The 72,089-nt window shown below is 31.5% G+C and overlaps 7 protein-coding genes across 18 annotated transcripts in view; 1 reads left to right on the top strand and 6 right to left on the bottom strand.

Annotated features, from left to right (window-relative positions):
• Positions 1 to 1,940, bottom strand: part of LOC123206439 (probable polygalacturonase) — an 11,299-nt gene extending 9,359 nt beyond the window's left edge. The window contains exons 1-2 of the mRNA XM_044623637.1: positions 1,208 to 1,940; positions 519 to 639 (exon numbers count right to left, since the gene is read on the bottom strand). Coding sequence (XP_044479572.1) covers positions 519 to 639; positions 1,208 to 1,678 — 592 coding nt within the window. The 5' untranslated portion in view covers positions 1,679 to 1,940. The remainder of the gene's footprint in view (positions 1 to 518; positions 640 to 1,207) is intronic.
• A 1,650-nt stretch (positions 1,941 to 3,590) lies between these two features.
• Positions 3,591 to 4,557, bottom strand: LOC123206435 (photosystem I reaction center subunit N, chloroplastic-like). Its single transcript, XM_044623634.1, has 3 exons — positions 4,175 to 4,557; positions 3,968 to 4,093; positions 3,591 to 3,838 (listed from the first exon to the last, which is right to left on the bottom strand). Exons 1-3 carry the CDS (start codon positions 4,475 to 4,477, stop codon positions 3,749 to 3,751), a joined length of 519 nt encoding a protein of 172 aa, XP_044479569.1. The 5' UTR covers positions 4,478 to 4,557; the 3' UTR covers positions 3,591 to 3,748.
• A 546-nt stretch (positions 4,558 to 5,103) lies between these two features.
• LOC123206434 lies at positions 5,104 to 11,951 on the bottom strand. Of its 4 annotated transcripts, none has more exons than XR_006500021.1 (7): positions 11,807 to 11,951; positions 9,218 to 9,530; positions 7,679 to 8,330; positions 7,391 to 7,590; positions 7,053 to 7,297; positions 5,711 to 6,933; positions 5,104 to 5,537 (listed from the first exon to the last, which is right to left on the bottom strand). XR_006500021.1 is itself a non-coding variant. In XM_044623632.1 (7 exons), exons 2-6 carry the CDS (start codon positions 9,484 to 9,486, stop codon positions 6,137 to 6,139), a joined length of 2,163 nt encoding a protein of 720 aa, XP_044479567.1. In that variant the 5' UTR covers positions 9,487 to 9,530; positions 11,807 to 11,951; the 3' UTR covers positions 5,104 to 5,537; positions 6,125 to 6,136. The 4 variants fall into 4 exon arrangements, 3 of the variants coding, with proteins under 3 accessions (XP_044479567.1, XP_044479568.1, XP_044479566.1); XM_044623632.1 differs by having other exon boundaries at positions 6,125 to 6,933; XM_044623633.1 differs by having other exon boundaries at positions 5,104 to 5,513; positions 6,125 to 6,933.
• A 13,521-nt stretch (positions 11,952 to 25,472) lies between these two features.
• Positions 25,473 to 28,700, bottom strand: LOC123206433 (probable gamma-secretase subunit PEN-2). Its single transcript, XM_044623630.1, has 2 exons — positions 28,416 to 28,700; positions 25,473 to 26,024 (listed from the first exon to the last, which is right to left on the bottom strand). The coding sequence occupies exons 1-2, from the start codon at positions 28,654 to 28,656 to the stop codon at positions 25,864 to 25,866; spliced, it is 402 nt and encodes a 133-aa protein (XP_044479565.1). The 5' UTR covers positions 28,657 to 28,700; the 3' UTR covers positions 25,473 to 25,863.
• Positions 28,701 to 44,976: 16,276 nt separating this feature from the next.
• On the top strand, positions 44,977 to 45,889 carry LOC123206432 (DNA damage-repair/toleration protein DRT100-like). The gene is made up of 2 exons (XM_044623629.1): positions 44,977 to 45,316; positions 45,411 to 45,889. Exons 1-2 carry the CDS (start codon positions 45,067 to 45,069, stop codon positions 45,863 to 45,865), a joined length of 705 nt encoding a protein of 234 aa, XP_044479564.1. The 5' UTR covers positions 44,977 to 45,066; the 3' UTR covers positions 45,866 to 45,889.
• A 1,244-nt stretch (positions 45,890 to 47,133) lies between these two features.
• LOC123206430 (GDP-mannose transporter GONST1-like) lies at positions 47,134 to 56,374 on the bottom strand. 9 transcript variants are annotated; one of them, XM_044623624.1, is made up of 11 exons: positions 56,033 to 56,371; positions 55,838 to 55,930; positions 54,486 to 54,632; positions 53,528 to 53,759; positions 53,228 to 53,367; positions 51,664 to 51,793; positions 50,885 to 50,983; positions 49,334 to 49,488; positions 48,184 to 48,300; positions 47,759 to 47,856; positions 47,134 to 47,594 (listed from the first exon to the last, which is right to left on the bottom strand). In XM_044623624.1, exons 4-11 carry the CDS (start codon positions 53,744 to 53,746, stop codon positions 47,533 to 47,535), a joined length of 1,020 nt encoding a protein of 339 aa, XP_044479559.1. In that variant the 5' UTR covers positions 53,747 to 53,759; positions 54,486 to 54,632; positions 55,838 to 55,930; positions 56,033 to 56,371; the 3' UTR covers positions 47,134 to 47,532. The 9 variants fall into 9 exon arrangements, with proteins under 9 accessions (XP_044479559.1, XP_044479562.1, XP_044479558.1 ...); XM_044623627.1 differs by having other exon boundaries at positions 54,486 to 54,581; XM_044623623.1 differs by having other exon boundaries at positions 55,838 to 55,903.
• Positions 56,375 to 62,676: 6,302 nt separating this feature from the next.
• On the bottom strand, positions 62,677 to 67,105 carry LOC123206429 (ABC transporter I family member 10-like). Its single transcript, XM_044623619.1, has 6 exons — positions 66,907 to 67,105; positions 66,614 to 66,788; positions 65,436 to 65,522; positions 63,756 to 63,881; positions 63,553 to 63,675; positions 62,677 to 63,005 (listed from the first exon to the last, which is right to left on the bottom strand). Exons 1-6 carry the CDS (start codon positions 66,984 to 66,986, stop codon positions 62,796 to 62,798), a joined length of 801 nt encoding a protein of 266 aa, XP_044479554.1. The 5' UTR covers positions 66,987 to 67,105; the 3' UTR covers positions 62,677 to 62,795.
• Between the last annotated feature and the right edge of the window lie 4,984 nt (positions 67,106 to 72,089).

The raw sequence follows: 72,089 nt of genomic DNA, 5'->3' as shown, positions 1-72,089 counted from the left end.
TAAATATAGTTAACAGTTTTCCTAAATTAGTTAGATACACTTTCTATATAATATTATTCTTTTCTTTAAATCAATATATCAAAATATTCTCTAATCATCTCTTTTCATAACTAGTTTACAAATACAATCAAATCAATAATTGAATTGACAAACTAATTTGGCCAAAATCTTAACCAGGATCTGAACCATTTTTCGGTTATTCAATATTGGGTTTGTTCCATTTGGGGATTTTTTTAACACATCTTATTTAAGTAAATAGTGATTCAATTTACTAGAATTTTGTTTTTTTGGTAAGTTAATAAAGACAGAATACCGAGTAAATCTTTTCTTCAGAATTAGGTTTCTGTCCACTACACCGTGAAAGGTAGATAAAAGCTATATCACATAAATATATCTTGTGCACAAAAACTTCATTTTTATTTTCCTCCGTTTTCACTTCTTCATGATTATGAAATGCATTATAAAACTTTGTTTATGCAATCAAGAATAAAAAATTCAAAGCGAAAAAGAATCCATACCTGTAATGACAACATTGACAAGGCCATCTCCATGAATAAGGCTAATATGTCTTCCTCCTAATCTCTCTCTCCCTCTTCCATAAGACGGCAATGGCGCTATGATGGGCCATTCATCTGCCTCCTATGAAATTAATCAAAAACAAAAATGAGCAGGAATTACACTGTTACAGTCATAAAAAACATCGATTTTAGCTGTATATGATTCGTCTAATAAGATTGCTCCCCATCAAAATAAAGTCAATAATCATTCCTTGTCACAACAATGAATTGAAAATTGTCATGTCCAGAAAAATTACAGCCAGCAGCAACCTGACTACTTTTTATTTTATGGGTCCCTTTGATTGGCATTCCATAAAGAATCAGCACGGACACCATCTTTCTTTCTCCTTTCAAAGAAAAGGTAACAAAAGGACAAATGAGATTGAGATGTATGACTGGTCTACCTACCTTCCGACTCCCCAAATTAAACTAATACTGATCACAAACTATATGTCAAGCAACTGAATAACTCATCTTAACTTCCCCAATTCAAATTTTCATCTAAAACCCTTCTTGCTTTTAATTCTTAAACCATGATCCAAGCCAAGACACATAATCAAACGTTACACTTAAGACAAGCAAAAAAATATGAGAAACCCTGATTATAAAATTACAAAAAAATAAAACCAAGAAGGAATGATTTTGATTACCGGAGAGCCCAAAATTACAGCACCCTTTTCAAGGAACAGCGTGAAATTACTGGTGAGATTGAAGCTTCCGGTAAGCCAAGTACCTGCCGGCACATTCAACTGGCTGCCTCCTTTATCTCCGAACCCTTGCATGTACCGTATCGCTCTCCGAAACGTTTCGGTATTCGACGTTTTCCCATCTCCAACACCTCCGAAATCCTTTAACGACATCACAACTTTCCTCATCGGCAACTGCCCCAAGAACCCGGAACACGTTTCCGGGTAAGCAAACCATTGATCGGACCCCGACGACCCTGAAAAAAGACTGACCCGGATGGGATTCACAGACTTTGTCGTAATTTGGAAAGAGAGAATTATCACCAAAGTCATAAGAAGAAGAAGAAACGGCGCCCATGAAGGGCTCCTAAACTTTCCCATAAAGGCATGCAAACTTAGTTTTTCCGACTCCATAATCTTCTCTTCACTTTGCATGCATAAAAAGATAATAAAAATTTGAAATTAAAACTTTCGAAATCAGTTTTCTGACACAAGAAAAAACTCGTTTTTTTTCAGTTTTTGACACGTATAGATTATTTATGTTGAGAGGAAGAAAGAGATGTTTGTTTTGGTTGTGAGAATGAAACAGTGGTGTGCGACGTGAAGAAGAAGAATGAGGTGGGCAATGCGCAAACGGCGCAACCTAGCAACTTTTTTTTATTTTGAAGGAGTTGACGTGTGTCCGGTTCGGACATTACTAGGAAAGCTTCGATCCGGTTTGTCCGGTGCAGTGAAGGGCGTTAGTGTTGTTTTTAGTCACTGAATGTTTGACGCGTGTCAGTGGTGGATTTATTTGGACACGCTGTTGGTAAGAATTGGTGGAGTAGGATTAGAAAACTTGGGGAGTGACGTAGAGGATAAATTGTTGGCATGAAGGAAAGTGAGCGTGTAGCGTGTTGGTGATCTCCACGAGACAGCGGCGGAAAGGAGCCGCCATTCACGGTACTCTTGAAAAATCCTCCCTTTTTTTTTCTATTTTAAAGGGGATATTTTTTATGTCAATAATAAAATAATTTTAATTTTGTAAAAATTCATAAACATTAATTTTGTGATTAGTATCGTATGTGTAAATATTATTTTATTATATATATATATATATATATATATAAAATCTCATCAATTTTGATTTATGGTCTTTTATTATTGTTTAAAAAGACATATCAATACATGTGGGATGTAGTGATGATTCCCACTATCCAACTTATGAAATAATTATATATTATATATATTTTTTTAAATGGTAAATTTAATTTCGTCATATATGTTTTATTTAATTCATTATTATTTGTTTTTAAAAATTTAACTTTAAATGTACTTGTCATGTCATGTAAGGAATCTTAAGAAAGAAAGAAAGAAAGAAAGTTGGGTTTTGCATTTCCAAACATGAAGAGGAATTTAAATTTATTGAATGTGAAATGAAAGCTTTAAAGATTTTAAAAAAGAAAAAATGCAACAGTTGTTTAAGCTAAAATCGTAAGATTTACTCTCTTCTTCTTCATCGGCCCGACCTGGTTAATTTTACACTGTTGTACCTCTTTTTCTAAGTATATTTTTTTTAAAAAATTCGATCAGCAGAAACGCCTTACACGCTTCCGCGGATTTACGGAAACAGCCCGACACGTTTCGTACAGGTCTCCGGGCGTTTCCGAAACGTTTCGGAAACTTGGAAACACGCATCATAGCTTGCAAGAGAGGCATTGAAGTTCCCAGCTATGCAATTTTTAATATCTGCAAATCTCTTGTCGCTGGCGGGGTGTGTGTGTGTTCTCTCTTTCTCGCTTAATGGCTTTTATTATTATTTTATATTTTGGAATGTGAAATTTTTTATGCAAGTTAAATTAACTGACAAACTTAATCTTCTGAATTCTTTCATTTTCTTGGAGCAGACTATTTTCGGGCCAAGTCTAGAACTTTTTGCCATTCATCTCGTTTGTCCAAGTACCCTTTAAGTTTCGTCCAGGTAACATTTAGACCCATAGGTTCTAAAAAGTGACAACACTAGTTCAAAATTATTTCAACTCAAGAATTACCGATAGTTCCAGGTCGACTAACTCTACCCAGATCGCAAAAAATTACTTCAACTCAACAAAAGCGCTTGTATTATTTTATATCCCAATAATATTCACGCCAAAATGAAAATCAACCTAACCACCTATATTCAACCAGTTGTTAGGTATAAATAAATAGCTTGACGAGACAAAAAGCTTCTATGAACGATGCAAGAATGGCCAAGAACGACATGAAAACATTGCTCTCTGTCTACCGGCAAATTGAATCAAAAAGTGACAAGTTAATATTTGCGTATCAGGTTATCATCAGTATATTTTAACTAAGAACATTATCAAAATAACATCCAAATAACTATCATACCAGCATTTATTTTCGGGGCACAAAACCATTCTATTTTCTTAAAAACAAAGGCCAGGGATGTCAACTTCCATTAATAGAAAACTAGATACACAGTGAGAAAGATACAAATATTTTCAGAGTTTTCCCTCTTCAGTTTCACCATTTCCAGAATACATTCGAACCACACTTGAATTTGTCCTTCCCTTCACACTCCAACTGCAGATCTTCAGTGATAAATGGCACTTTCTGCATACAAAACAATTAATTATTTTATTTATCAAATCCAAATTAACCATCAAAACTAGTATATATCTAAATGAAATCTCAATATTAAATATGTTTGAAGCCAAAGATAATTATTTCTCCCTTCCAAACCTTTTGCTTGGCAAGATCTTGGCATCCAGTGAAGTTCTCAGGGAACTTGCAGGTTCCAAATTCAACTGTGTATGCTCTAGCAAAGTTTGCTCCACTTGTAGCCAGTCTCTTCTTGTCATTCAATTCCTGAAACAATAAAACTTTTGTTAAGATAATATAAAATAACAACATTTTTATCCGCGGAAACAAGCAAGCAAGAAGCCAAACCTTGTTAACTTTACTCTTTTCAAGGTACTCTTCAATGACACCAGCATTTGCAGAAAAAGAAGAAGAAGCAACACTTGTCGTGAAAAGGGTAACTGCCAAAAACGCCATTGCAGCTTTCTTTGCTTCATTTCTTTTGGATTCTTTTGGCACAGGAGCCATTTGAGCCCTGATCACAGGCAGCTTGTTGAGTCCAGGAGAGGCCACAGAAGGTATTGAAGATATCTTTGCATTGAGCTCAGAGGATCCTGCAGAGCCTGAAATGGCATAGCTGCAGGTCAAGACACTGGAGTTCATGGCTGCCATTGATTTAGCAAAAATATGAAAACTGAAGAGAGATCAAAGACACAAATGGTCAAGGCTTAATGGCTGGTTTGGTTATGATGTGGAAGATATGATGAATGGGGACAAAAGATTGTGGACGGAGTGTGGATAAGGTGAGATTGCCTCACTCCTATTGGTAAACTTGGGCACTTAGAGGCTGAACCAAATGAAATATTTGTGTGGACAGCTTGAAATTTGGACCCACTTTGAAAGCCACTTACTCCGGACAGATTATATGCACAGATAAAAATTTTACGCATTTTTGTGAGTGAATGACGATGAATGAAGAAACTATTTTAACATAAAAATAATCCAATAATGTCTGCTTATAGTCCTAATAAATTTATATTATGACATCTTAATTAAAGAATTATTATTAGTCTTATTATTATTATTGACATTATTAATATAATATACAAACACTTGTAAGTAATGAGCCTTCCTACATAATTCTAGAATTGGTTGTTAAAAAAATTAAGAAAATTGAATCAATTTCTTTAAAGAAGAAAAAATTTCATCAACATACGGAGAAGTTCTCAATTCACTCGGATTTTGAGTGAACATTTCCATGAAGAGTAAGTGAAAAAGCATAAAATTTTATTTTGGTCTCCAAAACAGAACCAACAACAACAACTTCACATTATGCTTCCAAATTTCGTATTTATGGAGCACAAATTCTGCAAAACAGTGAAGCAGATTTTCCCAGAAAAACTAACATATTTTTGATACATTATAGCTGCCTATTCGATATGGTAAGATCACCTGATACAGCTAACATAGTTTCCTGAAAGGGATTATTTCATTTATGCTTGTAAGATCACCTGATAAGATCGCAACCTTTGAAATCCAAAAATATATATAACACCCTAGATTTAAAAAAAAAAAAAAAAAACCTTAAAATATATTATAAATGAAAATCCAAGTAACAGTGTCAAAACCCCTTGTAGGGATTAATAAAATAAACCCTTTCTCAAAGAAATGCCTTCAATCTTCTCTGTAGAAATCCAATTATTCAACCCTGAAAAGTTCAAACAATACAAATCTGCATGCAAGACAATGATTATATTAGATATCATGTCAAGGTTAAAATGTACATATTTCTGTAGGTGCTTTCTCTGAAGCATGGTTATTATAGATATCTAAATGCTAAGAAAATTCTAGCTATACTCTTTTGATGGAATGGAAACATATTCAAGGTAAGAAGAAAAAGAATACCAGAAAGGCGTAATTGTTAAGGAACTTGGTGAAGAAAAGAAATGTATAATGCTCTTGACTGCTTTCAAAATTCTGAAGCAGAGCTTGACAGCTACCTTATTGGCAATTGCAACCGCACAAGAATTTTCCCAAAGATGAATGTGAAACAAACATGAATATCTAAACCTTTAGTCTCCTCAACTGCTTCCTTACACTTTCGACCATTCAAAAACCACACCATTCAACATTACAGATTGGTGGTGGCAGGGTGTATACTAATTCTTGATAGAACATAAGATTTCGAGAAAAGATAAAACTCAACCAGGAAGAGAGTTAAGATGATATGCCGGCCACATAGAAATCAAATATAGTTGTAAAGCAGAAAACCTTGAATTTCAGAAGTCAAATTTATCCATGAAGGAATTTTATATCTACCTACTCATGCAATCATCTTAGTCGAGACAGTCTTTTTCTCTTTCGGTTCTTTTTACATGCAGTCGCATTCTTTGTACCAGCATCAGAAGCCAAGCGAAGAGACAGAGTAGATGATGGTATACCAGTAAATGTCCTGCCTTTCTTAGAAACCCATTTCAGAGGCAGATTACTTACAACAGTACCAATATTATTTGAACTACTCAGTTCAACCAGTTGTTTAATTTGATCAAGCATCTGGTGAGTCCAAGCCACAGATTGATCTAGAGCAACTGAGTCATCTATGGGTATTTTCGAAAGATTCATCAATATATCTTTCAATGACTGAAAAGACATGGAAGTTTTATATCCTCCATGGCTTGCACACATCATATTGACTTTGATAATATGCTTGCAAATGTTTCCTTGCATTGACCAAGCACAATCACAGAAAGCAAATTCCGAACCAGGATTCCACACAAGATGTGTCAGGCTGCTGTCTTTTTGGCTCAAGACCTTTGCAAAGAGACGGTCCTTATCATCCAAGGTAACAGCAGAATCTGGAATTTGCAATGCTCGGTGCCAAGATGTAGATGCAATATATTCCTCCTTAACATTTTGAAAAGAATCACTTTCATCTGCATACCGATCAAGCCAGTAGCTTGAATGCAACTCAGTCGTTAACTTGTGTACTAACCAATCAACTCTCTGGAGTGCACCTAGATGTGAATCATCAAATAGTTTGGCTTTCAGCTTCACATGATAAGCTTCTATGGCACCAGATGCCTCCTGGCTTGCCAATGGAAGAGTTTTCATTGTTGTAAGCCACATCTCTGTTACAAGGAAAGAGATAAATGACTATTTAGAGTTTTAAATGCAACAATGAGATAATTTCAAGATGCATTTATGCTTGGGTGTGTGCTTCTTTGTCAGTCCAAGAGAGAGATCTAACCGAGCTTAGGTACCCAAGATGCTTTGAAGTACCCAATAAATGCAGTTTGATCAACAAAATCCTGAGTTAATTCTAGCAAGGCAGCAAAAGGATCACGTCCATCCCATATGCTATACAGTATATTTCCTAGTTGCTTGAAAATTTCCCGCTGAATTTCAATATTACTGCATTTTCTAACAATATTCCTAAGCCATGATCTACGAACACGCCACAAGGAAAAGGAGACAGGACAGCAAAAAATCTCCCTGGAAAAAGTAGTCAATATCAAGTATGAAAAACACAAATTTATGGTAAAACAATTTTAATTAAAATCAAAATCAAGAGAACAAGAATCTTGCCCTATGGGATCAATCTCAGCTGCTGCATCATCAATGAGAAATCCACTGATTTTCCATCCAATTTCAACACCCCGAGCACGATCAAGTAGAGCTTTCATCCATTTAGCCACATCAGGCTTTGCAGAGCTTCGTGTGATGACCCATGCAATGGGAAGTGCATGTTGTCTTGAATCAAAAACAAGAAGAGTGCACAAGGGGTACTGCCACGTAAAAAGGAAAAAACAATGGGAGGAAATATCAATTCAATTTCCAGAAGCTAGTCTAAACTGGCATCAATAAATTGCTTACCTTAAGTCGCTTTATGCCAAAGGTTGAATCAGCGGCCATGAGACTGCGATGACCAAATCGGATCATTTGTTGTAACTGCCATTCAGTTTGAATACCAAGAATGAAAGGATCTGTTTCTGATGAATCCTGATAAAAGAAAATAGACTTCTTATTGCGTTCAACCCACATCCGGATGCTAGCTTGATCATCTAGGTCCAACTCATGGGTAGACCGCCTAATTATCATCCCAAGTTTTTGGACATACTGAGAAGCAAGAGTGTTGACATTAGGGTTTGAACCACAATATCGCTGAATACCCTCAATATGTTTCTCTAACACACTCTCTTCAGGAATGCCAAGATAGATCATAGACATTGTTTGCTGTTGAATCTCATTACAGATATAAGGAATTTTCTTGGCCCCAGGGCCAATGGCATCTCTGTCAAGGGGCCCATGGCAGATAAAACCTGACTTGTTGACATGACGCCTGTCATTATATATAATGAGTGCAAGTGATGGACGAGCATAGAGCCTCTTCACTACAAAATGGCATGTACATCCCCGCATGGACTGAGGTCTGGCAGCACGATTTCTAGTGTTAAGTCGATATCTTCGACTAGGCAACACGCCACCACCTTCACCATAATTTTCAGGACCAAATGAACACCAATACCTTAAACATAATATAAATCAAGCCAATATCAGAACTAAGTACCCAATATAAGTATAACAACTGTATTCAGTAAATTAAAGGGGAGGGGGAGCCTTATTATACATATTTCTCTGAGCATATAACCCTAATTACTCACATGACCTATTCTCAAGGGAACTTGACAGCTAAAATTGGCAGATAAATTTCAAATGTGTTGTCATCCTCTACAAGGCTACCAAGTTCAGTCATAGAATTAATCTTGATCTGCCAAGTTTTAGTCATATAATTAATCTTGAAAGTTGGAGTGAAACACATAACTTAGACGTTGTCACGATATATAACTCTACTCTCTAAATTAATGAATGCCCCATATATTGAGCACTTTGGATTTAGAAATATGGGGAAATATTTAGAAGAAAAGAAACAAGTTCCCTTTATTAGTGTTTAAACCACATATTGAACACTTTTGAGTAGCTGTAACACATTATATGGAGATGTTATAATACAAACCACTCAACGTGGTACAACAACACCAATAGTTTTTAATCCTAAAGCACAACAAAAGGAAAAAAAATGAAAAAGTTAAAGAGTAAAACTACATATACAAACATTTCTTACTACCTTATCCATACAAATTGTTGTGGTAGCATGTGATTGGGTTATTTTAAAGTGAAAAAAAAAGTAAACAATATCATTCCCCAATCACATACTGTCATGTCAGTATGCATAAATAAGTTAATAAAAAATGTTTTTACATGTAGTTTTATTCAAAGGTTATGGTTCTAGATCATCAAATAAAGTTACTCAAATAAATGTATTGGCAATGTGTGATTAAGCAAATGTATAATGTCAATATATACATCAGTCAACCATTTTTTGTGGATTTTATAATCAAATATGAGACTTACAGCCTATATTCCAAATACTCATCATTCTTGTACTCCTTTAAGCTGCCCTTTGCTCGTTTTCTTCCCCTCTCAATATGAAAGCGTGTAGGGCATTCTACATTAGAGCACTCTCCAATTATAAATGAATCAACTCGTGAATAAGGAATGAGAGCTACATCATCATGATGCTCAGCTGTGCCAAACTTCGTCCAACCCAAATCAACAGCAGAGAAATCCTCTTCAGGTGGATCCTGAATTGGAATGTCCACAATGGATTCAACTATATCCATCAGCTATTCCTCAATTTATTGATTATTCTATTCAAAACCCATATCTGCAAAATAAGCACACAAATTACCAAAAATATTTTTCTCCTCAATAAATAAAATTAAAGAAATATATTAACATAAGATCAATTACAAAACTATAAATAAAAATTCCAAACCTGACAAACTATCAGAATACAGCATTCAGAAACAACCCTACAATTCTACTTCAAAAAATCATACAAATTTACAAGTTCAAATAATGCCCAAAGAAAAAAAGCCTATATGTAGCACTTAACAAAGTCAGTTTTTTAAGACAAAAGTACTTAAGAATACAAATTACCAAATATATCTACAAAAATAAGAATACAAATTACCATATCCACAAAAATAAGTACACAAATTCATAGTTGTCAAAGGCACGCCTAGGCGAGGCTGTATCAAATCAAGGTGACCAACAGTTCAAAGGCAATCGCCTTTAGTGATTTTTTAGTGCCTTTGAAGAAGCTTTAGGCACTGAAAAAGTGCACTTTATTATCGGCACTGAGGGTTATCGGCAAATTCTAACAGTTTCTGGCACAATTTCAGGCTCTATGGCAGGTTTTGGGCAATTTTTAGCTAGATATAAGAGTTATTGGCAATTTTTTAGGTCTCTGGTGAAATTTAAGGTCGTCGAAGAGATCACCAAGAAGTTCCAAGGTTGTCGGAGAGATCACCAAAAAGTTCTAAAGTCGTCGAGAGGTTATCGATGAGTTCTAAGGTTACCAAGAGATTGTCGGTGAGTTGTAAGGCTACCAAAGAGGTTGTTGGAGAGACTTAAGACCATCAGACTGGTTCACTAATCCTTTATAGATTGTTGCCAAAGCAGTCTAGGCGTGACAACCAATTGTTGATCTTTTCTAAGACTGCTGATGAAGTTACTATTGATATAGTAACAAATTATTATAAATTTAATGAAAATTGGAAAAATTTTAATGGAATTTTTTACTTGCCTTAGGTAAAAAAGCATTGCCTTCACCTCATTTTTTTGGCCTAAGAAATAGGATCCTCTATTGCCTTTTGGCGTTTTTCGCCTTTGACAACTATGACAAATTACCAAAAATATTTTTCTCTTCAATATAAAAACATCAAAGAAATATATGAACATAAGAGAACTTACAAAGCTATAAAAAAATTCTAAATCTAAATCTAATAAACTATCAGAATACAGCATTTAGAAACCACCCTTCTATTCTACTTCAAAAAATCATACAAATTTACAAGTTCAAATAATGCACAAAGAGCAAAAGCCTATATGTAACACTTAGCAAATTCGCTTTTCTTTTTAAGAAAAAAGTAATTAAGAATAACCCAAAAAATACAATAACTAAACCCTTTCAAGCGTACAGAAACAGCCCTGAAACCCTGCTTCAAAAATATCCAGCAAATTTACAACTTAAAATAATGCACTAAAGCCAAACGGATAACACTTAACAAACTCACTACTTTCAAGAGAATAACTAATTCAGGAATAACCCAGAAAATACCAAGCTTCTACAACTTTACAAAAACAACACTGAGCCAAGTTCAAATAATGCACAAAGAGCTACAGAAAAAAATCAACACTTAACAAATTCAATGGTTCTACGAAAGAACTAATTCAAACAACCACTTAACAAACGCTTAAAGAACCTTCTAAATCTAATAAACTATCAGAATACAGCATTCAGAAACCACCCTTCTATTCTACTTCAAAAAATAATACAAATTTACAAGTTCAAATAATGCACAAAGAGAAGAAGCCTATACGTATCACTTAACAAATTCACTTTTCTTTTTAAGAAAAAAGTAATTAAGAATAACCCAAAAAATACAATAACTAAACCCTTTCAAGCGTACAGAAACAGCCCTGTAACCCTGCTTCAAAAATATCCAGCAAATTTACAACTTAAAATAATGCACTAAAGCCAAACGGATAACATTTAACAAACTCACTATTTTCAAGAGAATGACTAATTCAGGAATAACCCAGAAAATACTAAGCTTCTACAACTTTACAAAAACAACACTGAGCCAAGTTCAAATAATGCACAAAGAGCTACAGAAAAAAGATCAACGCTTAACAAATTCAATGTTTCTACGAAAGAACTAATTCAAACAACCACTTAACTAACGCTTGCAGAACCGGAACTTGCAATAACTCAAAAAATATTAAACCTTTAACAAAGAGTTTAAGAGGCAACATCCAAATTCATATCTTGAAGGTTTTAAACAACAAAACTCAGTCAAAATACTCAATTACAAACAAAATAAACAGCCCTGTTTCTTTAAAGACCGTTTAGAAGAAAAGAAGAATAAACAGGACCTTAAAAGGATAAGGAAATGATGTGAAGTGCTACTCCCGGAGCACTGGTAGCGCTACTTGAAAGGCCAAAATGGTTTTGCAGTAAACTGGGGCGGGTTCCGATTCGTACTTTAGTTGGTGGTTTTGAATAGAGAAACTGGTTAGGCTTAGGGTTTGAACCTCTTTTTAACAAATAAATCGGGACGGTATATAAAAGGGTAAAATAGTCATTCTGTTATTTTTATTTATTATGTGATAACTTACTAAGGTTTTAATTTTATCATATGAAAATATTGTTGATATATGTCTTTTTTTCATTTTTTTAATTATAATGTAACCATAAATTTCATTATATGTGGATCTTATAAAGGAAATTAAGTAAATGGTTATCTTGCCCCTCTTTAAACAAAAATATCCACTTTTCCTATTTCTAAATAAAAATATTCACTTTTCCTATCCCTTAACAAAAAATATTCTAATTTTTTTTTAAAGTATCAAAACTACTTTTTATCACTTTTATATAAACCTCTCACTTATATACATCTCTCATATCATTTAAATATTTACTCTCACTCTCATTTTTACTCAATATTTGATATTGTGGGTTCGTTCGAAAGAAAAAAATTCATATTTTTTAATTCGAATTGATAGAAATTAATTCGTAAGAAAAAGATATTTATACGAATTTTAACTCAAAACTTAATTTTATATGTTAAATCTAGTTTATATGTTATATATAAAGGGTCATTTGGATATTTGATATTAATTTAGAGGTTAAACAAAATATTAGAAAAATATGAGGGTATTTTAATATTAAACAAAATATGAAGGTTTTAAATAAAATGTTAGGAATAAATATATACATTTCGATACAAGACAACACATGAAGGTGTTAAATGAAATTTTAGATAATTATAAATGATTAAATGAAATTTTAGAAATATATGGGAGGCATTTTGATAGTAAACATTGTAAGAAGATTTTAAATAAAATATTAAGAATAGATAGATGCATTTTGATACAAAATAATATATAAGAGTGTTGAAAAAATGTTAGATAATTATAGGGGGTTAAATGAAATATTAGGAATATATGGGGGTATTTTGATTTAAACATTATAAGAAGATTTTAAATAAAATGTTAAAAATAGGTAGATGCATTTCGATATAAGAAAACATATGAGGGTATTAAATGAAACATAAGATAATTATAGGAGGTTAAAAAATGTTAGAAAAATATAGAGACATTTTGATATTAAACATTGTAAGAAGGTTTTAAATGAAATATTAGTAATAGATAGATGCATTTTGATACAAGACAACATATGAGGGTGTTAAATGAAATGTTAAATAATTATAGGAGGTTAAAAACTATTAGAAAAATATGAGAGCATTTTGATATTAAACATTATAAGACGGTTTTAAATAAAATGTTAATAAAAGATAGAGACATTTTAGAAAATTAGAGGTGGCATATATATCAATAAACGGTTATTGTGAATTTTTTTTTATAAATGTTTAATTTTTCCTCAAAATTTTTTATTGTAAGATTGATAATTAAAATAGCTAGTTATGTTTCTGTTCATTTTCAAGGAGAATTGATCTAACGTGATGAGAATACAATGAAGTAAGTTGGAGGATGTAAACAATTGGTTAAAATTCCCTATAGAACAATATTTGAGGGATTTATCCAATTCTTGAGTGAATATTGTGGTATTGCTTCAATCAGAAACTACATTTAACTATTTATGAAACTAAGAAGAATTGAACTTAACTAACCCTATAAAGATCGAAAATGATAAAGATGTCTAAGGCCTTATTAACATGTTTCAATACTTTAAGGAATGTATTCTTATTTTTGTTATATATACTCTGATCAAAGGACAAGAATAAGAAAAAGAAAAGAAATTGGTGAAGTAAAAAAAAATCTGATTGGGAAGACTTGATTGATTTCAATAATGATGCATTCTATATTACCAATGAATGAGCTAATGGAGATGAAAAAAAAGGTTCTCGATTGAGGTAACTTTGAAGAGAACGAGATGACTAATATTCCTCTTAATAAGGCAGAGTCAGAGAATATGTCACATGTTACCTGTGATATAAATAGTTTATAGCTTGAAATCCTATTATGGTGGCAAAAATTATTCAAAACCATCTTTTGACAATATCCTCACTAATCCATTTCAGTGGCTTTTTGATTTTCCTCCATAGCCTTTAACATCATCAAGTGATACAGGATCGATCCGAGGGGGGAATGTTGTAAAACTTGGTGACATTTTTTAGACAAAAAATACTTAAAAGATGTTATAGACCAATTTGCCCTAGAGAAAGGATTTCAATATAGAGTGCCTAAGTTTGACACAGGGCGATGGAAGATTAAGTGTTATGATGAAAAATGCCAATGGTATTTAACAGGAAACAGAGTCAAATCTAGTCAAGTCTTTCGAATTGATAAAATAAATCCAACCCACAAATATTCAGTTAATCAGATAATGTCACATCACAAATAAGTTGGGGCTTAGACTTTAGGTTAATTAATGAGGTTAAAGCTTGTATTGATTAATCGAATTTATCGGCCTAAAGAGATCATTATCGACATCGCCAACAGATATAAAATTGATATTTCATATTCATAGGTCTGGCGAACAAGAAATTGGGCTTTAAATTCACTGAAGAGTTCACCGGAAGAATTATTTATACTCTTACCTGATTATTGCTATAATTTAGAGCATGCTAATTTAAGAACCGTGACAACTATAAAAACAAATGATAAAGATCAATTTAAGTATTTTTCCATGGCATTGGCATGTTTTGTCTGTGTATTTAAACAATATATTCGATCTGTTATTTGTATTGATGTTATTTTTCTTAAAGGTTAATATCTCAAACAATTATTCCCTACGGTGGACTTCGATGGTAATAACTAGATATACTTAGTTGTTTTTGGTGTCATAAAGAAGAAGATAATGACACATGGTGTCAGTTTCTAATGAAGGTTAAAGAATGCATCAATGAAATGCTAAAGTTGGCAATAATCTCATGTTATATACTCTACAATGGCTAAAGTCTTTCTAGATGTACACCATAGGTGTTGTTGCCATCAACTTCTCTGTAACATGCGATCAAAGTACAGACACGACGTGTTAATATATGTATAAAATTTTTATACCGTTTAACATTTTATAAATTTTGATAATTAAGTGTTCATATTATTTATAAACTCGTAGGTTGCGTGTTTATATTGGAAAGCTGCAAAGTCATATACAGAAGCAAATTTTGAGACTATGATGAAATCTTTTAATGTGGTGCATCCTCAAGCTGGGACTTACCTACGTGAGGTAGGGTCTCACTGATGGAATATGGCACATTTTTTAGGACATAGGTATAACATAATAATAACTAACATTGTAGAGTCATTCAATGCCCTTGTCAGACACACATAAGATTTGTCCATCATAATGCTCGCTAAGTTCATTCGAGGCACATTACAGTGATAGTTTTACAAAAGAAGAAACCATACAAGTACGTACAAAGTTAATAATAATTATCTATCTGAGCATGTTTTTTTTTTCCTTATGTCTGTTATTAACAAATATGTTGTTTTTTTCAAATTGCAGATGAATGCCCCAACTATGTTACCCTATAAACGAAGGAGAAGTTTGGTTACCATGTGTTGAAGGCTGCATAATTGGAGGTTCGCCTAATTACAAATGTTCAATATCAGGTTATAGGTATTAGTGGATGCATGGGCATTGTGGACTTTAATGAAATGTCTTGTACGTGCCAAAAATTTTAGCTTTCACGTATTCCATGTAAGCATGTCGTTGTTATTGCAAGATACATTAGGCTCACAAACGTAAATGCATAGGTTCATAATCTCTTCACTATTGAGTGCTACCATGCAATGTATGTGAAATATGTCAATCCACTTAGGAACCAATTAGAATGGTTGTATGTCTCCAAAGAAAAAGTTATTCTGCGCCCCCTCTCCCTCTCCCCCTCCCCCCACGGGTTCTCGATCATCGTCAATCAAGTCACCCTTCAAATAGAAATCAACATTCTTCACATGGAGAGATTGTTACACCTAAGGTATGTAGTCGATGCAATTAGCCAAGGCATGTCCGAACACAATGCAAAAGCCCAGCATCGATTCCAAGCTTCGTCCCACAGGGTTCATTTAAAAAAGACAAAGGAACAAGATCTTGGCAACTTTCTATTTAGTTTTATTAATTATATGATTTATACATTTATTAAAATGATATGTAATTGACGTACTTTGATCAATATTTCATTTGAGTACTTATATTCATATGCGATGTAATATATTTGGTGTGAATAATGTTTTAATTATATAGTTGTTATAATAAACATTATTTATGTAATTATTAGAATGAACATTTTATTATTTCATTAATATATGATTTACTTATGTTTAGAGAGTGGTGGTAGAGTTCCAAGGTTGGTGGATTTATCCTTTACACCTTAGTTATGTTTGTGTTCCAATTTGCTGCCATTTTAGTGCGTGTATGTATTGTTTTCCTAGTCTTAGTAGAAAGTTACAAAAAAATTATAGAATTACCACTGTCATTTTCTTCTATTTTTTATTGTCTTGCCTTAATCAATATTTGTACAAAGTTTGATGATATGATAGTTTAAAGTGTTATAAATACTTGTGTATAAAGTTTGGATGCATTGAAATTGCATTTGGGGCCTAATTTGAATAAATTATAAGATAGTACAATTTGGAGTAAATAATATTTTTTAGCTCACCCTTTTTCTATAAAAGATTAGATAATGAAGAAGTGACACTTTGTGTAAGAAATTGTAAACTGAGTTCAAGTATTGTGTTGATCATTTTGATGAGTTTATGAATTCACAATTCAATTTAAGTAAAATATTTTAAAAAAACTTTAAAAGTTTCAAAATTTACATAAACACTCTCTATTTATTTATTTTTTAATTTTTAATACAAGATAATTAATAAAATAGAAAAAACATGATATCAAATGCATAACCATATATAATAAATATATACATAACAACTCAAAAATTGATAAAATAAACAATGATAAATACAAATATACATCCATGATGTACTCGATATAGTGAAAGTACAACTATAAGGTCAAATGCTGAAGCATAAAGGTGGACGACTCTTAGGAAAAATCCAAACTCCGTGGCAACATCATACACTCTATGAAACATAACATAAAAATACTATAATACCAAAACCTTCGCCCTGTTAGGGGATACCCTCTGTTTAACGTAATATTAGGTGATCTACTTATGGCATACACCTAAAAGTGGTCCAAAAACTTGTCACCTCAAATAATGTCGAAATGAATGTCGTGTAGGGTCATATCTGCCATGCAAGCCCCTTATAACTCCATGTGTACGATACCTCAAAGTTGTATACTATGATTGATCAATCACAAAAATCTATAAATCTATAACTCTAGTTACCCTTGGAGTCAATACCTCCCCCTATTGTTTGTAAAACAAATTGGGGGTATGATCTACCTTAACTATCTTCATGAATAACTTGGGCCACTCGTAATCCTATGGTGGCATGGTACTCCAACTATCGAATGTCATCCCAATATGCATCATGAACAAGGTATAGGTTGTCATCCAACTTTGTGGGATGACGACCTATTGCTCATGTAAGTGTTAACTTAATAGTGTCAAAAAAGAATCTATATGCTGAAATGAATATATAAAAGTTGAATTGTATTAGTTTTTTATGAATATATAAATCATTTAATCAAATTCAAAGGATATAGCAACTTACATTGTCGATCAGCCACTCGCACAGCTTGACAATAATCTTTCAAAAAGTGTCTTTGAAATAAGCTCTAATGAAATAAATCTCATGGTTTTTAGATGTTATGACTCTAATGTACCACAAGAGAAAAGATTCCTCACACTCTGTAATAGAGGATGGAATGGTCTGAATTTATCATTTCATCATCGATTTGATTAGATTTGCATATGTGATGCAAATGAATGGACATTTCCAGAGCAATCCATACCAACTGAAAAATAACATAAAATTGTTAATTCAATATTTAATCTTAATTAACAAGTATGATTAAATCGATTAATGTTACCTTATCAATGTATGATAAAGGAGGTTTGGTGGGGGAATCCTTTATTATTGTCAAGTCAACCATTCGTACCCCCTCAACAAACTGCAAAAGTAATTTTACATTATCAGTGATCAATACATATAAAAATATATAAATTATAATGAATATACCTTATCCTGCTCTCCATGTGAAATATCCTCTAGTAGCTCATCCCTTTGTGAACTAATTTCAATTACCCTTTTACTTAAGCTGGAGATATTTTAAATATACATAATAATATTAATAACAAATTGATTAATAACATTTCATAAAAAAAAAAATATGCTACCTTTACAGTCAAGGAAGGTGTACAAGGAGAACTTTCGATCAATACCCCCTTATGCCCAATATCCTATGCAAATATTAATAACAAATTGATAAATGATATTTCATATAAAATATAATAACAACAATAATTTTCAAACCTCAGGTGGGAGAAGTAATGCAATAAGGGTCAACCAAAACACCCTCATGACTAGTACCTTGTACGAATATGTAAAACAAATTAATCAATAACAATTCAAAAAAAATATAGTAACAACAATAAATGACAAACCTTGGATGAGGGAGGTGATGTAACCAAAGGGTCAACTGATACCTCCTCATGGCAATATCGTGTGCAAATAATAATAACAATTGATTAGTGACATTTCATATAAAATATAATAACAACATTTTATATTAAATATCATAAAAACAATTAATTATAGACCTCATGTGAGAGATGTGATAGAATCGAAGGGTCAATGGGTGAGACCCTCCTAACACCATCATGAGTATCCTACCACTGCCATTAATATACATGTTAAAGAAATAGGTAAATATAATTTTTATAAGGAATAAATGAGGTGTGGTTTTGTCACCTCATTAACGAGAGCTAAGCGTGTATACACGACGATGTTCTTCAAACAAGTCATATGATCCTCTAATCGAGACATCTAAGAAGACATCTACTCTCGCATGATAGACATCTTGTCCCATAATAGAAAATTTCACATAATATCATATTACCCTAACAGGCCAAAGCAGCATCTAATGGGGATAGAATGGGTGATGCAGTCAATGGATACTCTTGTATGCGATGATTGGTAATATGGTCTTAAACCCTAAGAAGGTGTGTGGTCTCAGTGGTTAAGGTCTTAACAATAGGGGGACATGTAGTATGCTTTGTAACAAGGGGCTGATGGGCTCATCAAGTGTCTTAGGACTAGCAGCCTATATATCAATAAGTGGCATTATCGGAGATGTTCCATTTCCTGTCGAGAGGAGCGTCGAAGAGGATAAGGAGGAATGCGAATCCAACATACTCATGTACAAAATAATGTCTGCATACAATGATTTACCTTCTCAATCGGTGACGATTAGAGCAGGAAAGTAACATCATCCTATTCATTCATATATATAATTCAACTTATTTGCAATAATCAAGATGTCAATTAACTAATCAATTAACAATTACATACCTTATCACCAATAAAAATAGTTCCCATATGACTCCAACTAGGAACATCTTGTGTATGTTCCTTGAATATCCATGGAGACGCATGGATATCAACCAAATCCATCCAATTATACAGAATGTCGATCGTCTCATATGTCCAATGTTGCAATATAAATATTAATGGTTAAATTTAATTAATTTTTTTTTCTTGTCAATCAATATAAATAATTAACAAATATACACTTACTTGAAATGCAACAAGAAATCCATAGATGTCAGATTTATACATGTCAAGCATTTGGTCGGAGCAAATTCTATCACTCACCTAAGACATTGATTCAAACATTATTTCCCACACTGGAACACCCATGACATTTGATAATTGTCCCACCCATGACCTCTTTCCTCACATTTTCTTGCCAAGTGTCATCTCTAACAAATTACTTGCCTCCATGTGTCCAAGAAAGTTTTTTCTTCTAATTGCATTAAATGTCCCAGCTGGGACATTTGAAGACCATCCCAGCCGTGACATTTTCCTCTGAATTGTTGACAGACTTGTCCAATTTATCACCATCATGTGTCAAAATATTTATTGTCCTAGTCGAACCATTCTGAAAATTATCCCAGTCATGACATTTTCATCAAAATTGCTGTCAGACTTGTCCAATGCGTCATTATTATATGTCAAAATATTTATTGCGTTCTCGGACCATTCTGAAAATTATCCCAATCATAATACAGAATCTAGTATAAGTGCGACAGATGTAAAGTTTGTCGCTCTTGTGCAATTTTTTTTAAAAGCTTTCCAGCCATGCCATTCTTAAAATTAAACTTGTACTTCAATCATGCGCAACCCAACATATACCCGTTCAAGCTTTTAGATTGTTTTCTAAACGCAGAAATAATGCAAGCCGCCCGTGACATGATTTGCCGCTCGTACTGAAAGTTATCTGTTGAAGCATTTAAATCTATCCGTTAAGCTCTGATTGAGGTCCTTTTTCTTTGCCAATTTTTTTCAAAAAACTGTCAACAGGAACTCAACCTAATGGAACCAAATATCTCTATAAATTTGGTTTCAAATTGAAGAGCAAGGTGATGAGAAAAAGGGGAGAAGAAAAACAAAAGAAGCAAAAAAAAAAAAAAAAGGGAAAAGCTAAAAACATTTTACTTTGATTTCTTTGAAACTCTCTGTGAGCTTAAAACTTTTATTCTTTGAGAGTTCTGTTCACTTAAAACTTATTCATATCTTGTAAACAAATATTGTGGACGCAATCTTGTATTAACTAATATAATGGGTGAAATCCCGAATATACTACCTATAGAAAATTCTTCAAGTGATAGTGAAACTCCAAGACAGTTTGCTTGGAGAAGTAGACGTAGGAGGCTTGCAAGAGAAAACTCCAAACCACTCTAAATGAGCATTTCTTCAACTCTATCTTCCTAAATATTATCTGTTATTATTGACATTTATGGTTACTGTTATTAGTTATTTCAGCTTGTTATTTGTCTCCATTGCTGTTATTGTTTATTCCTACTTTAAAGTTTATTACTGTTGAATTTATTGTTGGTATTTCGGTTGTGTGGTTTGTAAAGTTTGCTCTAAAATTTGTTACAGTGTATCATTTAATTTATTTTTAAGAACCTATTCACCCCCCTCTAGGTTCATATTAGCCATTACAAGAGTGTCTAACAACTCCATTGAACTTGATATCTGGTAATTGAAGAAGACGCCCAAAGGACGTTCTCTTGAACAACCGCAACTGCTCTGGTGTTAGTGTATATCTAATCTTTAATATGGCAATGTGCTAGACACGATATATAACCTCTGCTTAAAAGTGTTGTGATTCATCTAGGATTCTTAATTCGACATCGTCATTTTTTTTATGAAAAATATCCTATAAAAAAATTTTGAAATTTATAAGAATTTCATAAATATATATATATATATATATATATATATATATATATATATATATATATATATATATATATATATATATAAACAGAAATGGAAATGACAAATATAGAAAAAAAAAACCTAAAATTCGAAAACTATATGTTTAAATACCTTAGAAAGACAAAAACTGAAAAGTCGAATGAAAATTCGAAAATTACATGTGAAATTACTCTAGATTTGAAAAAGAACAAAAAACTATATTAAAATTTGAAAACTACATTAAAATTTGAAAACTACATGTCTAAAAACTTTAAATGACAAATATTAGAAAACATAATTAAAATTTGAAAACTACACGTTAAAATACCTTAGAATATCAAAAACTAAAAAATCACTCAGAAATTAAAAAATTACAAGTTGAATTATCCTAAAATGACAAAAATAAAAAAACAGGTTTGAATTTCAAGAAATAAACGTTGAAATACCCGGAAATGACAAAAAGGTCAAAAATCGATATGAAATTTGAAAAGTATATGTCAAAATACTTTAGAATAACAATAATTAAAAAACTAAACAAAAATTTGAAAACTATACGTCCAAAAACTTTAAAATAACAATTGTCAAAAAATAGAATTGAAATTCAAAAATTATACATTAAAATATCCTAAAATATGAAAAATCAAAAAATCACTCGAAAATTCGAAAATTACAGGTCAGATTACCCTAGAATGACAAAAATAAAAAAAAAAACAAATCTAAATTTCGAAAACTAAATGTTAAAATACCCTAAAATAACAAAAACTGAAAAATAGATCTAAAATTTGAAAAGTATATGTCAAAATATCTTAGAATAACAATAATCAGAAAACTAGACTAAAATTTGAAAATTGCACGTCTAAAAACCTTAAGATGACAAAAATTCAAAAACAGAATTAAAATTCAAAAACTATATATTAAAATACCCTAAAATATCAAAAACTGAAAAATCGCTCGAAAATTCAAAAATTACAAGTCAAAATACTCTAGGATGGCAAAAATAAAAAAAGACCTAAATTTTGAAAACTAAACATTGAAATACCTTGAAATGACAAAAACTAAAAAATCAATCCGAATTTTGAAACGTACATGTCGAACCACCCTAGAATAATAACAATAAAAAAATTGGACTAAAATTTTAAAACTACATGTCTAAAAAACTTCAAAATGATAAATATAGGAAAACAGAACTGAAATTCAAAAACTACATGTTAAATTACTCTAGAATTTCAAAAACCAAAAAAATGATAAAAAATTCGAAAATTACAAGTCCAAATACCCTGGAATGATAAAAATAAAAATACAGACCTGAATTTCAAAAACTACATATTAAATAACCCAAGTATGAGAGGTATCAAAAAACCAATATGAAATTAGAAAACTACATTAAAAAAAAAAACCTTAAAATAACAAAAATAAAAAAATAGAGTTGAAATTCAAAAACTACATCTCAAAAAGCCCTAAAATAAAAATATAAAAAATGTGATCGAAAATTTGAAAATTGCACATCCAATTACCTTAGAATGATAAATATCGAAAAGTTGATCTGAAATTCGAAAAGTATACGTCGAAAACCTTAAAAATCACAAAAATCGAAAAACAAATTTAAAATTTGAAAACTACATATTCAAAAACCTTAGAATGTGAAAAACAAAAATAAAATTCGAAAACTACGCAAGCTGAGATTTAGAAAAAATATCAGTTTGCCCCCTTAACATTTTCTTTCTCTCCCACAAGTCCTAAATGTTTAGAACAGAATCAATTTACCTCTAAACATTTTCTCATTCTCCCACGAGTCTTATATGTTAGAACAATATCAATTTGTCTCTTAACATTTTCTCATTCTCCCACCAGCCCTAAATGCTTAAACAAGTTCAATTTGCCCCCTTATTAATTTCACTCTATCTCACATGTCCAACAAGTTGAAAAAATTGCAATTTCACCTCCCATGTGGTTCCCATGTGTCGTGTCGAGGCAAAACTTTCAAAACTTACAATTTTTGCCTTCCCCTGAGGTTCCCCCTATATGTCCCCAGGTGTACCTACTGTTTAAAAACTAGCATTTGCCCCCCACCTCTGTGTCATCAATTCAACCTGAGGGATGTTTCTCAAACCCGAAAATCCTCAGGTTGAATTTTGATTTGAAAGCTGATCAATTTTTTGACCAAAATAGTAATTTTTAGCCACTATTTCAATAAAAGATGATTGTACACTAAGTTATACACAATAGCCTAAACTAATTCATCTAAAACAGTCAAAAATCAAACCACAAAGTCAATTGTTCAAATCACAAAACCCTAAACTAAAAACGCCTTAAATATTACTCTAATCTATCAACTCTAAATATAAAAATAATTCAAACAAGATAAGAGATTATTTACTCACCTTCTTGGTCATTTTTGTCACCGAAAATCATCAAAAATTGATCAAAATGTCGAATTTGCGGCACCGTGGAAGTGTTTGTGGGTTTTGAAAGTGTTTGCACAGTGCCATGGGAAAAAGTTAGGTGAGGATTTGATTTTTTCTTTTTGGTTTTATACATAGGGGCATTTTGGTAATTTCAAAAAAGAGGGCATGTTTCTTAAGTCTAATAAAATGAGGTAATTTTGCTTAAACCCTTGATGTTTAGGTCATTTACTTCAATTTCCCATCTTATAACAATCAGGTGAGGGTAGAATATTATTTCCCAAAGATTAAAATGTGACCAAATTATGGAATATTTCGGTATTAGGATATAATTAAGCATTTGTTAATTAATTTTTTTATTTCATTAAACCCTTGTTCCATTCCTGGATTGGAACCCTGAATGTTACCGGTTTATATACTTAAAACTCAAATCAATCAAATGAATATCAATAATTTAGTTGGATTATTGATTTCACTCCTACTATTCTTAGTAGATCTCTCTCATTATATTTATACAAAGTCATTTATTACCTTCTTTGTTTAGAATATATTCAATTTTTCATTATCAAAATATTTAAAAAGAAAAAATAATTAATAAATTATAAAAAAAAATAATAATAATAACTAAGTTGGTAGATATAATTAAATATTGATTGAGAAAATCTAAGATTGAAAAATTAAATAAAGTTTAGAGCTTTTAATAAGTGAAGTTTTTTTAGTAAAATTTTATAGTAAAATTCAAATACTAATGTAAGTGATAAAAATAAACAAATAATTCTATATAATTTGAAAATAAATAAATAATACAATTTGGAGGCTACTCACAATTTTCAAAGTATTATTATGAATTATATTAATTTGAAAATAAATAGAAATTAGTAGTTTTTAATTATTTAATCAAATAGAAATTATATTATTATTAAAATTAACGGGTCGTCCAACCTGTGATGCTGTAGTAGGCCTTAGCATGGCTCAATCCACCAACATGACAAACTGAACCGAGGTGGGCATGGCATGACCAAGCCCAGCCCATCGAGAGGTCTAACGACTATTGTTGCCTAGGGGGCTTCTTTGAATTTAGATGCACTTGCTGATGGCGTTGTCTCCACCTCTCCCAATTAAACAACTTTCATTTCCAAAGCAATCCCCTTCAATTTTTCTTTCTATTGCTTTCTTAGACCCCTTCCACCTATTGGGTTTTTTGGGATTTGTTTGAGGCTTCTTTGATTTCTGTCTTAGATGTTTGTAATTCATCTAATTTTTGTGATTTTTCTTATTTTGCGTCTTTGGCTACCCAAGGTGCCGCAAGTTGCTAGTGTATTGATTTCAAATACGAGCGGGTTTGTGATGATGGTGTTGCAGTAAAAATGTGGAGAGATTTATTATTGAGAATAGATGAAGAACTTCGGCTTGATGATGACAACTAGAAAGAACGAAATGAAAAAGATAAAAAAAAAAAAGAAGATTTTTTTTCCTTTTTTTGAAATTTTAGAAAAAAATAACAAATTTACTCTTTTACTGCATAATAAAAAAGTGTGATTCATGTTTTTAAGAGATGAAAAAATGATTTTAGGTGAGAAACTATTAACAATAAAACTATACACAAATAATAATATATCACCATATGATTGGATATTTACTTATCTTTAATTTTCAACTGTCTAATTATACAATAACACATTATTATTTATATACAAAATTATATATATAATACTACTCAAATATTATTCACTACTTATAATTAGTGTTGAGGAGATGAGAGCAGAAGTAACATCAACTTTGCTTAAAAACATTTTTGCCTGGCTTAGCTGGCAATTCACGCATTTTGCATCATTGATCACATAAATGGAAAAATCCATTTCATACCAGAACGTACTGACACCGGGTCTTTATCGACTCTCTGAGAATCTAATTCCTCATCAAGCTTTTTCGCTGCATTCTACACCCTTATTGACAAAACAACATTTACGAACTGGAGAAACCAGACATATAAAGGTAGGGATCACATTGATACATTCTTTTTCGCTATTGAACTTAGTGTTAGCTTCAAAAAAATGAGTATGAAGCATAATAGATGGTTCCAACAACAGATTATATTTGATGATGGCCTATACAATTCAATGGAAAATGAGCTTTTGAAGCGATGAAGCTTGCAACAAGGATTTGTGACTAGCTCCAACTGGTCAAGCCTAATCGGTCAGCAAGATTATACATGAGTAGATTACCCCAAACAGAGCCAAAGAGGTGCTCTCCTCCGATAGCAAATGTCAACGCCCATGTGGATAAAAGAACTACTGAGACTGAAAACCCAACTGCTGATGCAACAACATCTACAATACATTCAATAAAGCTATAAGACCAAAATGCAAAGACATGATGGTACAGAAAGATAAAATGGCCAATTTAAGAAAGTACACAGTTTCCCTTCATCCTTGATACACAAATAAGGAAACCAATCCATCCATGGAGATGGACCTTCGAAGTCTATGTAAATAAACCTATTGTACACAGAATGCTGCTTCTTGGGTTCTACTAGATCATAATGTAATTACAAGATGTGTAACTGCGAGACCGCTTAAAAGGGTTGTCAAAGCCTTCCTACATTCTTTGTGTTAAAGTAAGCATGACCTTTAAAATTTGACCCAAAAGATGCAAGACATGCAAGAGGTAGGATGCTTAGATAGAGCTAATATATAAGACAAAACTATCCATTAATTTGAGCACCACTTTGCCACAATAATAAGTAAATGTGTCATCAATCAGGAAATAAATAGAAATAGTTACAGTAACACTACAATGCAGAATAAACTCTAAACTTCTGTACAAGAAAGCCCCCATTGGAGCTTTGTTAATATTGGCAAGAGCATAATTATACATTAAGGTAGTCGATAATATATGGGCTATAAATCACCTAAATATCATTCTCCAACCTCTTATTATGCTAATGGATTATGATCCCCTCCTTATCTTAATATTTCATTTATTTACCTAGTTTGTAATTTGCAGTGTGGTTAAAACTTTTACAAATCTTAGAAGGTCTCGGTGCTTTGCACGCTATTATGATCTAGTCTAGTAATTCAATAATTGTATATCTTACTTTTTTAGTTTATCTTTCCAGCTTCCAAGCAAGACAGGTGCAAAACTTTTATTGCCATATGTCAATCATCTCTACGTGATACCCTTAAAATCCTGTTCTCAATTCTTAATCTGATATATGGTTCTTCCAATCAACCATTATATCATAAATACCAATGATTGAACGCTGCTCAAGTGAGCACAAAAGGAAAAAGATCAAGCATTTAAGCATCAAAGAACCCTATTATATCAACAAAACCTTCTCATTCTTTATCTGGAGGCTGCAAGGATAAAATAAAAAAGCAAGGAACCATATGCCAATCATCACCCATTCATCTTCTTCTTAATTCCTACTATGAAATATGATTGCTCCACTAGTTAAACAAAACCTACTAATAAATGGATCAAACATCCGAACAACAATGCCAAACGAAGTTTTGCAGTACATTACAGTTCCCAATAATATCTAATTACGATTACTAACAAATTCACAAAGCCAAAAGATGTGTTTTGGAAGCTGGTAGAAACGAAAAAGAATAAATAAAATAAAATCAATTCTGACCTTACAAGGTCATAATTATAAAGTCACAAACCCAAATTCTAGGTGGATAAACAACTAAGGGTTCTAATCCAAGCAACGTCACAAGCGAAAACGGGGCCTTTAACTCAATGTCATCAAATCGGTTAACTAGATCTTATTCTATCCAAACATCTAATGTCATGTTTGAAGCAATTTTTGTCAAAAGGGGTTTAAAGCAAAAAGGATTTAAATAGAGTACTCAAACTGCATTCTGGATAAGCACCTATCAACTGCTTCTCAAGAAGCCATTCAAGCTCTTATGAACTCAAAATGCTTCTCTACAGAAGTCACAGGGGACTATTTGATACATATATAGAAAGTGCCCTGCAAAACACCTTTTTGTTTCCCTTTAAGCCATTATAAAGTGCTTGCAGTAATTACAAAGACACTCCCAATAGCACATTCAAAATCATTGCACATGATTTGATAACTTCACCAATTTAGTAAGTACTTATTTCCTCATCCTCCAGAACACTCAAATAACGTTATATGTCACTCTATAGCAGCACAACAAGTAACAAAAAATTTGAAACAAGTGTTTTGCCATCAATCCACTGCAACAGACTGAAGCTAAGGTTAGCTACTTTGATGTCATCTCATCAACTTTTCAACATCGAAATTGTAATGGATGAATGGTTATAATATGATATCACAAATTTAAGCTCAAAAATCCTTAAAAAAGGGTAACTGCAGTTCATCGCAAACTCAATCCGTGCCATGCACAAAACAACGAGTGTTGCTGGCAAGGCAGCTAGTACTCCTCTTAGCTCAAACCAAAACTTTAAACTCAGTCGGCATTGCAAGGAAAGACTCATTTACAAACACAATTAGTTCAAAACTAGAACTTTGAGATATAGTCTGTTTCTACAGTAACTCTAACTCACATTAATTTTTCCCTTAAAATTCAATTTTAGAAATAAAGATCCCATAAAATTTTAAGTTGTAGATCAAACCCTACCCCTAAACCCTAAATCAAAATTAAGGTGAATAAAAAATGCGAACAACCGAAAAAAAAAAAAAACACAAAAAGGAAGGCTAAATCGACAGCGCAGAGAGAGAAATTTACAGTGACGGAGACGAGGGAAAGCACGAGAGTGGCGGAGAACGGGCCAGAAGTAGAAGCAGTTGACGCCCCAAAGCAAGGGCAAAAGGGCGAATCCAAAGTAATAGAATTTACGAGCGTAGCTCAACGACTCGTCCTCCGTCAGACCCAGTGGACCGTCGATCGTCGGCCACACGGGCGTCGACAATGCTATCGAATTGCCACTGTTGGGAATGGTCGGACTGTTGCTATCTGGAGCTTCCATTTGAAACTAAGACCTGACCTCAAATCAAGAAAATGAAGTTCGCTCTTTTACGAGCAACCCTCATAAGCCGAGACCAAGACTCGGACCGGATAGACCGGACCGTTTCCTTTAACCGGGTCCATTATAAATTGCAATGGGAGAATTTCAGAATGCCAGTCTTAACGGCTAACGCCATCCAATCGTGTTACTTGCAAGTTAAAATTTACATGAAATTACTATTTCATCCTCACTTTCATCATAATTGAGACAACATTCAAACCCGGCAGTTCTGAGTACACAATTTAAAATAATTAAAGTATATGCTAATAATTTTTTATACAATTTATTATACAAACATGAGAAAATTAAAAATAAAGAAAAAAAAAAAACATTCTTTTCCAATATAACTTAAATTTGATAAAAGTTGACAGGTAATTAATCATGTTGGTGTGAAAGTTTACATCAATAAAAAATACACTGAATTCAAATAAATTTGAGTGTTAAAAAAAAAAAAAAACACTATAAAATAAATAGTAAATTGTCGGTATTTCTAGCAACTCCACCTTATTGCGGTGTGTTCATAAATGAGCATTGTTGGTATCTCCTATAATTATTCAAGTATTATGTAAACTCATGTAATACATATTCTCCTTGTTGTCTATACATAGGTGTTGTATCTTCTTGCCTAGTTACTTTTCAACCTTCTTTTTTAGTTCCTTAACCTAGGAAATTTATCTCTACTTTTTCTTTATGAAATAAACCCAAACATACATAAAGAAATTGTTGATAACTGTTATCGAGTACTTAAAATCCACTTATTGGCACTTGTTTTGTTTGTCCAAGTAGATTTAAGCGGATCAATTTAAGAGGTGCCCTAGTCTCGAGTGTTGACTCCTTATATAAGAATTGATGTCTTTTCTCAAATCGACATTTATCACGTATTATATCTTTTTTCATGTCTAATTGTGAGAGACTCTTGAGCAACTTTCTTTATCATCATTTTTAACTTATGATAAATCACATAGCCAAACCTCACATGCCACAAGTCTAGTGTCTCACTTTTCCTTTTTTGGTCTACATATGTTTTTTGTGTTGAAATTACATAAACAAACTCCATTCAATGTCTCTCCATGATCAGCAATTCTATGGACTTCAAACTATGAGACAACTTGATATCACTCAAGCCAAACATGACATAATTGCTTGGTGTTATAAATTTTGAAAGTTTTCTTTCATTTCCTACACATGGAACACATTATGTAGCTCAACTTGTTTTGAGCTTAACCAATGTGTTTCCACAATCTAACCTATATGGGTAATAGACAACTTTCTATTGTTTATGATGAATGCTTGTCCTCTCTTATATTTAGACAAATTTAATACCTTGTTTTTATCTCTAATCATGTGATTTGAGAACCCTTGTCCACCACTACAACAAAAAGAACAGTCAGAGACAATTTTTTTTTATGAATTCTAATGACATTTATAAATACTACTAATATTTTTGTTGATATATAGATAAATAAAATTGAATCCAACATCTTTATGCATTTTAGTGGCAAAAAATTGCAACACCGGTATAGAAATATAATAATTGCCTGTAAAAGTTTGCTGATATTGTAACAATTAATTATTGCATGTAAAATTATCATAATTTATATAAACATTTGCAATTAATATTAAAAATTCAATAATATCATTTTTCCGCCAACTATTAATATTTTTAATGAAAATTATAACTATCACAAAATTTTTATAAAAAAATAAACACAAAATTTTCACTTCTTTCAAAACATATATTAAATTAGTTAATTATAATATTATCTAATATAAATGAAAATATATAACTCTTAATCTTACTAAACTTCAAGAATTGATTAAATGTAGTTCCAAATGATCAATTAATTCATATTATGTAACTTGAAGAAAAAGTAAGAGAAAACTGTAACTTGATGAGCAGACACATAATATTAGTTCTTAATGCTATTAGAAGAGAAAGTGTATCTCAAATGACAAATCGCATTGTTATACATGATAAATTAGTTCTAGTTACTCTATTTAATTTTTATAATTAATTTATATTTCATGCTTATTTCAATAGACAGGGATGGTGATACTTGATTAAGAAAAATCTTAAAGATATATAAAAAAAACTTTATTCCTAATGATAAAAAAAAAAAGGGTATAAACAACAATAGATTAAAAACATGTAGCCACAAGAATATGGTTTGTATTGAAATGGTAAATGTGGATGAATTTACAAAACTAATGGTGTCCGCACTATGGATATTAGTACCTGTAATTGAAGAATATCTTTAAGTGTATAAATTTCTCTCAAAAACAATTGTATATTTGGTCACGTTTGGGCATAAAGACACATAAATGTTAGTAGTAACATCACTATACATATGGAGCCATTAAAATTTTTGGAATGAAAACAAAGATATGTCGGATAAAAGTTCCTGTTTAAGTATCCAAATAGCTTATGCTTAACTTGTTAGCAGCTCTTGTAGGCTCATAAAAAGTACAAGCCATAATTCAAGTTCATCAAGGAATATAGGCTTACACAACAATTTGAATGCATCAAACACAAAGCCTAGCTCAATAACTTGCTTGGTAAACTCAAACTTTCGATATAATTCTAATTCAAATCAGATTAGAGTTATAAGTTTTTAATATGAAACTCAAATTGACATAATATGATAAACACAAAATAACAGGTCTAAATGTGGGTGCTATAGTTATTATAATTAGAGCTATTTGTCCAAGCTTCTCAATGTGGTAAATTAAATTTGAAAAGTTTGCTATAGTGAGTTGATTATACTACAAGGTAAGGTTGGTCCCAACCAATCAACTTCACAAATCTCAAAATATGCACTAGTGGAGTGGAGTCTCCAAGTCACCCAACTCCTAATTATTCGATCCCTAATCACCTAAAAAGTTTTCAGAATGACAATCCCTAACTATTTGCTCGTTAAGCAAAATTGGTAATTATAAAGCAAAAATTTTATTAATATTCAACCATTACAAATCTATCACAAAACAACACCTACACGCTAGTCTAGGACCATTCCATTTTATTTTATTCTCACATTCTTGGAAATACAATTATCCACTACTCATTTCATAGTTCACATTACTTCTCTGCTGTCACTCACAGTACTTAAACATGGGCCTTTTAATGTTTGCACACTTTCCTGGCTAGCATATTAACTGTTCCTATTTATATTAGTTCATGGAGGTTACATAGCTAACTTTGAATTTTCTTCAACCTTTTTGGAATGTCAGTTTGCAAGATTAGGTGATTGCAGCAAGATTATGGATTCCCATGGAAAAAGAAAATTCTAGAGACAGAGGTAAGGGCTTTTTTCTTTTTAAGAAATAATGAATCTAAACCGGACAAAATTCTCCACGCCAAAATCAAAGATGGCGCCTTTGGATTTGGGAAATTTTCTTTTGCATCATTATATTTTTAAAATATCTTAATCCCATTGAATCACTTTGCTATATACAATTCACTAAAAATGTAAGCAAGAAGAATCCTCAGGGGATATGAAAGGGTGTTATTTAGCAACACCATTGAAAACTCATCTATGTTTCCAGACTCTGCTGGACCCATAAAAAAATAAAATAAAACAAGTTAACTGTAGGGGAAGACTTGGGCCATTATGAGTGTAGGCCCAGGCCCATCCTTAAATAAAAAAATTTGAAATTGTGTTAAAGTCCATTATTAAATTTTGCAAATATGTATATAGGTTCACCTTCAAATGGGTCTGGAATTAGAATTAAGATGTATAATTATGTTAGTGTAAAATCAAACTCTAACCTAGTATAAAACCAAGATCACATCTTCAAGTTCAACTCCACCAAGGAAAACTTCTTCCGTTCTTCGGCTCTTCCTGTCGATTTATTCTTTCTGGGTTGATGCAGATGTGGAGAAGTTGCTTGATGCGGTTAATAATGTGAAGGTATGATACTATTTTTTATTTCTGGGTTTACATCTGTGGAATGGGCCTACTCACAAATACACATATCAGCCTTGAATTGTACATATGCATCATGCTGCCAAGTTGTATTTTGTAGAGCCAACAATTTAGCTTCCTCGCTGTGTACAGAAAGCTTTTTCTTTTTTCTCAGAATGAAATACCCCATGAATTTTTGCGAGATTTGAGAAAAGGAAATCAATTAAATTACCCTTTTTTTATGGGTAATAAAAAATTTACCTCTAATTTTGGGGTTTAAATGAAAATACTCATATTTTAAAGGATTTAAAAAAAATATCCTAAATATTTAATAAAATACAAAAACTACCTTTTTTTTATTCTATATAAATCATATTTATTTTTTTTTATCTATTAACATATACAATTTTACTCATTATTTGAGAGAGATTTATAAAGGGAGAAAAGAAATTCGTGATCAAGATTTCAAGCAAGAAAAAAAGTTCATGATATCGAGGTATTTATATATACTATAACTTCAATCGTTATTATTTTATTGATAATGTAATTAGATGTGGTGTTTTATATAATAAATTAGAGTTTTGTGTAAAAATTAAATTAATAAAAATTATAGGGGTATTTTGTAATTATTATAATAGTAAAAGTTGAAATGATATCTTACAATAAAATGTGTTAGAGATATTAGATAATATTTGGGGGTAAAAAATATTTTATAATAAAGGGTGTTAGAGATATTAGATAATATTTGAGGGTAAAATGATATTTTACAATATAGGGGTAAAGTGATATTTTTAAAAATTAGTATCACATTAATCAAAATGTATTAATAATCATAATATGAAATAGAATTATAGAATAGGTGTAATTGTGTAATAAAAATAAAATCACGAGATTCGAACTTAATAAAAAAATAATGTAACACAAATCTGTAAATAGTATTGTTGGTCATGTTATTTATGTTGATTATATATTTTATTATAGAATTAATTTAAATGGTTGGATATGCTTCAATTAGACACGAGGGAAAGTGGATAGAAATAGGTGACAATGTAATAAAATATGTTAGAGGTAACAGAAAATTGATTGAAATTCTAGAGCATACAATATTCCAAGGATTAATCCAAGTGGTGAGCAAAAAGTGTAACATAGATTGAAGGATATTTAACATTTAGATAAGTATAAAATCAAGACATCTTGACAACGACATCCTTGTTGAAATTTCTAATGATGAAGATGTTAAAGTTCTTAATGACTTGTCTAACCTCTTTAATGATGATAGTTATGAGGTTTAACAAGTAGATAAGGGTTTACAAGGTGGTGAGTTGAATAGTTATCTAGAAGATCAGAAGATTGATTTAAGAGGGATTCAAGATACCAAGATCAACCGAAACAAGAATTTTCTGAGAAAGATTTTGCATACTTAAATGATGTTCATGTTGATGTATTGTATAGTGTAGAAAAATTTGTTTATGGCAATGAAGAAAAATTTCCAGATTGGAGTGAATTTGATAGAAAGTTTATGCATGATATTCTCATCGAGGAACTGGAGTTTGAAGAGAAGACACATGTTAATGAAAATATTAGAGGTACAAGTAGTTTCCCACAAATAAATCCTGATAGTGGGAATATTCGTATTGATGCATTTCATTGGTTACCACCTTTTTTTGACTAGTCTTCTACATCTAGAAGCCTAAGAGTGCAAAGAGATGGTGATTCTCTAAAAATTGGTACATTATTTTCAAGTAAATAATATGTCATTGATGTGATAAGTCGAGGTGCTTTTAAGAAGGGATATCAGTTTGGAGTACACAAGTTAGACACACTTAGATGGGAGGTTAAATGTCACAATGAACAATGTAAGTAGCATGCATGAGCAATTAGGGTAGGAGAAAGTGATAGTTTCGAACTATATCTATGGATAGCCAACCACATGTCTAAAAGATCAAATATTACCACACCATAGGCAAGTAGGGGCCAGAGTTTTAGGGCAAATTTTGAGGTCTAGATATATATTGGTTGATGTTTATCGATCAAAGGAGATCATTGTAGACATCGCTGACCGATGTAAAATTGATATATCATATGCACAAGCATGGCAGGCGAGAAATTGGGTACTTCAATCATTGAGGGACATACCAAAAGAGTCGTTTATATTGTTGTTAGAGTATTGTTATAATTTAGTACGTTGTAATCTGAAAATTGTGACACATACACTAACGAATGAGCAAGAATGATTTAAATACTTTTACATGACATTGGGTTGTAGTATCCATGCATTCCAACAACATATTAAGCTAGCCATTTATACTAACGTTGTCTTCTTAAAGGGTAGATATCTGGGTAAATTATTTATCGTTATTGCATTGAATGGTAATAATCAGATATATTCATTGGTTTTAACATTGGTCTCAAGGAAGATTATGACACATGGTGTTAGTTTTTAACAAAGTTAAAGGATTGTTTGGGTGAGGTACCTCATTTAGCAATGATTTCAAATTGACATATCAGTATATTCTCTACAATGGCTGAAGTATTCTCAGGTGTGCATTATAATTGTTATTGTCATCACCTTTACTGTAACCTGCGATCTAAGTATAAGAAGAATGTAAAAGTTGCGTGGATGTATTAGAAAACAACTAAGACATCCACAAAGTATGAATTTCGAGAGATAATAAAGTCATTATCCTGTATGCACGTTGATACAACAACATACTTGTGTGAGGTAGGTTTTGATTAGTGGGCAAAGGTATATTTTCCAGGACATATGTATAGTATAATGACTACCAATATCGCTAAGTCATTTAATACACTTGTTAGACACGCTTAAGGTTTATCCATTATTATGCTTATCAAGTTCATTAGAGGTATATTACAGCGTTGGATTTATGAAAGGAAAAATCATGTAAGTAAGTGCATATTCAATATTATAACATGTTATAAATATGTTTATGTATACTTATACTTAATTACTTATCATGTCTATTTATATTTATATGATTTGAAGATACCTGCACCAAGTCGATAACACTTTGGGTAGAGAAAAAAATTGTCAAATATATGCAAAAGTCTTCAAATTTAGAGGTATGTCCTATTACATCTTAATAGTACAAGGTTCTTGGTAGTGGCAAATACGATGGTGTGGTCAACCTTACAAAGCGAACATGTACATGTAGAAAATTTCCACTATCATAGTTCTCTGCATGCATGTCATCGCTATTGTCAGATATATAAAGCTCACCACTTGTGTTCAATGGGTGCATCTATACTACAACACCGCCTTTTACCATGCAGTCTACGCAGAGATTGTCAATCCATTAGGGGATTAATCAGATTGATTGCATGCAAAGAAGGCAAGCATTATCCATCCATCATCATCATGTAGGACATCCAGTAAATAAAAACGGATGTCCTTTATAAGGATAAGTTGTTGAACAACTTTTTTGTAAATGATGTCACAAACTGGGACATATAAGACAAAATTGCAAGAGTCCTATTTCGATACCTAGTTCCATACCATCAAGTTCAGCAAGTAAAAAGAAAAGTATAAGATAACTGCACTTGTAATTATACTTGTTCATTTTGATATAAGATTTGTGATTGTACTTGTTACTTTATATATAAAGTTTGTGATTGTAATATATTATCTTTAAAACTTGTGATTGTATTTGTTAATGTATCTATAAGATTTTGGCTTGTAATCATTATATATGTCAATGTTGATTTCATATATCCATTTTTAGTCATTTTTTGTTCACTTAACCTATCAATTATAGTAATTATATACAGGACAAACGCATACAACTGAATAAATATATAGACATGCTAACACATAAAATATATGAATGAATAAACATATATATATATATATACAAATGTTCATAATATAAAGGTCAATCAATACCCTAAAAAAATAGTTGTGTGGCTAAATGCATGCGTAAGCATAACGAGTCCTCAACCTCAAAAGATAATGGTCGACCAAGTGCCAAACACTTGATGTAACATAACATGAACACACTATAATCACTTGATAGGGGTGTCTGTTGCGGTATATCCATCACGCTATGCAATGCAAATGGATCGTCCTGTGAAGTACGACATGCGTAAGACCAAAATGATGTCGCAACTAGCAAATGTGATATCATCAACGTATACCCTAACATCTTTCTACTAAATATTTTTGGATTAATAGTAAAACTCTATAACGAGTCATAAACTATGATCTTCGACTCCTTCAAATCTAAGACGTCTGCTACCTAATGTGTATTATCAAAGTTTATCGAGATAAAAACCTACACACATTAATAAAATACATATATTAGACTTTAATTCAATAATCTTTGTAAAGTAATTGATTATTGAATTTTGACCTCATCCACTACACCCCAGGGTTGCAAATGTAAGTCCAGGAGATACTCCACATCTATCAATCATGTGAAGAATGGAGAAAACTGGTAGTTGTGCTGATCTTTCATCCACGCGACCTACTTATGAGGAATGTGTGCAACAAAACAACCTAAAACTATTGTCTAGTTCTAATAGACCTCTGTCATAACATTATACTGTCATCGACGTAATAATCTCAAAGATGAATCTATGTGCCATTAAAATAGATAATATAACATTATCACACATCTGAATGATATTCTATAATAAAAAACAAAATTAATTGATCAAGTGAACTCACCTCATCAGACAACCACCTGGATGTGTCCATGATTGTACCTTAGAAGGCAAATTTGGTTCTCATCCTTATGTCGTATACCTCCCGTTTCTCAAAAAGATCAGGTTCTACATGCCACTTCTTGAAAATTTCCTTATGCTCAGTACTCGATAATGGCATAACTGGGCTTACCCATTAGATCCGTGGTTTTAATGGATTTGTGTATACGCTACAAACGAGATGATAATGACAATTTATATTAACAAAATAAATAATTTTTATTAGTTAATCTGACAGTTTATCTCAACTATCGAAGAAGGTGATAATGAGGAATCCTCAAGGGGTGATCTATCGTCGCCAAAATCTTGTAACAATATTAACATTTTATGTTGGTTAATCAAAGTGTTTAACAAAAATTACAAAGTATACAATTAACAATATATATATCTCTACTGTCGAAATAGGTGTTAATATGGGATCCCCCTAGATGTGGCCTCATCAACACCAGGACATTGTCACAATGTTGACAGTAATGAGTTAATAGAGAGTCAATAATCGAATGTATAATTAAGATATAATATTAACAAATAACGTTATACTAACTTGAATCATCATAGAAGGTGTCAATGGGAAAACCTTATAGGGTGATCTATCATCGTCGATATCCTGTAGTAATATTAACATTTTTTATATTGGTTAATAAAAGTGTTTTACGGAGATTACAATGTCTATAGTTGACAATATATGTAACTCTACTATTGGAACAAATGTCAATATAGGATCCCCCCTTGATGTAGCTTTATAAACATCGGGACACTGTCACAATGTCGACAGTAATAAGTTAACAGGGAATCAATAAACGAATATTAAATTGTAATATAACATTTACAAACAACATTATACTTACCTGAATCATCATAAAAGGTGTTAATAGGGAAACCTCATGTGATGATCTCTCATCGCCCACATCAAAAGTCAATATGAGATCCTCTGTGGATGGTCTCTCAACAAAAAACTGACGTTGTAACAATATCAACAATCACGAGTTAATAAAATACTAAAAGTATTTATAAAATATTATTTCTAATATACTCAAAAAGTTTAGCACTTACCTCGATAGTAGGTAGAGATATGAATATTAGACTCCCTCTTGGAATATCTGTATAGAGATGAGATCATGTGTCCTCTATACAAGTCATCATGTCCTTCATATAAGTCATCCTATCTTTCATATGAGTCAATCGATCTAAGATAAGATTGTCTTATTGTGCCAATACAACATCGAAGTAACGAATGGAAAAATTTTGTCTAGTGACAAAGGGATCATCTGACATGTGCTCGTTGGCAGAGGGTATAATAGAGGGCTTCGATGATATACGCTCGTCAAAAAGGGTCGTAACATGGGTATCGACAGGAGTGGGTTTGGTGACAAATGACTGAATAAGAGCCTCGATATAAGTCGGAGCAACCATCGAAGAAGCAACATCAGAAGGACTTGATGATGCATCTTTTGATGAGGATAAGAGTGATGTTAATGAAGAAGAATATCTATTCAACATCCTCGTGTATTAGACAATGTCGTCAAACCAGTCTGCGGTTTTCTCCATCGAAGATAAAACTAGCGAGAAATTAACATTATTCCTATAAATTTTTGTTTAAGTAAACTTTGTTATTATACCTTATACATATTTTAATCAATAACAAATTATTACTTACTACATCTCCAATGAAAATAGTTGAAATAACATCTCATCCCAAGATGTCTTTTGTGTGCCACCTCAACATCTGGACAAATCTAGAAACTAGTGTGATATCCACCCATCGATGTAGTGTGTCAGTGTCTCTTATATCCAAAACTGTAATTTCAACTTAAATCTATTACTCTATAAAATTACGATCGTGTTAAATTAATTTTATCTTAATCACAATTTTTTTAAAATTAATAAATGTCATAATTACTTAGAACGCTAGTGGAAATCTCATGATACCATATTGTTTCATAAGGTTTTCCTTCTTCTTTATTGGGTTGAAATTCATAGACATTCGAGAGATATTATTACAAATTGATTGATACATCATTTGTCACACCCGACTCTTATGGGTATGCATTGAACCCATCACGATGATCAATCAATTGTAATATCTTCTAGGAGATTGTTTTCCTTAAATTACTCCATAATAATCCCAAGTGAAGATAAAACAACAAGACCAACTTTACTGCATTAGTGTCATTCTCCCCCTAAGGCCTCTGCTAGAAAATGTAACTTAAATCGACATATGTAACTAACTTATGCCTGTAAAAATATGTATGGTGGATCTTATTTGTGGCATTCGATGGAATATATATGTTAATATCCAAAATATAGCTGAATTGAAGACCTGTCATAATGGCAAACTTACACAGGCTATATAATACCCTCAAGTACATTTTAGGGGTATTTCTGTCTTTTGACCTTGTTTTGAGATATTTCCTATTTTAAATATATATATATATATATATATATATATATATATATATATATATATATATATATATATATATATATATATATATATATATATATATATATGAAAATAAAAAAATAAAAAAGACAAAGAGATAAAAAGAAAAAAAAAGAGATAGGGATTTATATAAACAGAAAAAGAAGACAAAACAAGGAAACTTCAAGATTTTCTATCTTCTCCTGTAAAAACTCCAGCAGTCAGCCCTTACCTACTTGTTTTCTTCATTTTTAGAAGGAAAGTGGATGATTTGAAGAGTTTGAAAGAAGAGTAAGAAAAGAAAAGAAGAATAAACACTTTTGGAGCTTGGTAATCAAAAGATCTCTTTCTTTTTTCCCTCTTCCTATGTTTATATATATTGAATGCATATTATATGAATATGTTAGTATGTTTTGATGTTGATTTAAAGTGATTTTGGTGCTAAAGGAAACAAGACAAGAAAGAGGAAGCCAACTTGCAAAGATTGACTTGAAACAAGGTAAGAGATATCATCCTTGATATGTTGCATGTTTTAGGCTTTTGGTTCATTGGATCTGTGTTATAAATGATGATTTGAAGTTGAGAAATGTTGTTTTGCTATTTGGGATGTCTATGTATGTGATTTTGTACATGGCAGAAAGTTATATAATATTTACAATTTTACCACTGAGTTTGTCTCATGTTTTGGCTATCTTATCTTATGAATCATGGGTGCTATTATAGCTTGTTGGAAAGCTCTTTGAATCCTCTTTTCAATGTTGTATAGCTTCTATGAATTAGGGATCATTTGGACTGGTAAATATTGTATGAACCACAAGGACTACTTCACCAAATAAACAGAGGAGGCAGTTTTGCCACTAATTTCATCTCACGTTTTGACTATCTTATCTAATGATTTATGAGTTCTATTATAGCTTGTTGGAAATTTATTTGAATCCTCTTTCCAATGATATATAGCTTGTATGAATTAGAGATCATTTGGACTGTTAAATATTGTATGAACCACAAGGAGTGTTTTACAAATAAACAGAGGAGGCAGTTTTTGCCACTGATTTCGTCTCACGTTTTGATTGTCTTATCTAATGAATTATGAATGCCATTATAGCTTGTTGGAAAGCTATTTGAATACTTGTTTCAATGATATATAACTTGTATAAATTAGAAACCGTTTGGACTGTGAAATTATATAAAAAAGATGGATGTCCTGTCAAATGAACAGGGTTGTGAACAATATTTTCACCATTTTGGAAAGGAAAAGAAAGAAAAGAAAAGAAAGGAAAGGAAAGGAAAGGAAAGAAAGGAGAGAAAAAGAAAAGAAAAAAAGAAAAAGAAAGAAAAACAAGAAAAGGAATTTAGGGCTCAAGATTCAGGGGTCATCCCAAGAGTAATGCCTGGTGAGTTATGAATAAATTTAGATTGAAGCAAAATTAGTAAGATATAAGCCCACATGCATGCTATAAACTATGAGGGGACACTTTACACTACACCGCCCGTCGTAAGGCACATCTACAGTAGGACACGTCTGTAGTAGGACATAGACCCCCAGTAGGGTCTGCTCGCAGTAGAGCTCAATTCAGATTCAGAAATGGTGTAGTGAAAGAAAGAAAAAGAGCTCGAGCTTAGAAAAGTGTCAAATCTCTATAGTCAGCTTCCAGAAAGTATCAAATAGACACTATATGGGACAAAGTATGACCCAAATAGTAAAGCATGAACTAGATTATCCCTTCGATTTCTTATGGGGGTTATGAGTGAGGTTGAGTCCCGAGAGTAAGTTAGAACAGGAAAGGAAATAGTTTACTTAATTCTTTCCCCTTACTGAGTGTTCTTATCACTCACTTTCTTTTCTTTCATGATTGCAGGTACAAGTGATCGAGGTAGCTGCGAGGCAGGGTTAGTTCAGTGTAAGTAGATCTGGCTGGAGCAGATTATCTTTGGTTTATATTACATATATATAGTGGCATGTTCTTGTCGATTTTTGACTTTTTGAGATTATGGCATAGTTGTATATGATTACTCTTTGTTTTCAGATGCTTTCATATGAGTTTTCATATAAGTGTATACATCTTTTGTTCGCTTCCAAATTTTCAGTTTTCTTGGAATACTTTCTAAACATTTTTAATGATGCGTTTATTTTAAAGTATTTTAAAAAGAAAAAAAAATAGACACTCCGGATATTAATTAATAACATTTCTCCTTCGGTGGGTAGTACTTCTAGGGAGGGATGTTACAGACTAAACCTTATGTCAACCTTATTAACTCGAAACCATAACTCATTACTCGAGTTCGCCTTATTTACCAATCTTATGATGAATGAGTGTATTAACACTCTACTAAATCAGTTACCCTTAAGGTCTAAAAAGTATCCAAAACAGATACACTAAAACATTTGTAACTGTTGCTCTGTTAATATATTCTTAATCACAACTCCCACATTTCTATATCTATACATAGTAACTTGAGTCTTGAAGTGTTTTTTCATAGGGAATCTGATTTCATCATTTCCTTCATCCATTTTTCTCTTTTGTCGAGCTCTTTTTTAAAAAATTAAGTTGCAATTATATCAATTTTATATTAGAAATGATTCAATTTTGAACATAGATGCATTATTCAGAAAAATAGATCTCAAATTCAAATTCTACACATAAAACAACCTTCAAATGCAAAAATTGCAATTTGCCCCCTTATATGGAAAATATCAAAAAGCCTATAACTTTGAAGAAAATACATTCTGCCCCACCAAAACCTACTATGCGAATTCATGTGGTAAAAAACTTTTAAAAGGCGTATTTTGCACCCCACCACACGAATTCGCGTGTTAACGAATTTTTCAAATTTGTAATTCTACCCCTCCACATGATTCACTATTTAAAAACTCACATTTTGGCTCCCAACCACACGAATTTGTGTGGTTCAGAAAGTTTGAAAAATGCACAAAACCTCCCCGTCTCCAAGAAATCTCACCATACAATTTCGTGTGGTCAACAAAACATTCACGTGGTGACTACCAATTTTGTGTGCTGAGATTTCACCTCCCAAACTTTATTTTTCAAATGTCATTTCAACAATAATAAACTCTACAATTAATCTAACATAAAAGCCCTAAGGAAATTTATCAAAATTATCAACAAATCAAGCAATTTCATCAAATCTTTCAAATCGAAACCCAAAGTCTAAACACCCAATTTTCACATTCAATTGATTAAATCTTGCACTGAAATGCATAAAGACATGATAAAGATTGTTTTACTAATGTTTTTATCTATTTTCGTCGTCAGAGACATCGCGACTGAGAAAATTGATCAGAGAGAGTCTACGAAACATGTGGCTGGGTATACGATTTCGTGTGGTTGAAAATAACGATTCGTCATTTTCTTTGATTTTGGCGTGAAAGGCATTTTCATCTTTATAGTGACATAGAGCATTTTTGTTTAAAATTCAAAAAACTGGATAATTTTATTGTACACTCCTAAATTTTGAATAATTTAATTAATTTCCCTTTGAAAATTGATTCAAGTTATAATCAATAATTTTCTAAGTCGTTGGCACTAGCAATTTCAATCATACAATCAATCTTATTTCTTGGTCAATCAATAGACAATATTAACAATTAATGTGACTAAGACTACGTAATTGGTTATGTGAGAGCTCATGAATGAATTGATTGGTCAAAATGAAATTAAGGCATGTATCTAGAATTGACTTCTTGGTTCAAATGCACACTGCAATAATTGAATACGAGACTCAAGAAACTTAGATGAGAAGCAACATTTGGGTATGTTGTGGTGCCAAACTAAAGGGCAAGGGGTTAGGGGGAAATTGAAGTTTATAACAATGTAAGGTAAAACTTCACCTATTGGGTTAGTTAGTGTATCTTCACTTATTATCTAGCCCAGGTTTGACACTTCCAAAATTATAAACTAAACTAAAGGGTTTATTTGATTGATTGGTGATAAATTAAATTAAATTAAATGATAAAATAATCTACCCAAATTAAAAGGGATTCGTTTGTTTGGAACCTGGACTTGTTTTTGGACTTTTTGCTCTAGTCAAAAGAGACTAAGATAATAATTAAACATATCCATCTCTTACCCACCACGGGCATTGGATTATATTATTAATATATTCCAAAAATGGAGGTGCGGTTAGGTATGCTTCCTTTAGGCCGTGCCGATTTGACCAAAGCTCCACAAATTGCAGTTAGGTTTGAAATTAAATTACATTGATAACCACACGTTTAGTTTGGATAATTATTATTAAAATTAAAAAATTAATTTAAAGATAAATTATTTAAAAATTATTAATTATAAATAATTATTATATTTTATAAAATTAAATAAGTATAAATCATTATTATATTTAATTAGATATAATAAAATAATATTAATATATTATTTTATTTAAATATTTTAAATATAATATTAAATTAGTTATTATATTAATTAAAAAATAATATTAATAAATAAAAATATAATTATAATAAAATAAAATTATTTATTGTACTATTATTATTAATAATAAATAATATAAATAATAAAATATAAATTATTAAAATAATTTTTATTTATTGGGAAACAGACGGCTCTTGAGTTTGAAATTGACCGCTGTTGATGTGCACATGTTCTAGATGACACAGGCACAGCTCCAAGTACAAAGCTTTATCACTTTCCCGTAGAACTTTCACATTCCTAGGCACCCAACCGAATTGGCGGCGTATTTAATCTGCTGTTTTTGTAGAATTACTGAAGTAAGTCCAAGCCATGCATCTATTAATTATTTATTAACTATGTAGTTAATTACCCAATGCCCATCATTATAACGCCTTCCCTTCTATAGCATCAGTAGTTAGAATAATTTATTTATTAACTATTGTAAAATTACGTGTTCTCAAGAAATAATTATAAATAATCTTAATTGGTGTAAAACCCTAATTAATCTACAGTCTATTTTTTATCATAAAATATAAAATATTTCTATATAAAAAATATCATGAAATGAATCTCATCTCAAGTGTTCCATCTCTACTAAATGCAGGCCGCAATTATTGAATATGAGACCTGACATGATACAAAATTTGCCCGCAATTACTATGTTATGCATGGTGAATTTCTCCACCGCATAAAAGACTTTGGTATACATTACATATTAATTTTAGAAAATATAGTCATTTTTCTTGACTTTGGAGGTAAGAATGCCTATAAATACCCCCCCTCCCTTTGTATTTTAATCATATTTCTCTCAATTGTTTTTGCTCTCTTTTTCTCCTTTCCTCTCAATTCTCCTTTAATATATTTAGATGTAGCAAGGCGCCTAATTTAGTTAATTGCCTCAATGGATTCCTCAATAATCTTTTCTCTCATTGTTATCTTTTCCCTGTTAGTTTCTTCTGAAGCCTGTCATCCAGTTGACAAAGAAGCTTTACTCCATTTCAAACATCAAATTATTTTTGATCCTTATAATCTATTACAGTCCTGGACCTTATCGTCAGACTGTTGCACGGATTGGGATGGGGTATCATGTGATTACTCGAAAAGAGTGGTTAATATGAGCCGTCCAGGGGGTCTTCATTCCTACATGACAGGTGTGAAATGAGATTTATTCCTTTATATGATCTGATTCTAATTTGATTGATTTAATTTGATTTATTATATATTATTATTTTTCTTACTTGACAGGAAACCTATCGTCATTTCTTGCCAATTTATCAAATCTTCAACACCTTGATTTCAGCAATCTCAAGGATTTGAAGGGCCCAATACCGCCAGAATTTGGCAATTTACAAAACCTCGAAACATTGGTTTTATCCAGAAACCAACTGTCTGGCCCAATTCCGAAGTCATTGGGAAAACTGACAAAATTGCGAGTATTGGAGCTACAGGGGAATGGTCTTTCGGGGAACATACCAGTTGAGCTTGGTGATGCTAAGGCGTTGACAACAATTTTGCTCTCAAACAATAAGCTAAGTGGAGGCATCCCAGAGAATGTGATGAATTTGAAAAATCTTAAAGATTTTGATGTGTCTGGCAATAGTCTTAGCGATAGGGTTCCCCCTCATAAAGCTATATTTCTGCATCTTCATTCAAAGATAGTCGCTGTTGGTCACCATCTACCCATTGTTAATTTTCGATGATGAATAAATAAGGATTCATGTAAAGGATAGATGTTTTATCTGATATTCAATGTATATTTTAATTAATGTTTTCATTTGTTCCATTTTTCTCGACCCCCATCAAAGTCTAAGGGCGATCTTCTCCGCCTCCAGCCCACTTGGTCTTCCCAGTTCCTTTTCTCCGTCGCTTCCATTTGTCTGGCATCCTCTGAATAATCGACACTTTCTAACCCAAACACATGCGCGTCTCACGTGAAATAAATTTGCATGTTCAGTTTTATTCGACTTGCGTAAAAGTCTAGAAGCGGCCAGCTTTGAATTAAAATTATTAAATTATAATATATATATACCCCAAAAGCGGAGTTGGTCAGGCAAGCCTCGTTTTGAGAATGTTGGTTGGCTTGACTTGGCTTTATATTGATTTGACTCTTTTGCTTGTAATCTTGGACTTACTTAGCTACCACTGTTTATTATTGTACTTTGAGGATAGGGATATTAGTCCCTTTCCATTTGACAATTTTTCTTTCTTTCTTTCTTGCTTTAATAAGCCGTGCAGATTTTACCATGAATGTCAATGAACGTTTTCCTTGTTCAGGACCTTTCATCGTCCAATCCAAACGTCTTCTTCTTCTGTGCCTTTCCAACACACAAGACCTCATTAATTTTAAATTCTATTCAAATTGATTGAAATTTGAACTTGAATATTCAAATTAAGTCTGCAATAAGCTGGATAAGACTCAATCTCGTGATTTTCTAATTTGATGAGCTCACGGTTTCATTCAAAAATGTCCTAAAAAATTTAAAATTTTACATTTATACATCTAATAATTTTATTCATTAATTTTGAATATAAAAAAATAATTTATATATATATATATATAAATTGAATTTTATTTATACGTATAAAGCAACAGATCGGAAATGTGCAGGTGTTAATAATTTTTATTGGTTAAATAGATAATTATAAATTTGAGAACTCATGAATGAACACCCCCGGTCTAGTGGTAGAATGGTACCTGGACAGACCCAGGTTCAATTCCTGGCCGGTGTAGAGTTCTTCAGATCACGAATTTTCAATAGAGGCGAAGAGAAATAAAAGCTGAAGAGGACTGATATGAGAAATGTGTGTTGTTGACTCTCTCTTGGAACAAGAGAGCAACATGTGAAGCCACTCGCACTCCAGCCATTCTCACCCAAATCAGCATGAACTCAACCAAACTTGTCGCAACCTGCGCCATTGTTTATTATCATCTAACATAATCTATTACTCAAAACACAAAACATCAGTGTGGTCTAGTGGTACTCATTTCGATCCTTTCATTGCATTGCATGTCCAGGCATGCGCTACAAAAGAAGATGCATTTCTGACTATAACACAATGTTACAAGATAAAACCTGTGCCCCAATATGATACACAGGTGGGAAAAAACCAGTGGCAGAGTATTCTCTTCCAATAAGAGAAAATCAGTTGCTCAAATCAATCCAATATTCACTCCATTTTCCAGTTGCATGGCCAACATACCTGACTCCAGTCCTTCCTCAATCAAAACTGCCATGTGATTCTCCAGATTTTACAGAATATGATAAATAGGTACAACATCAAATAATCATGTTGCCTGAAGCAAATTACCAAAGCAAACAAACTTCTAGCCTATTCAATCAAGGCTGAGGTACAAGACCTTCAATAATTATTGTCCCTGAGATTTCTCCCGCATTTTGGCTTTAGCAAAAAAGACTCCGGCTAGAAGACCTATAGACCACAATCATATTAGGTTGTTCCACAGAAAAATTCATTTGTGCAATGTATCATTAACATTTTTTTTTTTAAGTCAAATTAAGATTTTACAAGCATGACATAAGCTCGAACCTAAGCCTTTCCAGACTGTTAAGAATGTTATATATAAGGGAACTTACCAAAAAATATGCTAGCAGAGTTTTCCAAACTGGTAGGAACCTTAAAAAGAAGAATGCCGGCAACAGATAGAGGGATCTTATTCAGAGACCCCACCAGGCTGCATTGAAAATTAGCCATGAGAAACTTTTACTCTTAACAAATTGAACCATGAGAATTAGACATCAAATTAAAAAAATATCCCAAACCAGGCCTATACATTAATGACTAGTTTTGATTGACACCCAAATTGAAATGCAACCAGTAGTAAGGGCAACCAACATTTCATTTTTCTTTTCCACCTATTTCCTGTCAACATTAACACTCTGACTTTAAACGCCAGATGAATAATTCAACCATGGGCTAGCATTGGCAGGTCTCAAAAGGACAAACTTATATTGCGTTTGAAAATACAACAATATTAGTAGTAAAAATTTTCCCATCTTACCTGTATGTGGTGGCACCAGTTTGATGAAGAAACCACATAGAAGTGAAGCTGATTGCTAAACCAAGAAACCCACTTAGTGTCATTACTAACCAGAAGCTAGACAACCTCAAGAGTGGTCTGCAAAATCACAAATTTCCAGACTTATGTCATCTTCAAACTAAGGCTACCGCATGTTAGTTAAAAGACGCAAAAAACTAGAATATAACACCACCCAATGCCAAAAAATAATGTAAGAAAATAACACACCCAGTGCCAAAAAGATGGATCTAGTAAGTCAAAAGCAAAATTTGCCCACAAAGTTACGTCACACAATCAAGGATGCATAGGTTTCTCAATAACACATGTTCCCATAAGCAGACAAGAAGTTTATACAAAACAAGGTTTCACCCCACTAAAGAGTTAAGAAAGTGTTGTAAATAAGTGGACAAGCTTATTAGAAATTCAGAAATGTCTTAACAGTTCGATCACTGACTTGTGAAACTTTTGATATTTCAGAAATGTATGAGTGCTTTAGCATCTATTCTTCAAAGAAACCATAACACAAACTAGGATTTGTTTTGCTTTCTGTGTACCATAACCATCTATATGGTGTAGCCATAGGTCAAGAAAAGCATGCCAGTGCAGTGATCTTTGGTAAGGCTTCTATCTGAACATGCTTTGGAAGAATGATGATCATAGACAATTCAATGACAATGAGCACTATAAGACTTCTTATGAAGAGAACAATATTGTTGTAAGTAGTTTCTAAGCCTTGCACAAATTTAATGGTGCTGGTCATTGACCTTTAAAAGGGTAAATCATAAATTTGTCTTCATGTAGACTTAAGTAATGTTTTTTTTTTTTCTCCAAATTACTCTCTCTGTACGTCTGCATGTTTTGACAATGTGAAAGACTTCTTATTTGTGTGACCCATGAAATGGAATAACATATTTATATATTGAATGATACATACAAGTTTTGGTTAAAATTCAAAATTGTTTAATATGCTTATTCAAGATCAAGAATGGGAATTAAAATTAAAAATCCACTTGTAAAAACTACTCACACCCCTATAAGTTATAGCAAATTAATTTTCTAGACTTTCCACCTCAAACCAGATCTAAGTTAACAAAACAGGAAAAGAAGAAAGGTGAAAAAGTAGAATACTGACGTTCTAGACAGATAATCAACTTCATTAAAGATATAAGCAAGAAGAATCCCCAAGGGCAAGGAAAGGGTGTTATTTAGCAAGACCATTGAAAACTCATTTAAGTTTCCAGACTTTGTTGCTTGCTTGGCCGTATCCATGACCCGTCGTAGTGTTAGCTGCACCAGTAACATTGAAGAAGTAAATTATCTAATGACTAGTTTTAAAATTAAACTGAAATAAAATAAGTTAATAGGAACATGGAACAACCAGTAAACAAATACAACAATCATGAAGATAAACTAACAAATAGTATAAAATATCAAGATGCACATAGGAGGACTAAGTATAACAAAAGGCATGTTGTTGAATTTGAAATGAGTTGCTACACATTGCCAGTAGAATTCCAAATTTTGCATGTGCTATATAGAATTATCCTACCACTAATCACATTACCTCATCCTTTACAAGTTAACACCATAAAAGATATCAAGTCACTTACGAAAAGAAATTTGGAATACTAATTGGGGTATGTAGCATCAAGAAAAAGACCAAGTCCAAACATCATTTTTTTAAGCCTCTACTTTATTTTGAGTTATATGGAATGATACTTGCAGTATCATTTTTTAACCTCTTGGAGAAATCAAACCAAAATTTACCAATATCAATAAACAGGATTACAAAGAAGTTGAATAGCAATGAACAAAGAACCAAAGCGGTTATGTTTCAACAAACTGAACAAAAGATATGACAAAAATTAAAGCTAAAGAGCATCCCAATTAGTAAAGATAAAAATGACAGTAGTGTCCTGAAATTGCATAGCCACGAAAGTTCATAAGTTGCATAGGCCTTAAAAAAAAAGAACAAAACCAAAGACTCCCTCATCACTAGCATCTTCAGAAATTCTTCTGTTCCTCTAATGCCAAAGAACCACACAAGTATATTTATTTAATAGTTCACCAGCTAAAAATATTGCAGAAAGCATCCAACTTCATTAAGTCCGTGAAATAACAACTTAGTTTCTTAAAAATTGTTCATTGGATGGATTAGGTTAAGCATATTCATACGAATTGTACTTCCACAGGTGAAAAACAAGTCATGCCTCTATCACGAGACTATTAAAATCAAGTCTTCTCTGAACTGCTTCTTAATAATATGTATATCCCATACACATTTTAGTGCCCAAAGATACTAAAGATTTTGATTTCCTAGAATAATCATGCTTCTTCCTTTCATGGGGGAAGTTCATGATGGTATCACCACAAAATTGAGCAATTAACATTAAATGTGAAATTGATCGATGGGAAAATCAATTGAATTTATTGTATTGACCTAGTAAATAGTTTTTTAAATTTATTTTTATAATTATCAAAGATGCATTTTATGGTCAGTTTCTTATCTCTACATTTCATAGTTCTTATTTTTACATAACGAGTTAAATTTCTTTCAATGTATAAAATAGCTAGAATTTGTAAAAAATGAAATCAATAAATAAAGCCTGAAAATGAATGAAATTTTGAAGTGCAAAACACCAAAAAAAAAAAAAAAAACACAAAAGCCTCAAATTATACTCACAGAATATGATGCGGTTAAGAAACAGTTTATAATCTGCCATGTGTACCCAATAGCATGAAAAGATAGATCAGTAATCCCTCCAGAAATTGCAGAAATGATCTGCACAAGTGAAAGGCAAATTATTATAACAGCTATTTATTTCAAAATTCATTAAAAATAAAAAGCTAGCATTTCTAAATCACAATTAATCACAGCATATTAGGACATGTTCAGGTTACTTGACAGTCAATAACATGCAAACAATTTGACAGTTATTAGATATGAGCAAAGGTCATTTGGTGGCAATCTAACTCAAGATAAACTAAATCACAGCTTATCTTGGCAGCCACAAGAAAAGTCACACATAAGAAAACCTGCAGTGAATGCAACATCCCAGCCAAGCCTTGAATCATCAAATAAAATATCTGAGACCTAAGATGAACCCTCACATCCTTAGTTTCAGAATCCCTAAATTCTGATTCTCACACCCCCAAACTATATGTCAGTAATAAAATAAATACACATAATATCTGTTCAAGTTATTACAAGTCAACTAACTCCTTTACATTTATATTTTTCCAATATATGAATAAAATGGGTAATGGCAATCCTTTAAACAAAGCATGCATTTGGAGTGACACAAAAGAGACAAGAATATGAGAAGCTTCCAGGTAGCTAATAAAAAGGTTATAAACTAAATTAATTACAATATCAAGTTTATTATGTTAGTCTAGATCCCAATTTGATGCCTCTCAAAAAAACTTACATGCTGAAATTACATCTTGAGTTATTGAACATACCATTAGAAATAAAGCAGTCCAGACTCTGTTGTCATGATGCTTCTCGAACAAATACATCTCACCAAGTGCAGTAATTACATTAGTAACATTCTTCAGTACTGTGACCATAGCGACATTAATGTATTTCAAACTGCAGGGAACATGAAACACAAATAAATAAAAGGAAAAGAAGCCACAAAGATGAAATTTACAGAAGTAATCTCTAAGTTCAATAACATTATTTCCTGTGAGTCAATATTATTAATTACCAGAAACATATCCAAAGGTTGGCCTTGACAATACAATAAATTTGATAAACAAAATAAAACAAGAAAAATATTTGAGTGTAATATTTCTAAAATTCAGGACCAACAAGCAACATTGGATGAGGTACATTTATAATTAACTTGGATATTCTTCAGAACCAAGAGACAGTATCGCTAGATTTAGGGAAACAACTGAACAAGAACTCGGAAGGAGTGATCCTGAATATTTCCAGAAGGATTAATGGAGCAATTGCACTATATTCTGATAGGATCCCAGCCCTTATTCAACTAAAACAGAAACTTCAAACACAAAACATAAGAAAATAAAAATAATCCTAAACCACCTTATGGATTGAGGACAAGTGCCCCAATTCTAACATATTCAAAACAGTCTCCAAGAATTTGGACTAAATGTCCTCTCCTAGCAGGGATGATAACTTGATAACTTGAATCCTATATCTGTCCCCATTGGATTAAGTTACAACACTACCCTCCCCACATCATAAAAACATTAATAATGCTATTTTGGAAGGCATTTAAACACTTTGGTAAACTTAAATTGAGCGTAGGTGATGGCACCAACCCTTGATAATGAATTGCCTCTGGAGTTAAAATTAGATAATAGTTCAATATCAAATGAGTCCATGAAAGAGCCAAAACAAATCTGTACAAAATTTTTCTGATCATTTGATAAATCGGTAAATCAGTTGCTTTGTCTTCTATTAAACCAAAATATAGATTGGATATTAAAAATACCAAAAAAAAAAATGCCTGTTCATAAGATCAAGAATGAGGAAAATTAGCCAGTGCTGGTCTTGCCAAAACACTTGAAAAGGGTGATCTAAAATGTAACCAGCCTTGGAAGATTATTGACATTTTACAGAAACTCTAAAAATTCAAAAATGTGATATGTAACAGCCAAAAGACAAAACATTTCATATCAAATTTTACCGAAAGTTGGATAGATGGGCAAACATGAGCGTAAACCAAGTATCCCTAATCCCCAAACTTTGCAAGTGGATGAGATCAAAACCAAGGAACATTAGCCGGTGCTGGACTTGTGGAAGCATTTGAAACATCTTATACAACAAGTATTATAGATGAATATTAATAACATACATTAGTAGGGATCTGCCATTTGGAACAAGATAGCAAACTGGCAGCAATTTTAGTGTTAGTTTTTTCTCTTTCAACAGAGAAGGCATATCAAATAAGGTCAGGGTAATTTTCCTAGCTAAACTTTAATCCAACAAAACTTTACGATATCATTGTCATATGAAATTAAAACTGAGATAAGCAGTGACTGGATAGGTTCATACCTAAACATGCTTGTAATGAGCATTCCAACAAATATAACATTTACAGGTAACCAGACTTTAATCAGCTTCCATGTTAGAGGTTCTGTTGATATTACCCCCATAACACTCAATGTAGACACAATAATTACTGAAATAAAATTCTGCATCCAACAAAAATGCCATGAGCAAGTTAAGTATCAAAAATTATTTTTTAGATCATTTTTCATAAACAACAGTAAACAGATACTCCATAAAGTTAATTTTATAATGCAAAAGCATGGAAATTTAATATAATGAAATATATTAGTTAGGATAAATTACCTGGTACAGCATCAAAGATATTCCAGCGTTAAATTCATATCCAGAAAGCACAAACTTGTTAACCAGTATCATACAGCAAGAGGATGCACAGTATGCAAGGCCAGACCATAAGGCCTGATTTTGCATTTTAGCTGCCCTGTTTTTATGTATTGTTTTATCTCTCTCTTTTTCCAGTTTACCACCCTCCAGGTCACTTTTATCACTCTCAAGAGACTTCATGCTTGATAATGATCTATATAGAAATGGAAAAAGTTTAACAAGGGGTAGCTGATGACATCTAGCTTTATTATTCGTATGCTCAACAGATAAAAAGGGGAAGGGAAAATATATGATCACTAAAGTTAAACTAATATGAAAGTTCATGTCGGATCTTATATGTCAAAAAAGGCATTAGGGAAGGAGAAAGAAAAGATTAAAAAGGAAAGATGAAACAGTTGTAGATTCATTGATTGAGAAAGAGTATCTTAACAATTTTAAATAATAATCTCTTTTAATTTGATGCATTATAATATTAGAATATAAAACATAGCAAGAAAGATTTAATTTTTAATCTAAGGTTAGAAATGAATGAAGGAAAGACTATATGATGTTTGAAACTAGAACACCCACAGTAACAGGCAAAATCAGTTGAAAATCATCTTGCAGGTCCCCTAGTGCAAAATTTGGGAATTCATAATGCAATACCAACTATTCTCATTTATTTCAATCCTCATGCCAAAAGCTCCATTTTGCTATATTCATTAGCATATGGGTTATAGAGTAAATAACATTTATCATTAAGCCCTTTGATTTTATAAAGAACAAATGCAAACCTATTCACGAGTTTTCTGCACTAGGATAATGTAATAACAGAGAAAAATAGGATAGTCACTATATTGAAAACATATTAAAATATGGCATAAAATATCCAACTCTAGAGCTATTTAAAAAATCGACAGTATCTTTGAGGGTGGTCTACCTGTTAACTACTTCTCTTCTCACTGGACTAGAGACCTGTTCTTCTGCCCCATTTGACTCATGATATAGGAGGCCTCTTTCTTCTATAAGGTGGTTTCTTTCAAATTTTGGAATAGGAGAATAAAAGTTAGCACCTAGAGAGTGTGGCCTTCAGAGAAGTTATTAAAATAATCAAAACCAAGTCTTAAATTGGAAATCAATGAGTACAGAATAAATGTTATGCAAGGGAAATCTAGACCATCAAAAGAACAAGAACTGAGTTTTGAGTAAACAAATTCAAAACATCATGATGAAATTATCCTTATCAACTTCTTAAGCACAAAACTAAATTGTAGAACTCTAAGGCAAAATAAATTGATTAGTATGGTAAAGCTGCTATTAATAAAGTTCAGAATTTTTACCCTCATTCTACATAAGTAAAATCCCTTTTCACTAGAAGACGTGGACTTGCATATCATACGAAAATAAATTCAAAAAAAGATCCAAAAAGAAATCCCAATGACACCAACAGGGACTGCAAAAAATAAAGATCAATTCTATTCAGCAGGATACTAACTAAAAGTCTAAAACCAATCATTTAGTTAAAATTACAACTTTACCATTTTACTTAACTTTAGCTTCAATTAAGATAGCACCAGCTAGATATGAATCATTTGATCTTCTATTCTACTAATGAATCATTCAAATCCCAAACTAACCAGCAGAAGTTTAAAATCACAATTAGTAATTAAATGAACTTATTTAGTATATTCAAACACACCAAAAAAGACAGGGAACAAGCTTTGAAATTGAACTAAGCTTCCTTTCAAGCTCAAATAAAAAATACAAAACAAACTAATACAATTTCTCTTTCAATCTAAGCTATTCGTGATCATCTGAGAAACCAACTTCCAAAACTTAAACCCGAACCTGAACGACCGGCTAAAAATCAATCAAACAAATTGTCACTTAATTTTCAACACAAAATTATAAACAAAAACCCGCTCAAGCACATAATAACTTCAAAGTTCAAAGTTAAACTATCTTGTGATCATCTGATAAACCAACTTCCAAAACTTAACTGTAACAAGAAATGGCGACAAAAAATCAAAATAAAATATCCCCACTAGATTTTTACCACAAAATAATAAAATCAAAACCCTCCCTAAGCACAAAAAACAACTTTAAAGTTCAAAGCCAAACAATATTTTGAGCATCTGACAAACCAACTTCTAAAATTTCAACTTCAACAAGAATTGGTAACCCCAAAAAAAAAAAAAAAACAATTTCCCCTAGATTATTACCACAGATAATAAATCAAAACCTTCCTTATGCACAAAAACAACTTCAAAGTTCAGAGTTTAAGGTTCAAACCTAAACTATGTTGTGATCATCCGATAAACCAACTTCCAAAACTCAAACTTTAACAGCAATCAATACCTAAAAATCGAAACAAGAAAATTGCCACTTCATTTCACCAAAAAAAAAAAGCCATCAGATAGATCCCCCTCAAAGCACAAAACAACTTCAAACCCATCACAAACAAACAGAGACAAAGAAACAAATTACCTTGAACCCATTAGAGCCTAAAACCTGAACAGCTGCAAGTAAAGCTTTTAAATCACAAAGAGGCCATCAAATTCAAAAACCACAAAAATTCCACAGAGCTTTTGAGATTTGAGCAAGAAAAGCAGGAACAAAACAGAGCAACAGAAGTTGAAACAAAGTAAAGAATGGCTTTTGAACGATGGATTATAAAAATTAATAATAATAATAAAAAGGGAAGCCAAAAGGGAGAAGAAGAAGCTTGAGATTTGAAAATGGAAGCTTTGTTGCAGTTTGATTTGTCATGGAGACGTTAAATACTAAACAAATATTTCATTGGTGTTTTTTTTGCAGAATAATTTTGCTTTTCTTTCGTGGTATGGGTGTCATTTGCTAAAATGCGCTGCCGTCCGTACATTGTAGAATGTAGACTTTTACTGTATGTATCCCTTCTTCCTTGGTAAGCTATGATGTCGATTACATGACGTTATCTGACTAGTAGTATACCACAAATGATACAAAGAAATTTGTATAAAAGCCGAAGAACTATTTCATCAAATTTTTAGCTTACTCTTTAGAAATGCATTAATAAAATTTTAAAAACTCAAATATTTATATATTTTTTAATTTTTATTAAATTTTTAGTTAAATTTAAAAATAAAATTATCATTTTACCTATAAATTTTAAAACCCTTAGAGGGCATTTGATTGAGATTCTATAAAGATTATTCTAATAATCTATTTTTTATTATTTATATTACTTGTTTGGTTTATAAGTAATAAAAAATTTCAGTAATATTTTATTATTAATAATGATGTAACAGATAATATAAAGAGTAATCAGATTACCACCTCCACCTATTAGAATTTTCTATTAACAATAGAGATATGACAGGTAATATAAGAAATAATCAGATAATCACTTCTACCTTAAGTATTAAAAAATTACCAAGTAATCTGGATTTTATTATAATTATATCTTATTTCTTAATTTTTTTTAGGCATAAATAATCTCATTTTCAATTAATATAATAAATAAGATAAAAAAATATTTTAGAATAATTATACTCAAGTGTATTTAAGTAAAATAATATATTAATATTCTTTTATTAACTCTAACCAAACATAATAATTATTTATATATGTCCATTTTTACAAATTTTATCAAATATAATAATAATTTATACCCAGTAATTTTCGAGGTAATCTATTTTTAAGGTAATCTTTCAATTTTAATAATAAAATATTTCTCAAACCAAACAGCCCTTAAAATTTTGTATTATTTTCCCCCTTAGTTTTAAAAACTAAGAATTCTCCCTTAACTTAATTATTTTTTAAGTTTAAAAACTGACTTTTTTCCTCCAACTCTAGAGTTTCAGTCTTTCATATTTTTCTCATCTACAACCACCCCTAACCTTCTGAGAAATTTTAGTTAGACCTAGGGTTTAGCTTAGCTTCCAAAGCGTCGCTGGCAACCTTCTCCCTCCATCTCTGACATTTGAGATCGAGCAATCATGGCATCCCTTTCATCTTCTTCCTATTTCTCTTTGCTCTGAAATAAAATCCGATCACAATCATGGTGTCCTTCCTATAGACGTAGAAGATCAAAGAATGAAAAAGGTTGAAATCACAAAATTCGATTGAAATAATGGATTCACTAGGGAGGACGAGAGCAGAGCAGATCGAAGAACAAACTAGAGAAGATTCACAGTGTCCTCCCTCTCGTTGATGTGAATTTGATCAAAAATGACCAAGATTTTTCACTCAATTTTGGTTGAATTTTGCATTAGACTAGAGAGAAATGGGAAGAAGATGAAGGAGATATCACAATGGCTCAATCTTGGATGCTAGATAGATGGAGAAGATTGTCGACAACAATTTAGAAGCTAAGCTGAACCCTGGGTTCAATTAAAATTTTTCAGGAGGTTGAGGCTAACTATAAATGGGAAAAATATGAGAGGCTAAAACCTAGACTTGGGGGAAAAAATAAGTTTTTTAACTTTGAAAATAATTAACTGAGAGGGGAATTTTTTAGTTTTCAAAACTAAAAGGCAAAATAATATAAACTTTTAGAGTTTTAGAGTTTATAAATAAAATAATGATTTTACACTTAGATTTAGCTAAAAATTTAATAGAAATTTAGAGACGAATGGGTATTTGGGTTATTGAAACCTTGTTGATGTGTTATCTTATTGAATTGATAATAAGATATATCATATTAGTTATGAGTGATATTATCCACACTTATAATAAATATCAATTTAGATATAATGATAAATATTATTATATAATTTGATATTATTTTATTTATAATAATGGTGTCACATTATTAATATATATTTTTTTAACCCAAGGTTTGGTTTAAAGACACTTTTCAACCCTAGGTTGTATAAATAACATAACAGTTTAAAAAAAATAATGTAAGGGCAAAATAGTAATTTCAATTATCTACTTTAAAAATAAAAAAATCTATCAAACTCAGATATTTTAAACATAACAATTTGATTTTTACAAAATATTGTTGCATTTTATTCAATTCTTTTAAGGTGTAATTGTCATTTTTGAAACTTTTAAGAGGTAAACATATTTTTAAAATTTTAAAAGACTCCCACACTCTCTTAATATCAAATAACCCCTTAAAAATTTTATAAAGACGCTTAATGTTTTCAAAAAAATATAATTTATACTTTAATATATGATTATACAACAAAACACCTTAATTTATAAGAAGAAAAGAAGAAACGATAAGAGTGAAAAGAAAAAAATTAAGTAGACTTTTACATGATTTTGATATTTAAAAAGTTATTTTTAATTTTTATTAATTTAATACTATATAATAATTTTAAAAAATAAAATAAATTGAGATAAAATAATAATTTCACTAATTAATACTATTGTTTTATTAATATGGTTTAATTTTGAATGAAAAATTGTTATTTATATTTTATTTTTAATAAAAAATATTATTTATACTAATAAAAGGTAAAAAATTATTTTAAAACTAAACCTTGGCTAAGAAAATGTAACTTACTCTCTAAATTAATATGAATTGTAATAGCACATGGTTGTAATGCTTACTTAAAACTTTCAAGATTACTATTCAATTTTATGAGGGATGTTATGTATATTTAATTTTAAATATATAATTAAGTATTTAGAAAATGTTTTATTATATAATTAAATATTATTTTATATTTAATTTAAAATTATTCAATCATATGATAATATATTATTAGAATATTCGATTTAGATAATCAAAATTATATATACATAATTCTATTGTTTCAATTTAATCTCTTAATTTAATTAAAATTTTTCATTTACTTGTTCTAAGTTTGGATTCTATTTTTTCATTTTGCCTTCTACAAATGAAGAAAAAATTTGACCCATATTTTTCCTTTGATAAATTATATATAATAAATTTTAGATAAATTAAAATTTTTTATTTTTTTAGCCCAAATTTTTAATTGTTTGGAATTTTAGTTAAAAAAATGCAAAAATACAAAACCATTTAGCAATTGATCAGTGACCATGAAATCATCAAACAAAAACAGGAAAGTAAAATTTATTACACTCAAAATGTAATATTCTTTCAAACAAAATTCATGGGAAATTTTTTACTTGGAATTAGTAATTTCCCTTGAAAATTTACTGTCAATTATTTAGATTTCTTTTATTTTTTTATGAAATTATTCTTATGGAAAAAATATTCAGAAAATGTAAAATAAAATTCAAGGACAAGGCTTTGATTTTGTACCAATTTGGTCCAATGCCCCCAAAGTTGACTTGTTCACATTTTGAAGTCAAACAAGCTTATCTTTCAAGTTTCAACCATTCTTTACAATATCTTTGATTCAAGTTGAGAGGGAAAAGAATTAGGTATGGTCCAATGATTTGATAGTTTACTTGTTTTCTGAATATTAGATTTAAATATTTAAGTAGATTTAATAATTGACTACATTTAAATTATTTATTTTATTTTGGCTAATTCAACAACTTTTCATGTGATTCTCAAATCCATTATGTAGTGGATTTGATGATAAAAAAAAATATATGAAAATAATTATTAAATCATCCCATTATGTAGTGGAATGTTTTTATTAGTATACAATACAAATTAATACAAAACTATGGAGGAAGTGATTAGTATTTATTTATTTTTTTTCAAATATTATAATTTACATGGCAAAGAATTAATAACCTTATAAATGAAAGATCTTATATATGAAAAGTGTAAGAAATTGTGAAAAATACGATTGATGTTTTCTTTTTAATAAAAGGATATATAATTCAATTCAAATTGTAAAATCAGACTAAATTGTTTAAAAATTATATTTTAATTTGATTTAAATTAATAAATTTTTCAAAAATAATTTTTAATTTGGGTTATGATTTGAATAACTTTTAAACCAAACTAAATATATATAACTATATTTGAAAAAAAAATTCAATAAATAATTAAGTATATCATTTGTTTTTTTCATATTTATTTTATATGTTTATATTGTATTTTAAAAAACTTTAATTCAATTAATTTTGTCAAATAATATATATTTAGAAGTGAATGATTTTAATAAGTGCAAGTCATAATCCAAATTTGATCAAACTATTTTTTAAATTTGTTTTGATTTGGTTTAAAATCTAAAATAGTTTGATTTAGATTAAAAACTTTTAAACCGTTTTTTTTTTTAATTTGATTTTAAAAAACTCTCAAATTATATCAAATCCATCCGTGTGTACCCTCACTTTTCAAAATAAGAAAATGTAAAATACGTAAATCATAAGTTTTACTATCAAAACAAAATTATCTTATAATAGATAAATTTATACATTCAAGTTATAACTTGAAGTACCAATTAAAAAAAAAAATTCTTAGTACAATAACTATAGATATTAATATAATTATAAATATTCATATGATATTAGATAATTAAATAAATTTAAATTAAAAATTAAATAATATTTAATTATATAATATCACGTTAGTATTTATACCTGTTAGAGAAGACCAATAGGTATAATCTTTCAACTTGGGCATTATTTTTTTTTTCTATAATATAATTTTAGTGGCACATATATAGCATGGCAAATCTAACTCATCTAAAACATTTTTCTCATGAAATCATGTCACATGTGACCAATGCACGTACGTTTTTAATTCCATCAAATAATGGTTATTGCTATTGCTGGTGTTTTCTGAAAAGTGTTTTGTGCTTTTATGAGACAGCTATAACTATACACACACAAACCTTGAAAGCATGTCAAGAATATAATTTCTTTACTGCAATCCACAGCAGAAAAAAAGAAAGGGGACATGAATATTGACTTGTCCCAAACTGGTTTTGTGGTTCACTAATCCCATACAACTATGTTCGTCTTCCTTAAATATACAAATAGATACATACTTATGTATTTATTATATTATTAAAATTACTTTATCTTTACTTTAAAATTACTCAATCACATGATAACGTACGTAAGTGTATATTCCATCATCTATTCAAAAGTGTATACACAGTTTTATTGATAAAAGATTCAAAAATAAAAATAAAATATGAGGAATGCTATTTGCAGCCAATTTTAAATACTTAATTGAGTATCCAATTAATGTGTTATTATGTCATCGGATATTATTTTATCCATGATTCAAAATTATTAAATTATATGATGACGTATTATCTGAATACCCAATTAAAATATTCAAAACCAAGTGTACAAAGACTAAAATATTTCCACCAATTTCAAAAGTTAGATACATTTCCATTACAGTAGTCGAGTGGATGTATCCTGTTCATTAATGGCTGCATGTTGGTTAAAAATGCACCTATACAATTCCAAAATGGCGGCAAGAGTGGATCTTTCATTTTCTGTCACCAATTTTAGGTTGAAGAGCATCTTCTGTGGCCTGCTTTCTTGGTTGTTCCATTTCCCATTTCACTATCTTTTGCCAATCAAGAAGCTCAATATGAAACACACTCACTACTATTGAAAGATATCCATACCCCATCAGTTCTCAAGTTCAAGTAAAACTTACCTGCTTTGAGCCTACACCCACACAAGCTTACTTTTGTGTTTCACATATGTGTGTTTCACCTAAAACTTAGCATGAGAATTATGATTGGATATGGAGCTCTTTGACTAGACTAGTTTTTTATTTTTTTAAGGAGATTTTGATAATCATGGAGGTATATAAAAGTTTTGAATAACACTATATGGGAAACTGAAATAAACCCATCAACACAATAAATTACAGGCTTGTTCCAAAAGTTGTAATACTAACAAACTTGCAAATTAAGGTTATGACTCCTACAGAGCATCCTAGAGCCTAACAAGGTGCAAACAATACAATAAAGTTGAAAATACTAAATATTTTTTAAAGCAAACTATCAAAAATATTTCTCCATCGATTGAGCAGATCACAGAAATGAAAGAGTTAGAGAGAATAGACGATGATAAGATAGGCACATGGCTTAAGATCTTTAACAGTTCAGGAAAGCTTGAATCAGAGAATAGGATCCTAATTCTTATAGAAAATATACCTAATCATGCACCATGAAACCCTAGGGTAGACCCAAAATTCCACCCATCAAAACTTCTAAAGCCCAAGATGATTCATTATCCTTCTCTTAATTGGATAGCCTAAACAGTTAACCCAGAAACATGAATCATATGGAACACCAAACAAATAGATTTGCATACTATTTTTTTTAGGAAATCAGAATCATGTACAAGAGAGAATAATGAGGGAATATATAACCAAAAATAAGCAATTAAAAAAAAGATCTGATCAAGAATTTATCTGGTCAATATAAGATGACTGTTGCCTTTTGATGAAATTCATTATCCTTGATCCATCACCTTGCATCACAATCTTACCATCTTCCATATAAAGTGCACCATCTGCATATTCAAGTTCTTCTAATCGATGCGTCACCCATAAGGCAGTCACTTCTCCAGAATCACCCAATGAATTTTTTACTGCTTTGATCACCCCAAACTAGTACAACAAAGAGAGAAAAACAATCTTGTTCAGAAAAATGTTGACATAGTTAATGAACCATTATTAAGAGGTAGCACTGAATTCAGAATTTAAAATATATATATATGTATATATATATGCTACAAACTGAGGTGCACATGATTCATCAGAGCATTATAATCAGCCATATTGATTAATTTTGAAGCTAATTGCAGAAATATAAACGTAAAAAGGAATGTATATTTCTTTTCCAGAGCAATGAATTAACTTCCAAATTGATGTCAAGCTATGGCATTTGATCTTACCAGAACCTCTGTAGCTCTTATCAAGTTCCTGAGGATTATCGTTGATATTGGTAATTCTCAATACTAGTGTTCTATGATTAATGAATTTATGCCAAGTGCAAAATCCAGTGCCATGGTTAAATTGTAATATGGACAGCAAAATCAGAAAGAAAATTGTGCTTTTAATAATTCTTAGCTAAAAAGAGTTTTCATCATTAGATTCCTTTTGCCCTAATTACACATACTAAGCATATGCCATTCAGGTCAATCATTTAAATCACCTGATCAGTTTCATCCAAAAAGGTTGTAAGCTCGTCCAGTAACAACACTTTACATGCTTCAGCTAAAGCACCAGCAATGGCAACCCTTTGTTTCTGACCACCACTTAGAGTTTGAACTGGTCTCTGAAAAATGCAACAGACATAAATGTAAGAGTTTCAGCAGATATCCCAATCACCTAAACCTAACTATCTGCACAATTTACCTGCATATACTTAGACATGCCAACAGCTTCCAAAGATTTTGACACCCTGGATCTGACTTCATCAGGGGTCAGATTGAACTTGCCAAGGCCAAATGCCACATCAGCTTCTACAGTAGGCATAACAACCTGAAACATAAAACATTTTGCAAATGTAACCACACAATGTTTTGTTTTCAAAAATAAGTATAGACACATGAAAGGGATATCATTAGGCAATATAAATTTTCACTAAATCCATTTAACACATAAATTTTCAATTGATCATATACATATAAACCTGCTTAAGAATACTAGGATTCCAAAAAAATTAATTTAAAAAAAAAAAAAAACTCCCTACAAAGATCATACCCAGTAGTAATTAAAGGAGCGAGGAAGTATGGTATCGATTTAATACACCCAAAATTGACTTCTATTTAAAGTGCAAGGCATTATTTTAAATATCCTATTCATTCATTCCATAAATGGTATTATACCTATCCTCATTCACTCCGATACTCGTCATCCTTCACCTTTTAATAAGAGAACTATCAAAGGTCGAGTCTGGCTTGACGGCTTTTCTCTCTAAGAATGCAACAATGACAATCAAAGAGGATATTGCCTCAACACAGAGGTGGACTTAATAAGCATTTAACAATTTTTTGGTAATTTATACTGCACTGTTGACAATTGAACCAAAGGCCAACTCTCCAAAGAAGAATATTGTTAACTTACCACCAAAAACAAACTTCACCAGAAGTTCAGAACCTTTCATGTGACTTATGAGAAACCAAGATACGCTAGCTCCACTTGTTTTCCAATTGTCTTGAACTATGGCAGCTATAACTCCTTGGTAGATTATGAGAGAAGAAAATTATCTCATTTATCCTTATTAGCAAGATAGACAAACTAATTATAGAGGAAAGTATAGCTAACCAAAAATTACTGCAAGCTAACAATTTGATTCAATTAGGTCTATATGGGGAGCAAACATGGTGCAAAATTAGTAAAATGAAGATATTTGTCATATTCCAAAAGGTTTTGTGCAGACTTATCTATCTTCATTCTTTTCTCTTTCTTTTGTTTTACTACATTTACATTTCAAGTCCTATTATCACCTCTTTCATTTGGTATATTCACATACATTACATAAACTAGTAAAATTGAATCCCAAAACGTACAAACAGTAGTGATAATGTAAAAGTAAATCTTCTTGTCAGCAAAAACTACAAAAGATCAAGTATGGAATCATAAAGATCACAAAAAAAGTATGTTTTCTTTTGGAAGTCTTGTTTGAACACACAAAAGAGCAGAAGAAAGATGCAGAAAATTATACATTCAGGAAAAGCAACCAAGGACAGGCATGATTCTCCTAGTCCAAGTACAGGTCCATAAAGTTTCCTAAACCATCAAACAGAATTTCTTTTATTATAAGCGTAATCAAACAAAACCACAAAGCCACCAGAGATTCTTAAAAATTATATTTTCTCTTCAAGAGAAGAATAGAACCTTGAGTCTTCTTCATTCCACTTTTAGAACACAAATGACCACATTTTATTGACAAAAGCCAAGAAATTGGATTAGCCCTCCATTTTAGGAAATTGAAAACAAAAACTACTATAAAATTTATCATAGGCCTCATTAAATAAACAGTAAACAGAAAGTTTTGAACTGGTATGAAATATGGAGAAACAAAAAACAAACCTGGTGGTCTGGATTTTGGAAAACAAAACTCTTTGGCCTCTTAACGTACATGGTTCCATTAGTTGGCTTCAGGAGACCAGCCAAGATCTGCATACTCAAAAACCCAAACATTTATATTTTATTACCCAAATTGCTTGCCAAAACACCAAAATTATCCAAAAAAATATAAAACCATGAGCACAAAAATACATGTTGATCATATGAACCAAAGGTTCTCCGACAGTAATAGTCATGTATTACCAAACCATCATATTTGCAAGAAATTATGTCTTTCATTGTATGTACAAATATTTTAATTATTATAAATGATTTTCCAATTACTATTTACTAATACATGTAACTATGATTGACAAACTATTCCTACATAAATCAAATCATCATTACTTCTAACCAAAATATCAATCCGATAACATTATCAAACTCATACATATATAAAATGAAGTGTCATAAAATATCATTAGTTTGATAACATTATCCAGTTGATACTTTTATTACAAGAATGTTATAGTTTCATATAAAAATATGTACCCAATAACCATTAATATATAAAGTACTTAAACATATGATAGCTGAAATAATTGTTTATGAGTACAAAGAAATTGCTTCAGATGATAGAAAATATCACTGCTTATAAAATTGTTTGGGTGGGTTATAACCATGGGTCTGTTACAAAAAGAAAAGTAGTGCCTTTTCATCGCAGGTATCAATTTTTTTTATTAAATGTAATGACATTTTAGTTATCATAAGCAAATTTTCAGTTTCCATTTACTAATATATGTAACTGCCTTATATATTACAGCTACCAAACCATTGTGACAAGATACCGAAACATCTTTACTTCCAATCAAAATACCGACCTGATAACATTACCACAACCATGCATAGCATAATGTATCATACTATGATATTGATTGATAACATAGTTAGATTGACACTTACTTTGATTACAAGTAAGAATACTAAGGATTGGTACGACAAACCTATATAAAGTAGCTACACATATGATAACTAATAAATATTGTTATGATAACTAAAACATTCTTACAAGTAATAAAAAAATTATCAGTTTATTACATTATCAGGTTGGTTTCACAGCAAATTAGCATAGCCCATACAAACATTATTCAAAATACTAACAAAATTCTCACATGAGGAAAGCAAAGTGAAAACTGAAGAACCTTCAAAAGGGTAGATTTTCCACACCCATTAGGCCCAAGAAGCATCCACAATTGCCCAGAAGGCACAGAAAGCGAGCAGTCCTTAAGAATTGGCACCATCTTACGCTGCCTTGTGGTGATAGAATAGCTGAGATTTTCACATTCAATGGCTTCAGCTTTCTCAGTGAAATCACTCCTGCACAAACACCACACAAATAAGCTTAAACACGCGTGCAAAAGACAGAAATTAACAAAGAGAAACAGCAAAATGCGTTTGACAAAATGCCTAGCTGAAAATACAGTAAAGCTTTGACCTGGAGGGAATGTTGGCATGGAGTGGAGGTAGTCGCGGAAGCGGAGGTGTAAAGGCTGGAAGGAGTGAAAAGAAGTTCATGGCTTGTAAAATTGAGCTCAATCATATGGCATTTTCTCTGCCCACAAGGTTTCAGGATTGGGCTTCTGCTATTCTCGTTTAGGTTGGGCAACTTGGTTTATATGAATATTAACCGACCAAGATAAGAGGAGAGTGAAATTATTAAAATTTGATGCCACACTTAAGGGAAATTAAATAAAAAGAGCACAATTCATGGATCTAAATAAAATTAAGGAAAATTAATTAAATTGCCCAAAATTTAGGGGTGCAAAAGTAATTGCCCAACTTTTTGAAGTTTAAATAAAAATGCTTTCTTTCACTATAAAGACTAAAATGCCCTTCAAGCTAAAAAGATTAGTAAAACAATTTTTGTCATGCATTTATGCATTTCGGTTCAAGATTTAATCGATTTGATATGAAATTTAGATGTTTAGACTTAGGGTTCCGATTTAAAAGATTTGATGAAATTGATTGATTTGTTGGTGATTTTAATGAATTTCCTTAGGGCTTTTGTGTTAGATTATTTGTAGAATTGATTATTATTGAAATGATATTTGAAAAACGAAGTTTGAGAGGTGAAATCTCACCATACGAAATCGATAGTGACCACGCAAATATTGCACTGACCACACGAATTCGTGTGGTAAGATTTCTTGGAGATGGGGAGATTTTGTGTATTTTTCAAACTTTTTAGACCACACAATTCATGTGGTTGGGGGCCAAAATGTGAGTTTTTAAACATTAAATCGTGTGGCAGGGTAGAATTGCACATTTGGAAAATTGGTTGACACGCAAATTCGCAGGTCGAATTCATGTGGTGTAGGGCAAAATGTGTTTTTTCCAAAGTTATCCGCCATGCGAATTTGCATGGTGGATTTTAGTGGGCAGAATGTATTTTCTGTAAAATTATAGGTTTTTTTTTTTTATATTTTTCATAGAAGGGGGCAAATCAAAATTTTTGCATTTTAAGGTTTTTTGACATGTGGAATTCGAATTTAAGGCCTGTTTTTCTGAATAATGCATCTATGTTTAGAATCGAATAATTTCTTTTATAAAATTGATATAACTGTAATTTAATTTTGTTACAAGGAGCTCAACAAAAGAGAAAAAAAGGGATGAGGGAAAGAGGGAAATCAGATTCCCCATGGAAAAATATTTTAAGGCTCAAGTTACTACACGTGGATATAAAGATATGAGAGCTATAATTAAGAAAATATTAACAGAGCATCAGTTACAAATGTTTCGACGTATCTATTTCGGATACTTCTTGGATCTGAAGGATAACCAATTCAGTGGGGTGTTAATACACTCTATCCTAAGAGTGATAAATAAAGTGAACTTAAGAGAGGAGTTATAGTTTCAAGTTAATAAGGTTGACGTGCGATTCAGCTCATACGAGTTTTTCATTATGACAGGTCTTTGATTCAGTCATATATTGGATATTGACATGTATATTCCATCGAAGGCCACAGATCAAATCCACCAAACATATTTTCATAGGTGTAAGTCAATTATATATATTGATCTGAGTTGCGTTTTCTAGCAAAGGTTATGAGGGGAGGACGACACTGATGCAGTAAAGTTGGCATTGTTGTTTCACATGGGGTTATTAGAGAATGATTTGAGGAAAACAATCTCTTAAAAGATATTACAATTAGCTAATCATCTTGATGGGTTCAATGCATACCCATAGGGAATACAAGTGTGTCAAATGACATATCGTTCAATTTGTGATAATATCTCCCGAATTTCTATGGATTCTAGCTAGTAAAGAAGAAGAAAAACAAGTTGAAACAATATGGTATCATAGGAATTCCACTAACGTTCCAAGTAATTGTGACATTTATTAATTTTAAAAAAATTGTGATTAAAATAGAATTGATTTAATACGACTGTAAATTTATAAAGTAATCGGTTTAAGTTAAAATTACAATTTTGGATATATGAGACACTAAACATACTATATCGATGGGTGGATATCTCGCCAGTTTTAGGATCTACCTGAATGTGATTCTATTTCAACTATCTTCATCAGAGATGCAGTAAGTAATAATTTGTTATTGATTAACATATGTATAAGGTATAATAACAAAGTTTATTTAAACAAAAATTTGTAGGATGATGTTAATTTTCCACTAGTTTTATCTTTGGTGGAGAAAGTCAGACTGGTTTGACAACATCATCCAATACACGAGGATGTTAATAGCCGATCTTCTTCATCCATATCACCCTCTTTCTCGTCAGGAGATGCATCATCGGGTCCTTCTAACATTGCTTCTCTGAACATTGTTTCACCTCATATCGAGGCTCCTGTCCAGTCTCTTATCACCGAGCCCTTTCCTGTCGATGCCCTTGTTACGAACCCTATCAGTGAACGCATATCATCGAAGCCCTCGATTCTGCCCTCTACCACTGAGCGCATATCAAACAATCCTCTCATCAGTGGATAAGATTTCTCCATTCATTATTTTGATGCTACATTGGCTTGATGGAAAAATCTTATCTTAGATCGGTTAACTCGTATAAAGAATAAAATGAGTCATATAGAGGATATGATGAGTCATACGGAGGAGACATGATCTCATCGTCGTACGATACTGTCGGACAGGTAAAAAGGTTAATAATATACTAGATATTCTAATTATTTAAATATGTAAACATGTGAACTAGAAAAAGTAATTGTATTTATTGTTATAGTCTCCTCGTGACAATGATGATAGACTATCGAGAGAGGGTCCGACATTCCCATCTTCACCTACTATCGAGATAAGTGCTAAACTTTGTGAGTATATTGAAAATGATATTTCAGAAATACTTATAATCTTCTATTAACTCGTGATTATTGATATTGTTACAACGTCAATTTTTTTATGAAGGACCATCTAGGCAGGATTCTATATTGACTTTTGATTTGGGTAATGATAGATCACCCTGTGAGGTTTTCCTATTGACACTTTCTGTGATGATTCAGGTTAGTATAACATTATTTGTTAATATTATATTTAATTATACATTTGATTATCGATTTCCTGTTAACTCATTACTGTCAACATTATGACAGTGTCTCAGCGTTGATGAGGCTACATCAAAGGGGGATCTCATATTGACACTTGTTCTGACAATATAGGTATGTATATTATCAATTGTATACTTTGTAATTTTTGTTAAACACTTTGATTAACCAATATAAAATATGTTAGGGAAAATGACTATTTCCCATCCATTTTTTAGGCCTATCTCAAACTCATACCCACGGGAGATGAAAAACCATTTTTTCCACTCATGACCAAACTGCCGTCCAATTTCTCAGTTAGGGGCAAGGGTAAAATCGAAATTTTACTGTTTAAAACCTTAAAACTTTAAAATTTCACCGTTTCCCTTCTCTAGGTTTTAAAAACTAACAACTCAACCCATCATCAAAGTTTAAAAAGTTTAGATTTCACCCCTAGGGTTTGCTTCCTTCTCCGGCCACCATCAACGGCCGACGCATTCCACCAATCTCACATCTCCGAGTATAAAGGACGACCCTTCGTCGCCTATATCTGGAAGAACAGATGAAGGATGATGCTTTGTCATCCTTCGTTATCACGTCTAAACTGGGTAGAGCAACGAAGAGAGACCTTTTCATCGCATAGTGGTGTGACAAAGAGATCTCTATCTCTTTGTCGCATCGTGCGATGAAGAGATCTCTATCTCTTTGTCGCATCGTGCAATGAAGAGATCTCCGTCTCTTCGTCGCATCATGCAACGAGAAGATGAAGATCTCTTTGTCGCACCACTATCATCGCACTAGGAGAATGAGGAGGTCAAAGACGATATCGAAAGATAAAGTTGAAGAATGGGGGTGAAACTGTTATTTTTGAAAGTTATAGGGGACGACTGTGTTTTGAAAAATATGGAAACCCTAGGTTTGAGGGTGAAAATGTTATTTTTTAAAGTTTAAAAACTTTGGTTAAAGATGAAATGTTAGTTTCTAAAACCTAAAAGGGGTGAAAAGTAATAAACTTTATAACTTTTTTATATAAACAGTAAAATATCGATTTTACCTCTGTCCCTAATTGAGAAATTGGACGACAGTTTGGTCATGGGTGGGAAAAATGGTTTTTCATCTTTCGTGGGTATGAGTTTGAGATAGGCCTAAAAAATGGGTGGAAAATAATCATTTTCCCAATATGTTAATATTGTTATAGGGTGTCGGCGATGATGGATCACTCTATGAGGATTCCCTATTATCACTTTCTTTGATGGTTGAGGTAAACTGTTAGATTAATCAATAAAAATTGTTAATATTGTTAATATAAATTATCATTTACCTTTTATCTGTTATTATGACAGGATATCCGATTGGTCTATCCTAGCACACCAAGCAAAGGAAAAAAGATTATTAATGTTGCCTCTCAGGAGGACAAGTCGACTGACAATGTGGTCCAACTCCCGACACAGTGGGAGATAGTTTGGGTACGCAAATTTCATAAATGTTTACATTATATCTTATACATATGATTTTATTTATTGATTTCATGTATTTAATTCCAGTCATCCAGAAATTTGATATACTTGACTTTACCTCACTTACGAATTTCTCAACCATGAGTCCTGCCTTACAGAAGACATTAAAATAAATCTGAAAATCTCACGAATTAATGCAATTTTAAATAATATATTACTTGTTTTGATATAGTATTTTTGCACACTTCATGGTTGACTTGTCAAGAAAAGATCGCTCATTTGTAACCCATACACAAATCCATTGAAACCAAAAATCCAATGGATGAGGTTGATTATGCCATTTTCAAGTATCGAGCTTGAGGAAAATTTCAAGTAATGGTACGACATAAGGACGATGACCAAAATTGCCTTTTTATAGACACATACAGATAGTTGTTTGATGAGGTGATTCACTTGGTCAATTAATTTTGTTTGTTAATATAGAATATCGTTCAAGAGCATGATAATGTTATATTATCTATTTTTTCAGCACATGGATTCATTTTTGGGATTATTACGTTGACGACAGCATGATGTTACTACAGAGGTCCATCAGAAGTAAACAACGTTTTGACTTGTTTTGTTGCACGCATCCCTCATGAGTATGCTGCATGGATGAAAGATTAGTATAACTAC

The sequence above is a fragment of the Mangifera indica genome, unplaced genomic scaffold, assembly GCF_011075055.1.
Source record: "Mangifera indica cultivar Alphonso unplaced genomic scaffold, CATAS_Mindica_2.1 Un_0036, whole genome shotgun sequence".
In the NCBI taxonomy this organism is placed as follows: domain Eukaryota; kingdom Viridiplantae; phylum Streptophyta; class Magnoliopsida; order Sapindales; family Anacardiaceae; genus Mangifera; species Mangifera indica.
This window is presented reverse-complemented; position numbering and strand designations above follow the sequence as displayed.

Bases quoted from the DNA above. Each gene is read 5' to 3' on its own strand.
- LOC123206435 (XM_044623634.1), bottom strand. From the start codon at position 4,477: ATGGCAGCCATGAACTCCAGTGTCTTGACCTGCAGCTATGCCATTTCA. The intron at 4,094-4,174 runs GTTTGGCTTCTT...TTATTGTTTCAG, and splicing joins AAAAGAGTAAAGTTAACAAG to GAATTGAATGACAAGAAGAG. The intron at 3,839-3,967 runs GTTTGGAAGGGA...TTTTGTATGCAG, and splicing joins AAGATCTTGCCAAGCAAAAG to AAAGTGCCATTTATCACTGA.
- LOC123206434 (XM_044623632.1), bottom strand. From the start codon at position 9,486: ATGGATATAGTTGAATCCATTGTGGACATTCCAATTCAGGATCCACCT. The intron at 7,591-7,678 runs GTAAGCAATTTA...TTTACGTGGCAG, and splicing joins TTGGCATAAAGCGACTTAAG to TACCCCTTGTGCACTCTTCT. The intron at 6,934-7,052 runs GTTAGATCTCTC...TCCTTGTAACAG, and splicing joins ATCTTGGGTACCTAAGCTCG to AGATGTGGCTTACAACAATG.
- LOC123206433 (XM_044623630.1), bottom strand. From the start codon at position 28,656: ATGGAAGCTCCAGATAGCAACAGTCCGACCATTCCCAACAGTGGCAAT. The intron at 26,025-28,415 runs GTAAATTTCTCT...AATGTATTGTAG, and splicing joins TTTCCCTCGTCTCCGTCACT to ATGTTGTTGCATCAGCAGTT.
- LOC123206432 (XM_044623629.1), top strand. From the start codon at position 45,067: ATGGATTCCTCAATAATCTTTTCTCTCATTGTTATCTTTTCCCTGTTA. The intron at 45,317-45,410 runs GTGTGAAATGAG...CTTACTTGACAG, and splicing joins TCTTCATTCCTACATGACAG to GAAACCTATCGTCATTTCTT.
- LOC123206430 (XM_044623620.1), bottom strand. The intron at 53,760-54,485 runs GTAGACCACCCT...ATTTCTATATAG, and splicing joins AGAAGAGAAGTAGTTAACAG to ATCATTATCAAGCATGAAGT. The intron at 53,368-53,527 runs GTAATTTATCCT...TGTTGGATGCAG, and splicing joins TATCTTTGATGCTGTACCAG to AATTTTATTTCAGTAATTAT.
- LOC123206429 (XM_044623619.1), bottom strand. From the start codon at position 66,986: ATGAACTTCTTTTCACTCCTTCCAGCCTTTACACCTCCGCTTCCGCGA. The intron at 65,523-66,613 runs GTTCTTCAGTTT...TTGAGTATGCAG, and splicing joins GAAAATCTACCCTTTTGAAG to ATCTTGGCTGGTCTCCTGAA. The intron at 63,882-65,435 runs GTTTGTTTTTTG...TTTATGTTTCAG, and splicing joins TCCAAAATCCAGACCACCAG to GTTGTTATGCCTACTGTAGA.